Genomic DNA, 71,873 nt, shown 5'->3' with positions numbered 1-71,873 from the left:
AAGAATCAAGTTTTATGTCTTTACAGTACTAATCAAAAGTCCTTACATTGGCGTTTTGAGGCACATACAGAAGGCAGAGAAAAATAAATACAATATATATATATATATAGTATGAAATTTAATCCAAAGAAGAAGCAAACAAACAAAATATCCATAAATTGAGTCATACCTTAGTTGGAGAATTAAAAACTTCAAAATCATCATTCATCAATAGAAAACTTGTTTTTCTCTAGGGTTTTAGTCGGAATGAATATATGATAAACAAAAGTGATGCTAGGGTTTAATTATAGCATGTGAGTCTATTGATAAATTTGATTTTTATTATTAATTCATTTTGTACTTAATAATAATTATGCAATACGGTAAAATAAACAATTGACATTTAAAATTTAAGTTGAGTCTAGCAAGTGGTTGATAGGTTTAAATAAAATTTCCCAAAATAAATGATTGCTAATCCCATCCCTCTTTACTTCACTGTTCTTTCGCCTTTCTTTCAAATTTTCAGTCTCCCTGAAATACCCGAGTTTACTGAATAACCCTAATGAAAATCGATCGCATCCAAAAGCTACCACGACGGTCAGACACCACGCATCTCGGAAAATGATTGCAGGGAAGGTGTTTGACAAAAAGCCTCGGAGAGAGAGAGAGAGAGTAAACAAACACATAATTATCCCGTCTCCAACAACAACAAAAAAAACCCAATTATTTACTCGGCCGGCTAAAGAGTAAAAAAAAAAAGTTCCCCTCTGCAATCACTGATTGATGCTTTTGCTTGCTTCGACCCCATGGCATTGTTCCCACACATGCCGGCCTCTTCTGGTTGTCCTAGTTTTATATATTCTTTGCTTTGCTCACGTATTGGGGGCGTCGTGATCTGTGCACTCTTTTCTGGGTGTTTGATTAAATTTGAATTTGTGTTGGTTTTTTTTTGTTTATTTATGGTCTCATCCCATCTTATGGTGTTTGGTGGTGTGGTGGTGGTGGGTGTGGGTGTGGGGTTTTGGGGTTTGGTCATTTGATGTGAGAGAGAGAGAGAGAGAGAGAGAGAGAGAGAAGGGGCAGCACGGCATTTGTTTTGACTAAGTTGGACTTGGATTCCTACTTACGTTGCTTGGTGCCATCTTTATCCCCTTTTTTTCGCTTTTGATTAAACAACTAGTTTGTGTCTGTGTCTGTGTCTGTGTCTGTGTTCTTCTCTCCACCCAATTTCATGAAGCTCTTGTTTTCCTTTTCCTAGACAGAGAGAGGGTGGAAGGTTCTCTCTTCCCACCTCAGCCATGGCTCCACCTGGGAAGGTTTCTGAGTTTTGCAGAGAAGGCAATGACTGGTAATCTCTCTCTCTCTCTCTCTCTCCCTCCCCCCCCCCACCACACCAGTTTCATGAACAGAAGTACAACACCTTTTCTTCAGTTGTTCAACTTTCTAAATTATTGTTCTTGGGATTGAATTCACGACCCCTTAAGGCCAAATTCTTATTATATTTCAGTTTGAATTCAGATAAAATTCTATTAATCAGTTTCAAATAATACCCTCTTTGTTAAATTGCAAATTGTTTATTTCATTGGTTTATACACTTGATGAACACAGTAATACTATACAACCGCTTTTCTTCAAGATTTCGATCTTCACAGTAATTTGGGACTTAATCAGACTCTGATTATATTCAACCGTAGCCTTTAATTACATAATTGAATTCAGATAGAGTCTTATAATTCAATAGGAAATAGACCCTATTAGTTAGAGCTCAAATTGATTATTTCATTGGTGTATGTACACTTTCATGAACAGTAATATGACCCCTTTTCTATGTTTTCTAAGTTTAATCCTCCCAATTATTGTCCTTTTAGGGACTTAAATTTAATGCGATATCGAATTTATGGCCTTTAAGGACAGAGGGCCAGAGTTTGTTATATTTAAATTACAGCTTTCAATTCCATGATTCAGTTCAGAACTTCAGATAGAGTTTTATAACTCAATCTCTTAGAGCATCTCTGATGGAGAGATGCAAATTTGAGATGTAAAAGCCTCATATACATCCCATTTTACATTTCCAGGGAAGTTTAAATGTTAGTTCTACTCGACTGGGAGAGATGTAAATTTGGGATTACATTTATTGTTCTCCCTTTGATTGGTGGGGCCCACATCTAAAAGATGTAATACAAGATGTAAATTTACATTTTTATCTATATCTTCGGGCGAAGATGGATATTTTACATCCCGCCATTGGAGTGTTTTCTGGCCAATTAAAAATGTAAAACGCAATTTCGAGGTATTTTGCATCTTCCATTGGAGATGTTCTTACAAATCCTTTTTTGGTAGAATGGAAATTGATTGTTTCATTGACTTAATGTATGGAATTGGAGAGGCTATGTAATTGATGTGGTGTTTTCTTTCTCTGTCAGGTTTTGCAAAGCGCGATTGCCGAGTGATATAACTGTCGTGGTGGACGGCGTGAACTTCCACCTTCACAAGGTATGCGCCTATCATTTGCTATGGTGGATTATGGAATTTTGTGATTAAAAGTGGATATAAACCAGTACCAAGGTTTCTTTTTCGGGTAAATACTAATAACAAGGTTTAGGTTATTCCCAAACCTCAGAAATTAATTGTTGACTGGCTTTTTAAGATTGTCAAAAGCATTTCAGTTTCCCTGGTAGTTGGTGGTGCATTATAACTCACAAACTTTCAATATATGTTTCTATAACGAAAGAAGGTATTTACCTACTGAAAGCCGCATTAATGTGGACTGTGGAATATGTAAGGATGTCTGTATTCTGAAAATCAAAGCTTTGAGCATTATTGCTTCATTTCACTAATAGTAGTTATCATGTTTCGTAGATTTATATTCTGGATTTTTTCTATATTTGTGTCTGTTCTGGCGTTGCTCTCATTGTTATGGTGAATTCTTAGAATTATTGGAATTATTACTTATGACAATTCTTTACTTATCACAGTTGTTATGGTGAATTCTTGGAATTATTACTTATGACAATTCTTTACCCTCCAGTTTCCTCTCATATCAAAATGTGGGAAGATATCACATATGTATGAGTCCAAAAGCACATGCGGGAGCATTTTCACTGCAGTTCTGGAGGAACTTCCTGGTGGCCCTGACATGTTCCTGATTGCAGCTAAATTCTGCTATGGTATGCGAGTGGAATTGACTCCAAGAAATGTAGTGATGGTGTACTGTGCAGCGGACTACCTTGAAATGACAGATGAGTATGGAGAAGGAAACTTGCTCTCAAAGTCGGAGAGTTTCTTCCATAAGAATGTACTTCACAACTGGAAAGACTCTATCTTGGCTCTTCAAAGTTGCGAGCCTGTTATCCAGTGGGCAGAAAAGCTTCACATAGTAAACAAGTGTGTAAATGCTATATCAGTGATGGTTTGTACAGATCCTAGTTTGTTTGGATGGCCTATGATGATGTATGGTAGCTTACAGAGTCCTGGTGGAAGCATCCTATGGAACGGAATTAACACCGGAGCGAGAATTCGAAGCTCTGAGTCTGACTGGTGGTTTGAAGACATCTCATACCTCAGTGTGAGTTTATTTGAGAGGCTTATCAAGACAATGGAAACAAGGGGTATTAGACCTGAAAACCTAGTGGGTTCTGTAATGCACTATGCCAGAAAGTACCTACCTGGCCTAGGACGATGGCAGGGTGGACGACATGGTATACCCAGAACAGTTACAAGTTTCAGTTTGACACCCATTGCCCTTGATCAAAAGGTAGTTTTAGAAAGCATTGAAAAACTTCTTCCCCGAAAGAAGGGGAAATCGTTTTGCCGTTTTCTACTTGGTCTTCTTCGTGTTGCATTAATATTGGGTGTCAGTCAAACCTGCAAGCATGCTTTGGAGAGGAGAATAGGGATGCAGCTGGAATTGGCAACCCTAGATAGTCTTCTAATTCCTACTTATTCAAATGCTGACACATTGTACGATACTGACTGTGTTGAACGGATAATCCATCATTTTGTGTCGTCAGAATCAAAGGTTACACCACTTTCTCCATCATCTGTCAACATGGAAACATCACCTTCGTCAAGACCTTTACAGAAAGTTGCGAAGTTGGTAGATAGCTATATTGCGGAGGTTGCTTCAGATGTGACTTTAAAACCAGGAAAGATACGCTCTCTTGCGGAGGCTCTCCCAGAATCTTCAAGAACATTATATGATGGGCTGTATAGGTCGCTGGATATATACTTCAAGGCACACCCTTGGCTCACAGATAAAGAGAAGGAAGATCTCTGCAGCATCATCGACTTCCAGAAGCTATCTATTGATGCCTGTTCCCATGCATCCCAAAATGAAAGGTTGCCACTCAGAGTTGTTCTTCAAGTACTGTTCTTTGAGCAGATGCATTTGAGAACGGCTCTAGCTGGTTGTCTTCATGGCTTGGAAACTCATAGTGGCCCTGCAGGTCCTACGACTGTCCCAGGTGACATGACTGGCCAGATCATACAGAGGGATGGGTGGGTGACTATGGTGCGTGAGAACCGGGTTCTAAAGGTGGATATGGAAAAGATGAGATCTAGAGTCGGTGAACTCGAAGAAGAGTTCAGTCAAATAAAGCAAGAGATGAAGAAGGTGAGCAAATCACACAGCTCCCTCAGTTCTCCTCGTATGGTTGGCAGGAGAATCGGGTGCAGTCTTCTTTCGCGACCATCTGATGCTAAACCAGATACTATTCAAAGTACGCAGCCCTCCCCAAGATCATCAGTTGAGCAGGGACGCCCTTCGACCTTGCATATTAGACACAAAAAAAGTTCCTCATTGTTTTGAGAGCCAGTCTATAAGCAATTGAAGTCTGCCTCGGTACGTAGAGGCTTTGGTTGGTTCACAAAAAGTACCCAAGCAAGGAATGGATAGTTCATACGTACTCAGAAGCCTCGAAGCAATTCCATGTTTTTGAGAAAGTTTCATTTTCTTCATATTTCTGTTAACCAACCAGAATAGTTTCCGAGTTATAGGGCAACGATTGGAACTTGGCCGATATCAGGAGGAACCATTATATTTTAAGAAGTTACTCTTACCTTACGTGTTACAGGATGCTAGTCCCATCCAAGATTCGAAATCAGAAATCTGTGCTCCGCATCTTGATACGGAGGTTTGTTACATGTAAATACACTTTGTTTTGCACATATTTTTTTTCTAGTTAGCATGTTTATGGGTTTATACATGTACATGTTTATGACCCGAATTGTAACTTATAGGTCTGTGAAATAGTGGAAATATACAAAATTTGAATTTGCTTGCCTTCCTTTGAGGTGTCTTGATTTTGAATTGCTATTCATTAAACAGTTGAAAGTATCTGTAAATGAAGGATTGTAATCGAGGAAAGCATAGGGAATGTACGAGTCTCTCTTAAGTGGGGGATTCTACTATGTTATGTGATGTGAGCGATAGAGAGGGAGATAAATAACCGGTTACATCCCCGGTTCTTTGGTTTAAATACTGTGGAGCTAATTTATTCAAATTCTAGGCAGAGAGCCAAAAGTTTCATCGTTCTGCATCTATATATATAAAAGGGAGAGCCCCAGTTTGGTGAAGCTTTCCAAAATGCCAAGAAAGCCCCTTTGTTTTCTTCACAATCCAGATCCACAAAAATCGGAAAATGGGGACAAACTGGTAAAAACAAAACTACTGTCCTCATAATAGGTGAGAAGCTCAAATAGGTGAAGCTTTCAATATTCCAATCATGTCCTTACTTTGATACAGAAAATAATTAAAAACCGCCCAACAAAATAGGGACAAAATAGTAATATTGTACCATTTAGAAATCAAACGTGGAAGAGACAAATTCCACCACGTTTGCAAATCAGTTTTTCTCAAATTGTTAGATATCCTTGCTGAGAAGGATAGGCGGAGGCCATTCCATCAGTTTATCTCAAACTGCAGATATCCCAGCGGAGGCCATTGGTAAAGGTTACGGTATTGAAGAAGGTTACGGTACTGAAGAAGCAGAAAAAAGACGTATGTATAGCGCAACAAGTCATAGCAGTTTCATTATATTTTAAAGATTAGAGGTTACGGGCACTAAGTACCACAAAGAGTTTTCTCTCTCATCCAAACGTTAGTGACGTTGGTGATTAATTTTAGCAACAAAAATACATTGAAGCCATCGCCATGGATCTGGGGATTGGTGGTGATCGAGGATTGAAAACCCTAGAAACTGGATGTTGACGTGTAGGGTTGAGTTGAGGAAAAGTAACGTGAAACCTGAACGGGCAAACGAAAACATTTGGTACTTCAAGTGTAGGTTGGTTTTCTTCTCTCTCATTTTTTTTTTCTTTTGTTCTTCTTCCTTTTCCAGCAAATTTTCTTATAACTACAGGCCACGATTGCTTATAAAGTATTAAAATCATAGGGTTTTGCACAAAAAGAGAGGAGAGGCTGACATTTGATGGGTTTCTCTTATTAATTGTTCATTCATTTATCCTTTTTTCTTTGTTTATTAATTTTATTGGCACAAGTTTTTTTCATTAGGGATAGAAATTTGGGCAATAATATGCTACTGTGATGTATCTTGCAAGGTTAAAGACGCTTCTATGCATGTTTGAAGGAACAATCTGAGTTTGTCCAACACTAGCGTGGTCATACAGGTTCGATTTTTCCCAATTGTAATCTTAATTTTTCATGTTCTTCACTATTTTGGTTAATTTGCTGCCATTTTATCTTATCGCTTTATTGTGTTCACTTCCAATATCATACTTGGAATCTCAACGCAACAGTCCAAATTGAGGAAAAGTAAACATGTAGAATATTTGCATTTAGCTTCTTCTCTATTCTTTGAGTTTGATATATATTTAAAAAGGTGGGTTGAAAAACATAAGTAAAATCATGTGTCATAGTTCCCTTCTAAGAGTGTCAATATTAGCATGGATGTTGGCAATGGCCACAGCTCAAGTCGTGGCTTGAACGAAGAGATGAAGAAAATGAGGGAGGAATGGATGAATAAAGAAGAAGAACACATGAAGGCTGTGGAGTTGGTTTAGTAAGATTATGCTGCCAAGCTTGATGATTTAGAGGCTCAAATTAGGTCAGTTTTAATATCAAATTAGCCTTCAAAAAAAAACAAAAAAATAAAGAAGAAATACTGAATATATGTTGCTAGGTTTATTTTATAGTTTCCATTTTTTTTCCTTGCAAGACTGATTTGGAACATCATGTTTAGCTTCACTCTGTTTATGTGTTTTTCTCTTCCAGGTACGGAGGTTTAAACAATATTAGTTCAAGACTAATAATATTGACCTCTCCATTAGCCCAAGGAAATAAAATTTGGGAGGATCAAGAAATGAATAGAGATTGAAATGTTAGGTCATTTTGTCTTATTTATTTGTTAATTTTATACTTATAACAACATTTGAACGAGTTTAAGTTTTTTCCTTAATCAAGGTAGAAATTGCTATTTTTTTTGTACCTAACAATGATCTCGATGCTTATTGTTCTATGTGGGCTGGTACAAAACACTCCAGAGAGTGAGCCAATTTTATTCGACCTTGGATTGGTTAAAAGAAGAAGAGCATGTGTTTTTCACAATAATCAATTTTCATTGAACTTGGAAAAATACTATTTGACCAACTAGGATTTTAGTTAGTTTGTAACTTAAGTTAAAACTATAGTGAAAGTATTAATGTCTGTACCCAGTGAACACCAATGGTAAACAGCTAATACAATACATCTTTAGGGGCGTGTAACGCCCATGATTAGAAATGACCTAACATTTAGAGATGAATAACCGAAAGGAAATCCATTTTCGTTTTCACGAGATTAGTGTGTGGTTTTTATTTTTATTTTTAATTTTTTAGGTTTGATCATGTATATGAGCATTTGGTAGTGAAACATGTATAGTGCTTCACAATTGAAAAGAAGTGGAATGGTAGTTTCAGGTAATTGTCGAGATTTTTGTTGATCCTCTTTTGTTGTGCTACCAATTTACGGTTCCTATCATGTAAATTGGTTGACTAAAATGTTAGCGTATGCAAAAAGCCTTTTGCCAAAACAAAGGGTAAATCATTACTGACACTGTAGGAATTTTGAAACGTGTAGGTGGACCGTATTTGATTGAGAATAAGATACCGTGCAATATCGATTTTGGCATGAATGTTGGGGATGAGGTATATATCTTAAACCAGATTACTTAATTATAGTTAAATTAACTTTTTTTTTCTTTTTCTGTTATGTAGCTGAAGCAGCTAAAGTTGAGTGTTTTAATCGGTTGTATATATCACCCAGTTTACCTGTTCCTACTGCTGCTCAACAGGGACGAGTTTCACAGCAGGTGAGTGAAAATTCTGGGTTCTTAATTTTCTATTTTCTGATTGAAATTTGATGGTATATCTGATTCAATTGGAAGACTAAGCTAAAAGTACAAGTGGTATTTTTTGGTTAATTTGTTGGTTTTTTGGATGGCTCTTCTGGGTTGTTGTTAATTGTATGTTTTTTGATTGAATTTGGCATCAATTTATCCAATGGATTAATGAGCTAAAACTACAAGTGGGGTTGTTTTGATTTTTGGGTTGTTTAATTTTCTGTTATTTTATTATGAGAAAATAAGGATTTGAACATGTTAATTAGCTAAGAATTAGTTTACATTGGACAATATATATGATTTTGGATTCATGTTGGTGTAGCTAGGGACAATTATATCTGTGGATGGATGTTGGGTTGGAAGGTCTACTCATAAAGAAGAACAAATCTAAGGGTAGAGTGAAACTGAAAAGCAGCCAAACTTAAATTGCAATTTGCCAAAGAGCACGATTGGCCCTTTGTTTTAAAATTTTCATACTTCTCATTCTTATGTACCCTTATGTATCGGTAACGTGTATTCAACTTTAAAACTTTATCCGAAACCATTTGGTGGGTGTTTGGAATTTTGGAATTAGATTTTCAATTTGGTTTGTGAATTGCTAACTTTATCAACTCCTCTTGCTTAACCTCAATTATTTCAGTTGGCATTGGTTGCAGACCAATTTGTTGAGGCTCGAAGAAAAAGGAAGGGGGGAAAGTGTATTCTTGCCATAGATTTTCTGTTGGGAGTGAGCATTGAAGAAAAGGGAAGGTGATAACAGCGGAAGAGGTGGCTTTTTGCTTTTGGCCTTTTGTTTTCTTCATTTTGCTTAATGTTGAGACTTGAGAAAAGAACTTCTAATGTTGAACCCCAATTCGAGAAGATAATGTGAAGAAAACAAATATTCGTAATTGTTATTATGTCCAAGATCAAACCAATTATGAACAATTGCTGTCCTTTAACAAAAAAAATTTTGACCGATGTTTAGTTATTCATAATCTTCTTCGTAATCTCAAATATCCATGTAGTCCAAAATCATCCCTAAACACCAGCGGGGTTCGAGAAGGATTTTGAATATCATAACAGTTATTCATAATTATGATTTTGTTAAGGAACCTTGCGTACATGCATTGTTTTTTTTTTTTTTTTTTTTTATTTTTTTTTTTTTAATCCATTTGAACCAAATCATCCCATCCCCATTTGCACCCCAACGACCAACAAAGCACCCCAAAATTTCTTAAGCTGTGTTGATCACAAATTATTGAAGATCATATCCTTAAACTAATGAACCAAAATTACTAATAAACATAATACCTAAGAAACCAAAATTACTAAAATTTTAAGGATATCATAACATTTTAGAGCTTATATGTGCATTGTTGAGTTATTAGAGCAAACTAATAAATATAATGAACCTACATTGAATACAAATTCTTCTTTGTCATGTGGTAGTTTTTTAGCCTCTTATTACGGGTTACACATTTCTAAAAACTTTTTATATTATGTCCAGCCCACATCCGTCATTTATGATAGGGTTTAGGGAAAGTTTAAAATTCTACTCATCCAGTTGACATAAAAATTAAAACTCTATAAACAATGCTAATTTATAAAAGAAAAAACATGAAAGGTAAATCATATCCAAGTCCTAACACCAACCGAGAAGTGTATATAAGCCCGTCATTTCCTTGCACTAATACTTATTACACTTCAAAAGTATTTTGTGATCATTTTATTTTGTTCTTTTGTATTATAGTGATGTGTAGATAAATGTTTTTTCTTCTTCTGTTCATAGGCATCTACGTAGACTTTTTCGTATTTATGGAATGTCACAGAATTTGTATTCAATTTAGGTTCATTTATTTTTAAATTTTTTAGATAAATTTTTCCATGGAGCGTGGCCAAAGTCGTGCAAGACAATGGCGTCAATCATTGAGTCCTAAAGAACATCAAAGATATCTAGCTCGACGACGTCTAATAGCACAAGAAAAAAGACAACAAATTCCAACTCTATATGATGATCATACTATGACATCCCCCAGTAACATACAACAAGAAATTCCTGGTATTTATTTCATATTCCTTTTTCTTTAACTCATACTAATGCAAAAAAAAAAAAAAATCTAATTTCTTATTTTTCTTTTAACCATGCAACAAGTAGGTCCCAATAATATACAAGAACGGGTTCAGTTGGCTAACTATGATGTTGAGGTCGACCCCAGTAATATAGAACAACAAATTCCTGGTATTTATTTCAATTTCTTTATTTGTATTTGTTTCACACGTAAAAAATTAGGTTATTTTTTAAGAACAAAATTTAGTGAATTGAAATCTCATTGTATTCTTTTCTTCGATACTTTCATATTGATCTCAATGTTGTAGTTATTTTTAGTGGTAGTCTTACGAAATATTAGACTCACAACTAAATATATTAAATATTAAAGACAAAATTTTTAACTAATCGTATTATAATGTGGTCTATTTATTAGAACAAATTGAGCATGAAAGCGCGAATTCAAGGGTTTTGTCAGATATCACAAATCATGATGACCAAACTTCTACTAGAATGCGTACTCATATGGGACAGTTGGCACATTCAAATAGGTCACAAATATCTTATGGGATACTCTCAATTCCTTCCCACAATGGTGAGCTTAGTATATAATTTTATCTTTATATAGATATGTGATTAGTTACAAAGAAAATTCTTATACTGAATGTTGGATATTCATGTAAAAATATCAGAAGAAGAACATGCAAATAGAACCAATTGTCATGTGCGCCAAACCAGAGGAAGAAGAAACCACAATTGTGCTAGAAATTATAATGAGAATCGGGGTATCCTAGGTTGCCAATTATCTGCTCCAACCACATGTCTGTACTGCTATGCACGATTGTTTGCTCGAGAAACTTTGAATATGTGTTGCTTGAAAGGAAGAATTGTTTTACCCCCAATACAATCCCCACCAGAAATGGTTGCTCTTTTCTCTGACCAAACAAATGAGGGTAGACACTTCAGGCAAAATATTCGAGCTTACAATCATGCATTTGCATTCACTTCAATGGGAGTACACGTGGATGAAAGAATTAATATTGGTGGTCGTGGGATTTACACATTTCGTGCTCAAGGTGCATTATATCATAAGATTGGTGGACTTTTACCAAATGAAGGGAACAACCGTGATTTTTACAAGCTTATATATATGACACTGAGCATGAAGTTGAAAACCGAATGTGTGAAAGTGAAGTTTTAGATAGACGTCTGGTTGAAAAGATACAACATATGTTGAACAACCATAATCCTTTTGTTCATACATTGCGAAGCCTCGGACAATGCCAAGATTTGCCGAATTGCAAGTTGATCCTAAAAGAGCAACCAATAGATCGGCGTCAGTATAGTCTACCATCAGCATCACAAGTTGCGGCAATTATAATAGATGGAGATAATGCCACAATTGCAAATGGAAGGGATATCGTGGTGGAGACAATTAGTGGAAGACTTTCTCACGTCCGAGACTATGTTGGATTTTATGATCCCTTACAATATCCACTATTGCTGCCTTACGGTACATATGGATGGGATGTTAACAGTCGTGATGATGGTGGAAGAGCAATAACATGTTGCGACTATTATGCTTATATGTTACAGGTTTGTACTGATAACATAATTTACTTCCCGGTATATATAGATGAATGATGATTCCTATATTAAAAGCAATATATGAAATTTGCTTTTGTAGATACGCCATAATGGATCATCACTTTTGCTTCAAGGTGGACGTCTCTTGCAACAATATGCTATAGATAACTACATCAAAATTGAATCACAAAAACTTAGATGGTTGCGTTCTAATCAAGCCACAGTTAGAGCGGATCTCTACAAAGGACTTGAAGACTCTCTAAATGCAGGTCAACACAATGCAGGTATATATATCGTTTCAGTCATCGTTATTTAGAAATATAACTTTGTTTAAAGTGTGTACAATATATATAGCTAATTGAAAATAAAATATTATTAGGTAGCATCGGGCGTAGAATTATTTTACCATCATCATTTGTTGGAAGCCCACGTGACATGTACCAACGATATCAAGACGCAATGACTTTAGTTCAAAGATTCGGAAAGCCAGATCTTTTTATTACCATGACATGTAACCCAAGTTGGGAAGAAATCAAAAACGAATTACTCGCTGGACAAACTCCACAAGATCGCCCTGACTTACTCACTAGAGTATTTCGTGCAAAACTTGAGCAACTAAAAGAAGACATCATTGAAAAGGGGGTATTGGGCAGTGTTGTTGCTTACGCATACGTTATTGAGTTTCAGAAACGTGGTCTTCCACATGTGCATATGCTGGTTGTGTTAGATGAAAATGATAAGATCAATAACCCAGATGAGTATGACCGAATTGTTAGAGCTGAAATACCAAATGAAGATGTAGAGCCTCAACTTTATAATGTGGTGTTAAAGCATATGATTCATGGCCCGTGTGGGATTCATAATCCTCTATCTCCATGTATGAAAAATGGGAGTTGTAAGAGAAAGTTTCCCAAACCATTTGCACCAGTCACCGTTCAAGGGAATGATTCGTATCCAATTTATCAAAGGCGAGGAAATCGATTGCCCGTCTCACTTAATCGACAAGGAAACATAATGGTTGATAATAGTTGAGTCATTCCATATAATCCATGGTTGCTGTTAAGGTATGATTGTCACATCAATGTCGAAATTTGCGCAAGCATAAAAAGTGTCAAGTACTTATATAAGTATGTTTACAAAGGCCCAGACAGAGTGACAGTTGAAGTGCAATCAGACCCTCAATACGATGAAATAAAGCAGTTTCAGGATGCAAGATGGGTTTGCACACCAGAGGCATTATGGAAAATATTCAAGTTCATTATTAATCGAATTTATCCATCTGTTGAGCGAATGCAAATACATCTTCCTAATATGCACCAAGTTCAGTTTCGTGCCGATGAAAGCATAACAAATATTCTACATGATGAGAGTACAAGAAAGACAATGTTGACTGAATTTTTTACACTTAATCATGTGGATGCAGAAGCGCGACATTATTTATACATGGAGATACCATCACATTACAGATGGATTCAAGCTCAAAGAAAGTGGTCTAAAAGAAAGAATCGTAACAAGGTTATTGGGCGAATATATGCAGTTTCACCTGCTGAAGGCGAAAAATTTTACCTTCGGATTCTTCTTAATCATGTTAGAGGACCAACATCCTTCACAAACTTGAGAACAGTTAATGGGGTTTTGCATCCAACATTTAAGCAGGCAGCAGAACAACGAGGTTTGTTAGAAAGAGATGACAGTATTCGACAATGTTTGTTAGAGGCCTCCACAATTCAGATGCCGTCGGCTTTAAGAAGATTATTCGTCACCATATTGGTATATTGTGCACCAATTGGTGTTCGAGGGTTATGGGATGAGTTCTGTCCATTCATGATGGAAGATTATGTTTCCATGACTAACATAACTCCCACACTTGCTACCAACATACTCTTGCGTGAGTTGAACATACTTTTGGTTCAATTTAACAAGAGTATAAACGAGTTTGATTTGCCCCAAATGACAAGAGGAAATGAATCAAGTTCAGGAATGACCGGATGTATTGAAGATGAAATATCCATATGTATTCCACAACAAGATCTTGATGCAATTGAACGCTTAAATGATGACCAAAAAAGTGCGTTTAACATAATAATGGGTGCAGTTCAACGATCGGATAATGCAACTTTTTTTGTGGATGGTCCCGGTGGAACTGGAAAAACTTACTTATATCGCGCATTGTTAGCAAGCTTGAGAAGGTTGGGGCACATAGTATTAGCAACAGCATCATCTGGAATAGCAGCTACGATATTGTCTGGTGGGAGGACAGCACATTCTAAATTCAAGATACCACTTAGTCTTGATGCATCATCGATGTGTTCGATCGGTAAACAATCTGATTTAGCAAAGCTAATACAAAAGGCAAAGGCAATTATTTGGGATGAAGCAACAATGACGCATCGTCATGCATTTGAAGCACTCGATCGAATGTTCAGAGACTTAACAGATATTGACTTACCATTTGGGGGGAAGATAATGATATTTGGGGGAGATTTTCGACAAGTTCTTCCTGTTATCCGGAAAGGAACCAAGTCCGAACTAATCCAAGCAAGTGTTGTTAAGGCATCATTTTGGTCACAAGTAAAGATTTTAAAACTCAAACAAAACATGAGATCCATAAATGATTGTGAATTTTCAGAATTTTTACTTCGTGTTGGTGATGGGAATGAAGATGTTATTATGGATGATATGGTAAAACTACCTGAATGCATGGTGATACCATGGGAGAGTGAGCATTCCATTAATCAATTAATTGCCAAAATCTTCCCTGACTTAGAGGATCATATAAATGATGCAACCTACATGGTGGAAAGGGCAGTGGTAACTCCTACAAATGAAGACATTGATATGTTGAATGAAAAGATAATCAATATGTTTCCGGGTTTAGAAGAGACAATGTATTCATTTGATTCAGTTGAGGATGACGCAAGGAATTTGTATCAGCCAGAGTTCTTGAATTCAATCTCACTTGGTGGTTTGCCTCCACACAAGTTAACTCTGAAAAGAGGTGCTCCAATCATGCTTTTAAGAAATATTGATCCGAAATTGGGATTGTGTAATGGTACAAGATTATTGTGTCGTGGTTCTTACCGAAATCTTATTGATGCTGAAATTCTAACTGGACAATTTGCCGGATCCAGAGTTTTCTTACCAAGAATCCCTCTCAAAAGTACTGATACTGCTGGGCTTCCATTTGAACTTACAAGAAAGCAATTTCCAGTGAAACTAAGTTTCTCTATCACTATAAACAAATCTCAAGGTCAGACAATACCACATGTAGGCGTTTACCTTCCAGATCATGTCTTCAGCCATGGACAATTATATGTGGCTTTATCGAGAGGGGTCTCAAAGTCAACCACAACCGTGTTAGTAAAAAGTGGCTCCATAGTAGGCCAACAAGGTGTATTTACACGGAATGTAGTATACAAAGAAGTCTTGCTTCATTCCAGCTAATTATGGTGATTCCTAATAGGTAACAGCTTTATTAACGATAACCTTTCAGTATGCATTTCTCACTTATCAATTCACTATTTTTATTTTATTTTTAATTTTCTCACTATCGTTTGTAGATTGGCAATGAAAATTTGAAGCATCAATCATGAACAAATGGGTGGAAATTGCAGCATTGATGTCAATATGTAAACTTTCTTTTCAAAAGAAACAGTGACATATACATTCTACGAGTATTGTGAATAATGTACATATTGTTATGTAGGATTTATATTTTGACATTTAAATTGTTTTGTATTTTGCTACGAGTACTTACTGTTTACATCTACTATTTTTTATTTATTTACATATACTTGCTATCGTTCATAGGCTTTAGGTAGGAACTTGCATCTAAAATCGTATGTTGTTTGATAAGTGCATGAATAACATTTAAATCATTACTTTACACAAAGTAAAAATGAAAAACATGATAACTTTTTAGGACGTGCATGATAAAAAAAAAAGTTCCTCTTTGCACAATACATTTAAAGTATATCTTGACACTTACAATGGGAAAAACTAACACAATACACCTTTAGGGGCGCGTAGCGCCCGTGATGCAAAAATGTCTCTCGCACGCACGTTAGTGCGTGCAGAGAGGCTAGTAGACAATAAAGTTTGCACGGGCAGCATTTATCAATGTTTCGTATTTGCTAGGCTGGCTAGCCCAGCCTGTTCGGCTACTTTAGCGTAAAAATGACAAAAATTTGTTTCCAAATTGGCAAATGAACAGTTGCAAGATAAATCTAGCCTGGATGGAGAGAGAAAAATAGCAGATGTTAAATTTAAAATACTATTAAAACTGACTTTTGCTTTTGCCTTCTCTTTCCTCTTGAGCCTTCCTATCTGCTGCTCGCGTCTCTGCCCCTTGCGCCTCTTCAATTTGGCTTCCTCCATCGCATCTCCTATTATAAATATAGCTCGTCATCTGTTAATTTTTCATAGTTGTTCAGTCATTCTCCCATTATCATTTCAGTTGGGGGATTTTTTTTTATTTTATTTTATAAATGGTTGAGTTTGAAGTGTTTCTTTAAATTTGTAATTCAAGCAACAAGGTGAAATTTGGCAAGAAATGCAATCCGGTTGTCATTTTTTTTAGGGAAATGTCCAAATTGTCATACATCTTAAAATGATCAAATTATCATCCCATATAAATGGATTATCTAGAAGTTCCAACCCTTATTTCTCATTTTGTAAAGATAAAAACAGAGAGGAGAGAGAGAGAGGGAAAAAAAAAATATCTCACCCAATTTCAATTCGAGGAAACCTAACCCACTCATCTTCTTCATCCAAGCTCTCTCTCTCTCTCTCTTTTTCTCTCTCTCTCATCTCTCTGCATTTCGAATATGCACAAGAGCTCTCTCTCTCTCTAACCTACCCCTCTTCTTCAATTTTTACCTTTTCATTTGTAGGTTTTGTGAACTGGATTTGCTTAATTTTTCTTTTTGATTGATGGATTTTTGGAGTTGAAGTGATTGGTTTGGTGTTTCTTGGAGAAGACTCAAATCCTTCATTTTTATTTTTTATTTTTTTTATCATTTCTCTAATTTATATGTGGGTTTTCATTTCTTCTATCTTCTCCCTCCCTCTGCTCCCTCTCTCGATCCAAATTTACAAGCACTAAAATAGGATTTGGCTTTTACTACAATGAAATGAAAAAATGTATTAAAGGTCAATTGCCTTTTGGAGAAGAGATAAATTTGAGTGAAAAGAGAGAAATCGGAGTGGAAAGAAGGAAGAGAGAAGGATATGCACGAAATTGTTTCACGTACTTGTTCACTCTCTTCTTATTAAGCTCGCTCATACACTGTATTTACACGACATGCACATGTAATGCTCAAAGATCTGAGCTCAACCCAAAAACTCATAACTCACAGCTCTCTCCTCAAAATCTGAAGAAAAAAAAATGACGCAATTAGATAAATGACCTTAAACTTTATATGAAAAATTGAAGATTCATTAATTTCAATTTGGTATCAAATTTGATTGTGTTCAAATATTTCAAGGATTTGAAAATTGCAGTTTCAATGGGCACGAAAGAACCCAAATGAATCAAAGGAAGTTGTTTCACAAACTCGTTCGCTTTTTTCATATTTGGAGGGCCTGCTTCTGAATCAAAGGAAAAAGTAGTAAACTATGTTAATGCAAAGAGTATCAAAGATGTAAATACGCACCATATACATTATATGCACACCACATGCACATGATATGCACATAATTGGAGAAACTTTAATGGCAATATATTGATATAGTGGATACAATTAAAACATATTTGTTACGTATATAAGGTTAAAGTGACAGTTTGAAAGTCTTGTTATGTATATCAACCACCGTCTAACCGTGTACATGGAAAACATGATACTTGTTATCTTTATTTCATGGACACGCATAACCCTTAACGTCCTCTAATCTTTTTCTTAATTTCGTTTTTCACCGAGGCCAACTAGGTTGTGGTCATACTCACTAAATTTCAGGGCGCAACATACATATATCATAATTAGTGAACATTCCCGCAGACCATATGCACACCACATGCACATTACGGAAAAAATTTCACAAATTTCTGCAATTGAGAACATGAACCAAAAATTGTTCCATCCCAATTTTGTAGCACGTCAAAACTTGAAATTTATTCCACAACCTATATCCCCCATCATGAAACACAAACCGTAATTTAACTTCTAAGTATTAATTCATCTTACAAACAAACCATTTATTCCATAAATCATTGATGAAGGAACTTGGAACTAAACACCTTACCTTACTATGTATGTTGAAGCTTTAGTTGTCGGAAAAAAAAATGAAACTTTCCGGCCAAAATAGAAAATATAGTACAAAATTTAGCTCACTTTTCTCATCTCTCTAGCATCCCTTTGTTTGAAATCAAAGATATGAGGTCAACCCAAAACCCAGCTCATTCTTCTCGCCTCTCTTTGAACTTCCCTCTCTTCGAAATCGAGCTCAGAGATCTAAGCTCAACCCATAAATTAGGGCTCACGGAGCTCTCTTGACATCCCCCTCTTCCAAATGAAAACAATGATGGAATGAGCTGATGATTTTTTGTATTTATATGTGGTTAGTAATTTCGATTTTGTGCATGGCTTATGCATGGCCGGTTTGTCCTATTTCTGTCTCAAGATTAAAGAATTGTCCTATTTCAGGGTATTTCCCTGACAAATAATACGACAAAAATCTATAGTCCTATGGAGTATAGAATATTTCTAGCTTTTTAACGTTTAGACTTTTGTTTTTGTATTTTTAAACAAAAATATAATAGTAAAACACTTGAAATTCTTTGGCGCACCTTAGAAAATCTCACAATACAATAATCACTCCAAATTCATCTCTATTAATTAATGAAAGCCTCTTTGTCAACCAAAAGATAGTGAAAATACTACTTAGTCTTCTATCACAAAAAAAAAAAAAAATTGATGGGCAATAATGTAATTTTACAGGTCCAAATTTTACTGTTTTTTATTGAAGCCTTACATACAGGTGATGTTAAAATACCTCCAATATTAAAAAAAAAAAAAAAAATCCAAAACCATTTAAACTAAGAGCAGTTCTACCATGGGCAATAGCTCGGTGGACTAGCTCTTAAACAGGGCCAGAAAGCCTAAGCAACTTGGTCTAGCGTGTGCTGGTGATGGAGCCTAAGGGAGAGGCCTGGAAGGAGTTGCCAGCCCGAGAGCCCGAAGGGCATGTGACACAAGGCTGGCATCTGGGCGACGTCAGCCACGTGGTGGATAGGCCTGGACAGAGTCGAAGAGCGGCAACACCCTGATGTGGTGATGGACAGGCCTGGACAGCTCTTCGTAAAGGTCAATCTCGACACCGATGACGCTGATATCTCGGAGACGGAGGGCGAGTTTCTCGCCAACTCAAGAAGGGGCGACAACGACTCTCCCTAATGCTTCCTTCTCCCTTCGTAAAACGATGCCCAGCTGGAGTCCTCCGCATCCACAACATGTGTCCCGCTCGCCAACACGTCGATGCTCCTGCTCGTCTACTTCCACAATGCGCTGTAGACCGAGCTCTTCGATCCCTGCCTCGTGACCACCGCCTCCTTGAAGAGTGGATCACATGACTACCAAGACCACGACTTCTTTCTCTTGCTTTTGCGGCGGTTTGAGTTCCTCAAGCTCGCGTATGAGTACCACTGCTCTGCAGAGGACGAGGTCATCTCAAAGTTTCCGAATTGATTAACAGTTCCTAATTTTTCGTAATTTAACTAATTAACTAAATCAAACTCCTTAAAGCTGAATTCTTTAGTTCCGAATTAGCTAATTGTTTCTAATTTCTATTTAGAAATTAGAATTGCATAATTTGATTAGTTAATTGCTTAAGCAAACTGTTTTAAAGATGAAAACTTTAGTCAAAATTTGACTAGTGTGAGAAGCGGCATTAACTTTGCAATGGAATTTGCATCTTTAATCTTTAATCTTTAATTATTACTTTTCTTAAAATAATTATTTTGTATTATTTTATAAATAAAAAAATTAGTATTATTTTATTGCTTATTGCTAAGGCTATTCAATGTAGGAGTCGAGATGTAAAGGGCAATTACTGTTCATTAAGGGCAATTACTGTTCACTGGTGGATTAAATAGTGAATAGCCCTAAAGGCCTTAGCAACGGTGGAGTTGCTCTAAACAAAGACAGATTCAATCTTGAGTGTGTTGTCCAACTAACTTTATTTACTAGCGTAGAAAAGGAAAAAAAACTAACTTTATTTACTAAATTAAATGAAAAGCCGAAGCAGGCTTAACATCAGCCGACGCTTTGGCCGAGTGGTTAAGGCGTGTGCCTGCTAAGTACATGGGGTTTCCCCGCGAGAGTTCGAATCTCTCAGGCGTCGAATATTTTTTTAATTTTGTAAACTGTTTTACAGCCAATCACTTTCAGCCACGTGGTTATTTTCCACGTAATAAACCCCAGGGGTGGATTGCCCGCCAGAGTTTTATCCTCTATTTTCTTATATTTCCCAAACTGTTTTACAGCCAATAAACTTCTGCCACCTATTACCTTTTCACGGTCTCATCCGCAGGTGATTACGATCCCTTCAGTCAAAGTTGTTTTGGAACAGTGAGTCTGTGACTTCCCTTCGTGCCAGTTACACACAATGTCAGTCTGTTCGCCACCATTGCATGCCCACCTCCCAAACGCCGTCGTATCCAGCTCCGCCTCCGAAGGCAGAGTTCCTCTGCACTGTCTCCAAAGCCCTAATCCCCATTCCGAACTCACAAACTCGTTAAAGCTGGTGGCTTCGCACCATTTGCCGTCTCGCAACCGCCGTTTCCATCTCAATTGCGCGGGATCAGAGACTGCCTCCGTCGCGGGAAAAAATGGTGATTTCACGGAGGTAAAAGCGATGGTTTTTGAGCCGAAAATCGACGGTGGTGATGGCGGCGATTCATTTGGTGGCGGAGGAAGAGGAGAAGGAGACGGCGGGGGTAAAGAGGATGGTGGAGAGGAAGAGGAGTTTGGGCCATTGCTGAAGTTTGATGAGGTGATGAAGGAGAGCTGAAGCTCGGGGTATGAAGCTCCCTTTAGACATGGTTGAGGCTGCAAAGACTACTAGGCTCCGGGAAGTGTTTCTTCTCCGCTACTTGGATTTGCAGGTTTGAATTTTTGCTTAATCTGGTCGTCGTTTCTGTTGAAAAATCTTTTACGCTACGATTTTTATCGGGTTTGTGATTGAATTTTGGTTATTTTGTGTTTTGATAATTGAATTGCAGGGGTCAGTTTGGCCACTGGGTTTTTTGATGAAGTACTGCTCAATGCTACGTAATCGGATGATGGCTGATCCTTCCTTTCTTTTCAAAGTTGGGACAGAGGTTTGTTTTTGTCTGTTTTCCGTTTCGGTTTATAGTTTTTGAGTGGTTTTTATTATTTTGAGTGATTGGTGGCATTGGTGATAATTCTACAAGTTAGATTACATGTATACCTTGCGTTGAATCTGCACTGGTTTACAATTTCTGCTCTTGTTAACTATTGAATAGGTTTTTCTTCGTCCACCTTTGTAATGCAGATAGTCATAGATTCTTGTTGTGCAACATTTGCAGAAGTTCAGAAAAGGGGAAAGGATTTTTGGGCTGAGTTTGAGTTGTATGCTGCTGATCTTTTGGTTGGAATAGTGGTTGACATTGCTTTGGTTGGCATGTTGGCACCCTATGCTCGGATTGGAAAGCCGTTAGTATCACAGGGTCTATTAGGAAGCGTGCAGAAGGCTTGTGCTGCTCTTCCTAGCAGGTTAGCACTGCAACGCAGCATTTTATGATACTCGTATTCTGCTGTAGGTCATTTAATGTTATCTATCAATGGTTACTGCGTTTAATTTGCATTTGGTAAGAGCTCACGTTGGATTGTTTACTCTGATTGTAGTCCATCTTTCCAGTCATCTCTGTTTATATTTTTAATTTGTTTCATCGTTACTCAAGTCAGGGTAAGAAAGACTGCGAAATTCTTAGGAAACATAATTCTTCGTCATTCTGCTCTTCTTAGATAGCTAGAAATGTTAAACCTTTAACATCATGCTCTGTTTGACTATTTCTGCCTGTATTCATCTATACACTAGCCTCTATATCTGTATTTTTATTATCCATATCTTCTCATTAATTTCAGTCTCTTATCCATTTAGGTTGACCAGTGTAAATGTTATTCTTATCATTCGTTTTTTAGGTTAGTTAGGTTCTCTTGTTTAAGAGGTCATGATCATCATTTACATATATCATGATATCTATTTTTTGCTCCAATTAAATATATTTTATCTTGTTTAGAGGTCATTGTTTGTTGGACATTGCAATGTCAACAATTAACTCTTAGGGCTGTTCCGCTATTGCATATTTACCCGATCGGATTTCAATACTGAATTTGTCTGCTTTGGGATACTTAAACTCAATATGAAAGGGTTTGAGTGAGCTTGTTTATTGAGCAAAGCTGTTTCCTTTCATTCTTCCTTATTTACTGTTTGGTTGCCTCCCAATAATTTGTGAGCCCCGTGTCGAGCTACAGAAAATGATGAAAACACAATGACTGACGTATTGACATCAAATTTCTTTTCCAAAATTGGGAGTGGGACTCAAGGTTACCATTTTGGGACCACATGATTGTATTCTCCTATCTCTTGAATCTGACTTCAAACCAATGAGTCCTCCTAGCATTCTTCTTTTGTGAACCGTTGCATGATCTTCAATAATTATTCACCATTCCTCTTTTGCAGCGTCTTTGAAGCCGAAAGGCCGGGATGTAAATTCACAGTTAAGCAGAGAACAGCCACATATTTCTACAAGGTAAAACATCTTATTAGTGATGTTGTTAAGTTTTTTCTTGTAACGGATAGATAGGTAGTTGCCCTCTGGACTGTAAATGTTAATGACAAATGCTTCATCAAGATGAGAAGGGGTGGAGTTTTTCACTGTCTTCAGTTTTTCAAATGTGGTTCTTTTTAACTATTCTCTCTTCAAATTAGGTTTCTTTACCAGCTGTACTATTTTAATTTTCTAGACCAAAATATGGGTTCTGGTTCTCATTAATTGATTGGAACATGTTGGTCCAGGGTGTGTTGTACGGATCAGTTGGGTTTGTATGTGGTCTTATTGGACAAGGAATTGCAAATATGATCATGAATGCCAAAAGGTATGCTTTTATCCATATAATTTTCATGTTATTTCAGTTTCTTTGTCAGATGTCATTCACTCTTTTTTGGATATCTGCTATTAAATGTGTTTTTAAAGGCCCATTGATATCCATTTCATTTTTAGGGTTTAGTTGTCTTTTTTTTTTTTTTTTTTTTCTTTGTGCGAGAGGTAGAGGGAAACTATATGGGGAAAAGAGGGACGAAGAAGGGTAGAGGGAGAGAGGAGGGAGTAATGAAGGAGTGTATGAAACAAAACTTGAAGTGAAAACAACTTGAATGTGTATTCCGTTTTGAATTTTCATTTTATGTACCATTCTATATCCATATCTTCCACATCTCTCCCGTCATCCTTCCTCCCCCTGTCTCCATCTCTCCTTTCTCTCATGTAATATCTTCTCTATTTGTAACAGAAAAATGAAATGATTGTCAAACTGTCCCTAACTTTTATACTTATATAGTTATGTACTCATTAGAAAGTAAAACACGTGAAACATGAGACTTACATTTTAACTTATTTTATTTGAGGAGGTTCATCTACCACATTTCCAGGTTGAGCAGAAAATGAAATTTATATTATTACTTAACATTGATGTCATTGGAAACATATATATCTATGATATTTTAAATTGAGAGTCAGGTGGTTAGATGAAGGTCTTTCCCTGACCTGCAGGGAAAGGGGGCTTAAGTCTTCTATGTTATAGCTACACAGATTGATTATCTTTTGAACTTTAGGAAGCATTAAATGGAACTTCCACTGGAATCATGCATGAATGTACATCTTACCATGAAGTTCGTTGATGAAAGGCTGATCATGTTGCCTGCCTAACATAAAGATCCTTCCACTGTTAATTTGTTTTTGTGCACAAAGGGGAAAATGTGTGTGTGTGTGTGTTTTCTATTTCTTTTTCTTTTTTAATTTGTACTGACAACCTGAATTGGGTGTTTTGAATAGTATCAAATATAAGGATCGCCCAAAACTTCCACCGAACCAAACCAAAAGGAAAAGATTTCTTTATTAATGACAATTATTCACTCTCTTATTCTTATGTGTCATCAGGAGCGTAAAAAAGTCAGAAGGGGACATACCCGTGCCTCCTCTTGTGAAAAGTGCTGCTCTTTGGGGTAGGTCCTGCTCTTTTGTTCAGATTTCAATTCTTTTCCTCATTGAACTATGTACTACTGTGTATCTGTTAAGCAAGTTTCCCTGTGTCTTAGTTGTGAAGTCATGGAATAAATGTAAACTAAAAGATATGCATAAATACTATTTTAACAAATGCCATCTCACAAAATTAATTCCTGGTACTGGTGTAAATTTGTGTGGAACTTTTTTTTTGTCTGTAAAGAAACTGAAATAATGAGCCTGTAACTTTTACAGTTCTACAAGAAAGAAAAAACACTCAGAATATATGGATTATAGGGTAAATTTTCTATCTGATATGAAGTGGAATCTATGATATAGGAATAATGTGAAATGGTACTTGAGGACACAGCTTTTGTTTTTGCACCTGAAAGAATAGTATATTAGCTATACCAATTGTTTCTGAGATCTTCAACAGAGCGGATGTGTATTCTTGTCCCAAACCTAAAAGATATGTTAATGTACTTGTCACTGCAAGTTGTTTACGCTTTATTCATAGGATACACTAATGCACTTGTCACTTTGATTATTTGTGTATATATTTGCATGTGCAACCTGCGAACCTCAGTGATTAAACTGATTAGTTATGTCATGTGTGTTATTGTATGGTGCAATTCAAATGTGGGTTCATCTCGGTAGTTTGAATGTAACAATCGGACCAGGTTGTGGTTAGGGGGATATTATTGTACACATAACCATCGACTTTACACCAACTGTTTTGGTCTGTTAATCAGGTGTGTTCCTTGCTGTCTCATCCAACACTCGTTATCAGATCGTAAATGGTCTGGAAGGGCTGGTTGAAGCATCACCTTTGGCAAAGCGCGTTCCGCCTGTTGCAATGGCATTCACTATAGGTGTACGATTCGCCAACAATATATACGGTGGTATGCAATTTGTAGACTGGGCTAAATTGAGTGGAGTGCAATAGCAGCAATGCATACCGATTACCAACATGCTCCCCAGTTTTTAAATGTCAATCGGACGATACGTTCTTTTACATTTTGGCTCAGATTTTTCCGCTATAGATCATTTCATTAGGGGGATAGATCATTTTTTTTTTTTCCGGGCAATTTAAGTGATTTAATGTGAAAGTAAAACATTTTGTTAGTACTTGATATTGGTAATGTTAGTGGTAATAAACTCATATATGGCTGCCCTCTCACAGAAAGTGGGATCCACATGAGCGGACCTATAAGCTGTAAGAGGGCTGCCGTATGCAGCATCCATATATAAGAATTCTCGTGCTAGCAATGGCATGCCTCTCGTCTACTACATGATCTTTTACTATCTTAATTAAATAATGGTAATGATCAACCCCGTGGGTGACTGATTTTTGAGCCATTTTTTACGGTTGATGCATGTGGAGGCGACTGAAGGTTGCAATTTCATTTGAAAATGGTGCTATTGTGCTTTGTATTTATGATGACTGGTTAACAATCGGGCAACCACTGCCTTTTGTGAGAGTTTTCCTCTCCTGTGTGAGAGTTCCTTCACTCTCCCCCTCTTCAGTTTTGGTTTGCCTTCGCTCGAGCTATTGTTTTGAGAGCCGCCAGCATGGGAATTCGGCGTCCATCGCCGTATTTCCTTTTCTATTGTCTTCTTGTCTTCATTTTAATTTATGCATCCTTTTAAAAACCCTAGTCTCAAACTTGAAGCCTATTTCCCCTACTTTTCTACACAAGAATCGCATGTCAAACCTGCTTCACGTGAAAGCTTATTATTAAGCCTTCTTATGACAAGATTCGTTCGAATCCTCCTATTTTTCTACAAAGGATTCAGGAGGACATTTGTGGACCGATTCACCCTCCCTGCATTCCATTTAGATATTTTATGGTTTGGGTTCATGCTTCCACACATGTGTCACACGTGTGCTTGTTGTCAAGCTCACGGCTCACCACCTTGATTATCTTATCAAATATATTCAATTGTATAATGCTGGAAAATTCACATCTAAAACTTTTGATGACTATTGCATGTCGGTTGGGGTTGAAGTTGAACATCCAATACCCCAAGTTCACCCCTAGAACAGTCTGGTAGAGGCATTCATTAAGCACTTACAAATGATTGCTTGATCGTTGGTTATACGTACTAAGCTCCCGATTATTACTTGGGGCCATGCAATATTGCACGCAACCATGTTGGTCCGCTTGAGGCCTATTGTGACCCAATTGTATAGCATCCTTCAGTTAGTTGCTAGATACGAACTTACGTACAAAAATGGGGCCTCAGTGAAGGATGATAATCTATGTCTGATATGATTCTCCTTCAATTATTCGTTACTTAGAATCTTTGACAAACGATTTGTTTACTGCTTATTTTGTGGATTGTTACTCCTACAAGACAATCTTCCTGTCGTTAGGAGGAGATAAGAACGTCACCATTCTTGAAGAACGATGCGAATTATCATTGACGACTCCTACTTTGTCTCATTTAGATCCTCGCACCACTCAGTTTAAAACTGAAGTGCAATGCATATTAGATCTTTAGAGCGCAGCTCAGAGTATGTCAGATGCCTTCACCAATCTAGAGCGAGTGACAAGATCACATATTCCAGCTGTGAATGTGCCTGCAAAGATGGATGTACCAAATGTACAACGAACTTCCCTCTTGGAGGCTTAGGATGCCACTTTCGTCGATCCACGTAAATTAACGGCTAGCCAATCCTCTGCCCCTACACAAAAGCGTGGCATAGTGCTTGGTTCAAAGGATTTACACCCCTGGAAGAGGAAACCCATGGAATAGCCTCTTGCTGAGCCTACTATGAATCCGACTATCGCCTGCTCATTTTATCCAACTCATGGGGAAATTCTAGATTACGGAAGCGTCGTTGAAGAGACAAATCTATTTCCCAAAAATTGTGAGATTTTAGTCCATTATGCCAGCTTGGATGATGTTTGGTGTAGAAATGAGATGATCACCAATGATGCATTAGCATATGCAGTAGCTATTGAGATCATGTTGAGCGATGACATTGAACCCATTTCGTTGATGAATGTCGACGTAGAATTGATTGGTCAAATTGGAAACAAGCAATCCAAGTCGAACTCGATTCGCTTGCGAAATGGAAGGTGTTTAGACATGTAGCTCATACTCCTCCACATGTCAAGCCCGTTGGCTACAAATGGGTTTTCGTTCAAAAACGTAATGAGAAAAACGAAATTGTGCGTTACAAAGTTTGTCTTGTTGTGCAAGGCTTCTCACAACGCCTTGGGATTAACTATGACGAAACTTGTTCATCTATTATAAATGTGACGAAACTAAGTATACAACTGATGGACGTAGTAACTATGTATCTTTATAAGGATCTTGATATGGAAATTTATATGAAAGTTCCTGAATGACTTACAATCACTCTATGGTTTGAAGCAATTTGAAAGAATGTGGTATAACCGTCTGAGTAAGTATTTGACTAGTCAGGGATATGTGAACAACGAACTATGCCCTTGTGTGTTCATTAAGAAGTCACATTCCGATTTTGATATTGTTGTAGTTTATGTTGACGACATGAACCTCATCGAAACTCCTGAATAGCTCGAGAGAATTGTCAGGCACCTAAAGTCGGAATTTGAGATGAAAGATCTAGGAAAAACTTGATACTATCTTGATCTTGAGATAGAGCACTATTTGGATAGAATCTTAGTACATTAATCGAACTACACCCAGAAGGTGTGGCGCGTGCTTTAACGAGGATAAAGCGAAACCTTCGAGTACTCTTATGGTCATTTGATCGCTAGATGCAAAACGAGATCCCTTCCGTTTGAAAGAGGATAATGAAGAGATTTTGGAGCCTGATTATCTAAGTGCGACACGCACTTTATTGTATTTAGCTCAATGCACTAGACTTGACATCTCCTTTGCTGTTAATCTTTTGGCAAGTTACAGTAATGCACCAACATGTAGACACTGGATTGTTGTTAAAGACATCTTCCATTACCTTAAGGGTACTACAGATATGGGCTTGTTTTATCCCTACGGATCCTCGAGTGATGTTGTACCCCTTTATATCGAGTCAAACCTCACCTTATTAGTTGTGCCGACGAAGGATACTTATTTAATCAACACAAGGCACGTTCTCTAACGAGTTTTATCTTTATCTTTGGAGGCACCGTAATATCTTAGAGGTTAACTAAACAAACCTTAATTGCCACTTCATCTAACCATATTGAAATTCTCACCTTACACAAAGCAACTTGGGAATGATTCTGGTTAAGAGCAGTTGTGGGCCATATCCGAATCTCCTGCGATCTTTACCCTGTCGTTGATGTCCTGACGACGATCTATGAAGACAAGGCAGCATGCATCGAACAACTTAAGAATGGTTACATCAAAGGAGACAACACCAAGCATATTGCATCAAAATTCTTCTTCTCACATCAACAGTAAAAGCATAAGAAGATTGAAGTCATGCAAATCCGTTCATAAGACAATCTGGCCAACTTCTTCACTAAATCACTACTGAAGGCGATGTTTCAAAAGCTTGTTCAAGGAATAGGTATGCGTACACTTTCTGAGTTGTAACATTGTTAGTTTTTTTTAGAATTATGTCAAACTCAAGGGGAGTATCTTGAAACATACTCGCTTGATCTTAATGTACTCGTTTTCCCTACGATTAGGAGCATTTTTCCCACTGGGTTTTTGCTACCTAACGAGGTTTTGATGAAGCACCCACCTTGGGTTGATTATATCCTTAGTGACATCCCGTAGACGTTTTATTTGACTTTGCATTACTCACGCATTTTTCCTTAGACTATGGATTTTTCCCTACTCGGGTTTTACCATAGCCATTGGGTTTTTTTGTGAGACTTAGTTCCATATGCAAGTTTCTACTTTACTTTGAAACCAGCGTGTTCCCAGAATCAGTGCAGACGAGTCGACTTCCTCAACTCTACATGATGCCGAATCTACTTGAGTATTTACACACTCAAGGGGGAGTATTATAAACATTGCATTTAAATGTGTTTGTGAAAATCCTAGATTAGATAGATTTGATACTAGTTATTCTTCCCTATTAGGACTTGTATTCCTTGGAGGAGAATGATTCTTCCCTCCCTTATTACTATAAATACAGGCACTGCGTAGGGGAATAATACATCCTCTACACCCTACAAACATATCTCTCTCTACTCTCTCTGCCTTGCTCCCTCTCTCCCTTGTCAGATTAAAATAAGCCACAACAAAAACTACTTTCTTGGGGGCCACTTGATAACAATTTTGTTTTCACTTTTTTTTTTCTCACTTTTTTGAAATTTGAAATGAGACAACCCGTCCCTAAAATTTCGTTTTTATTTAGTTTAATCGAGGGAATTGATGAAAATGCCTTTAGAGGCGAGGGTATTGACTTCCATTGATCAACGCGAAATATTCTTTTAGTGTATTCTTGAAGTACTCGGCAATATGGGCGCGTAGTGCATGCAAAAGCAGATTTGGACTAATGGTGTGACCAATTATTATTATTTTATATATTTTCATAAGTACTATTATATTATGGGAAGATTATATTTAGTAAGGGATAAGAGAAGGAAAGGAAGAAACAGAAGACAAGGGGAGGACTGCTGCTCAATTCGGAAGATGAGGGACCAACTAGAGAAGAAAGTAAGGAGGGGAAAAGAGGGAGATGAGATGTGCCGGATCTTCTTGACCCATTTGTCCCCCATCGGACTCGCACGACCTGACAGTTTTCCATCATTTTTTCGTCGATTTTCCGGTGACTCGAACCTCGCCACCACTTGAAAATGAATCATCATCCTTCCTTCTTCCAATTCCATGCAAAACCTAGTTCCTTTAACCCTAATTTGAGGGGAATTGATCTATCAAACCCATGGGGTTCCGAAGGTTGCCACAGCGAAATCCGCCATTTCTGAAGTGTTTCTCTTCAATTACCACCACCAAAATACTCCTCAAGAGGTTAGGAACAAAGCCCAATTAGTGGTTGAAGCGTCAGAGCGGCCTATGTCATTCTTAGGCTAAATTAGTTGCCTTGAGCTCAGTTTTGGTAATTGTATGAGATAGGTTGATGGTTAGAACCTAAATTCTCTACGTTACGTTATTTGGTAAAAGCAATGTTCTAAAAAACGGCCTAGGCGCTGGGCGATGGTGAGCCGAGACCTTTTCTTGCAAATCGGTGGGAAAAATCGGATGGGCTCTAGGCGGCGCCTAGGCGGGCTAGGCAGCTAAACAGGCTAGGTGAGGCTAGGCGGTGTTAAGCGGTTTTTTTTTAATGAAATTAAAAAATAAAATAAAAAATCTTATCTAAGTCTAAGTGGTTTAAAATTGTGAACTTGTTGTACATGTGTCATCCTACAATACTCCTCACTATGGTTATATGGCATATATGCTTAATGTGTTTTTAAATTTTGGACTTGTTGGATACTCTTTTTGCATTTTATCATTATTTTATTATCCTATCCATGATTTCATACAAGTATAATTTTTTGTAAGTGTCAATATGCACTTATTTACAAGATATATAAGAAATTTACCTAAATCCGCCTAGACCACCTTGGCACCTAGGCGCTAGCCTGCTGCCCGACTAGTGCCTAGAGTTTTTTAAAACTTGGGTAAAAGTATGAATCGATGATCCAATTGTTGGATCGTCACCAAACTTTAATACATTGTAGTACGTAATATTTGAGGACCATAGAAACTTACAGATTGGAAATTCGACGTACGGATCTTCTCGAATTGGATTTGTAAGTTCTTAGAATAAAATGTTGACCGCCACTTGGTTTTGGAAATTGGCGGAGATTCGACCGTTGGATCGTAATGAAACATTAGGACATTGTTCTAGGAACGTAATGTGGATCCTTGCAAGTAATAGATCGGAAATCCGTGATGCAGATCTTCCAGACTGAATTACATAGGGATGTGTTTTATGTAAATTATGTATTATATCAGTAAGAACTCTGAGACGTGATTTGATAATTATTCTAAGCGACGTTGGTTCGTGATGTCTCAATATTCATGCTTGGGAGTAGGGGTGGTTCGGTATGGGATACCATACCGAAACTAGTATCCCGAATCCCAAACCGAAAATTTTCGGGACGAGAATTTGAAGACCAATCCCAAACCAAATTTTCGGGAATACCAAATTTCGGGAATCCCGAAATATTTTCGGGATTTTGGGACAAATCGGGAATCCCAAATTGAAATATGAAATTATGAATTGTTCTTCAAATATATAATTCAAGAACACATTCATGAACTAGGAATTTCATTTCATTCACACTACCATTTAATTGAACACTGGCATGCTTGACTATTTTTATCATAATCAAAATTCAAATTAATTATACCCTTTTTGCAATCTGTTGAGAGACAAAAGAATCAAGCATTCTGAAATCATCAGCCCTAGTAGCAGCAATAATAATATCCACATGAATATCAAACGGAATATGAAAAATATGCAAGGTGTAGGGCATTTCAGGTTGCCGAGTATGAATTAGAAACTACTAGCATCAATTATAAAAGAATAATATATATATATGTATAAATATATATATATAATAATAATTAATATTATATATTTTCGGTTTGGTATGGGATTCCCGAAATATCGAGAAGCCAATCCCGAATCCCATGCCGAAATTTTGGGATTGGTTTGGGATAGCATCCCGAAAATTTCAGGAATTTCGGTTTGGGAAATTTTTGGTTTGGGATCGGGATTTTTTCGGTTCGGTTCGGGATTTTCGGGAATTTTTTCCACCCCTACTTGGGAGTTGTAGCGCGGACCTAAGGTGAGTGGGTCTTTTCCCTTTTATCACGATATATATATATATATATATATATATATATATATGTGTGTGTGTGTGTGTGTGTGTGTGTGTGTGTGTGTAAGATTGACATCTTCACAAATGTTTATAAATTGAGTATTTCATATAATTTCTGTGAATGCTTTGGAGGATTAGTGCGAATTACAAATGGCTTGATTCCTATTTAGGGTACGTAGACAGTTTAACGAGATGTTAGATGCAGCCATACAAGAAGTGAGATTAAATAATTGAGACAATAGCTTTGTTTGGGGAATTGAACAATGTGAGGGACATTAGTTTAAAATGTGAGATTTAACCTTATGTGTTGGTGGTTAAATGTTGGTTATAAATCAATGTGTGAAGAATCAAGAAATTAAAGTAAGGAAACATAAGTAATGATAGTTAATTAACTAGTGTCTAGTTGGGCTTATCACCGATGATTCTCCTCGAAAATAAATAGTTCGGGAGTAGGGCGTTACAGCTTATGCATTTTATGCCATATTATATATATGTATATAATTGAAAATGCTATGACATAGTTGAGTATTAGAATGCATCATGGTATATCCATATGTATGTTACCTGCACACAATTATTGTGAATGCTTTGAAGTGCAAAGGTGAACGCATGACACCTAGGTAAGTTCAGGTGAGTTTATAGTATTAGTTGAATTGATGGAGTTATGGCATGACTACATTTATGTGTAAGGCAACTCCGACATTGTCGTACAAGTTGCCCATGAGTTGTACATGTTATATTGAGATGCATTGAGAGCTCATAAACCTGCACCCCCATGTTAGTGCTCCGACCCTTGGCTAAGGCACAGTCTTTCACGTGATGTTCACCTTCCACACCTTATGCTCACCTTGGACTCAATGTAGGTGCACATGCCTATCATACAGACTACTATAGGTGGTTCCGACTCGTAGATGACCCGCGATTATTCGCACAGTCTTCACGTGATCGTAGCACTTGAGCGTACTTATTTACACCCAGTCCTGTCGTACAGACCACTAGAGGTGGTTCCGACTCGTGTGCAGGGATGTTTGATGAGTTATAGATTAAGTCGTACAAGTCACTATAGGTGACTCCTGACTTATATGCTAGCATTGATTGATGAGCTATTGGTTCAGCCGTACAGGCCACAATAGGTGGGTCTGGCTGACATACCATTTCATATTGATTTATTTCACCTGGGTTACTTATTCTTGTTGAGATATTTGACACGGCATAACTGTGAGACTATTATTTTGGTTATGGTTTTGAGTTATATTCACTCCTGTTATTTCTGGGAAATTATATAGGTGTTGCGGCAAGGGACTACTACCTTTGGTAATTGAAATTAGTTTGAAAAGTTTTGTTTCACTCACTCACATTTTCTATTTTTGCACCCCTCCAGGTTCTAGCAGCGGAGTTCCGTATCAACGAGGATTCGTGGCACTTTTCAGTACAAATGTCTTCTTTAGATGGTATAATCATTATCTTACCTTACTGTACTATACCTATGCTCTGTATCACGCGTGAATGGATTTAGACCCACTCACCGCGCACTCGTGTACTTAGGCACTTTAGATTTTAATTTATTTGCATTTTATACAATATCACATTTTATGACTTCGTCACCTTCCAGGTTCGGCCAGCACGGCTTGATTCGGGATCCTAGTGGACATTCTAGGTCGGGGTGTGTCATGAAATCTTGTTGGTAACTATTTTCAGTCAGTTATAAAAAACCCAAAAACTAAATACTACTTTCTTGAGTATTCAAAATTTAGCCTTGAAATTTCACTTTTTGGATTTCAGTTTTCATTTTATTGAATGAAAACTGAAAATAGTTACAAACAAGATTTCAATTTTTAGTTTTTAATAAGGGAAAAGTGAAAACCAAAACACAAAAACTAAAACCGAATAGTTATTAAACGACCACTAAGTTAACCACCATGTTTTGCCATAACAAAAGTTTGTATTTGCTATCGATATGGCAATTTTTTTTGTCCATTTAATCCTATATATGCATGCAAAAAATGGGCCGACTAAGTGCTAAGTCAAAAATATAAAGTTAACCTGAAGGCTAGATTTGATTTAAGGGTTGGATTTGATAGAGGCACTAATATTGTATGAATTTGTAATTTTTTTTATTTTTATAGTAAGGTCTTACGGCTTGTTTAAAAGTGATTTTAAAATTATTAAAAGTACTTTTAAAGGAAAAAATTTGGGTTCCAGAAAATCAAGTGCTTTTTTATAATCATTTGCATTTTTATTAAGGATTGGTTCCAAAAACATATTCATCAAAAGCGGTATCACTATTTTAAATGTATTTTCAAATGAGTCCTTAATTTTAAGGCTTAAGTACATCAACACCCCTATAAACTCAACTAGAGTCTCATTTGTGTTTTTGTACTTAATCCTAATTTATGTAACATTTTTAGTTGAGTCTTGCTAAAACAATTTTTAGCCAATTTACTCTTTAGAAATGTGAAACACTGTCAATTTTTATCCATAACTATTTTTTTTTCAATCAATTAATCCCTGAGATTTTATAAATAGCCACTTATCTCCTTGTTGTTAGAATACTCAAAATTACATCCAAAATTTTATTCGTCATGTGGACAAAACTTGAACGTCACTTTGCCATACTTTAGACGAGTAGTTGCTATTAGACCTATATCAGTCGGAGGGAAAATAGAATTGTTTAGTGAGGGATAGAAAGTCATTTTGCCTTCTTTAGTGGCTTACATTTGTTGTCTACGTGATAAATAGGGACGAAATAATGGGTGAATTTTTTTTAATATATGATAGTGAGGAAGAAATTGACTATTTATATAAGTTTAGGGCATAATTGGCTAAATACAAAATTGAGGATAAAATTGAAAATAATTTACAAATTTCAAGAGTAATCGACGAATACCTCAAGTTAAAAACCAAGTCAGCATGTGTAAGACTTACTACAACCATTGGAGTAATACTCAAATTTAAGCTTCTAAATCTACTTCAACTTGCTCCAATTCTTGGGCCAAATATGAGTTTTAACCCAAACTCATATTTGGGGCAAATTTAGCCCATAATTCTTTATGGATAAATGGGTTGGCCCACCATGTGACAGCCCGTCCCGAAATTTTCGTACCGTAAAGGTGAAATGACGGTTTTGCCCCTAATAGATAATTGTTGTTTGTGTGGTTGTTTTGGGTTCTTGGTTGGTTGCATCCCAGCCACACATCCATCATCATCCTTACCCCTATCTCTTGTTCTACCTATCTGTCCTGAGTCCCTCTCTCTCTTCCTTTCCTATCCTTTTCGTACGGACACCACCCAAAACCCTTGAAAACTTCACAGATCGAGGAAACAAGTTACACAGTTGTGCTTGTGAGGTCTTTAGGAGTTCAACCATACCCATTTCAAGTAAGGATACCTTCGTTTTCATGTCAAACTTGGGATCCCCCGATTTGGTCATTGTTCATGCACACGTTAATTCTTGTGTTTTTGGGAATTTCAAGCTTGTAGGAAGCTTGGTGAGGTCCTTAGAAGGCTCGGGGTGGTTCGTTTGAAGGTTTTGGACGTCAGGATCGTGAGTTGCAGGTTTGGCCGGAGTTGGTGGTGTTTTCCCGGCGAGTTTCGTGGGTTTTAGTGCTTGAAAGTGGTATGGATTTGTTCCTCTTGTTGTAAGCTTCATTTTGGTACCAATTCTGTGAAATTTGGTTGAAAAACGAGTGAGATATCAAGCTTTGAAATTTTCCCGGTTTTCCGGCGCCGGCGACTGCGTCGAAGTTTGGCCGAAGAAGACGACGGAATATTTCGTCAGTTTGGACAGAATATTCCTAACGGCGTTAATGGAATCCGTCAGAGTTAACGGAATATTCCTAATGGCGTTAACTGACGCCGTCAGTGTGCCAGGCACGTGCCTGCGCGTGTGGCCGTGCCTTGGCCGGCGCATGGGGGCTCGTGCGGCGTCGGAAAATTATTCTAAAAATATGGGGATGTTCGTGAGGTTGAGTAGATCACGTTGGTGTATTCATACACCCCATTTGAGCATTGTATGAGAAGTTATTTCGTAATGTTGGTTATGTGCTTTAAAATTAACGTATTTATAGTTGTTTCGCATATAGGTGAGACCTATCCCGAGGATGAGCGCAGTCACTCGAGGCAAGGGGTTATGACCCTTCTACATACCAGTGAGTGGGCTTTTGGTTTTTCGTATATATCTATATACTTATGTTTTTCCCAGAAAGTGAAATGAAACGTTTATACAATTTTATGCCATGCTTTATGTTTGCCGTTGATTATGCATTATTAGTTGCATATATATATGTATGTTGTTGCTGCGGACGCACAGGTAAGTGCCAGGTAAGTTATGGTTTATGTTTATGTTCAGTAGTGATTTGAGATGCATAGAGAGCTCATAACCTGTACCCCCGGTGTTAGTGCTCCCGCCCAGAGTAGGGCACAGTCCTTCACGTGATGTTCACCTTCCGCACCACATGCTCATCTTGGATCCAAATTAGGTGCACAGTTCTGTCGTACAGACCACTTTAGGTGGTTTCGACTCGTAGGTGACCTGTGATTATTCACCCAGTCTTCACGTGATTGTAGCACTTGAGCGTACTTATTATACACCCAGTCCTGTCATACAGACCACTTTAGGTGGTTCCGACTCGTGTGCAGGTATAGTCAGTGAGTTGGAGATTTGAGCTCTAGATTCGGCCGTACAAGTCACGTTAGGTGACTCCGACTGATCGATTACATGACATTGTTTGGCATTACCTGAGTACTTGCACTTTATATCGAGGCATTTGACATGACATATTTCCGAGCATGATTTATATATATGTATATATGCTATTTTTCTGGGATGTATTCAGGTTTTATGGCGAGGGGTTAGAACTTTGTTTATGAAATGGTTTTGAAAAACTTTGTTTTTGCTCACTCACGCTTTCTGTTTTGCGCCCCTCCAGGTTTTAGTTCAGCTAGCGCTTTTGGTGGCTCCCCAGATGATTTTTCCGGCTTATCTAACAGATTATCACTAGTGTAGGACTACCTTCGGGTGTGTTTATTTAGTGTTGTTTCTCCCGGACTGCATTAGATCTTCCGTGCTCTGAACTTTGTTTCTCACACTTACGCTTGCACATGTATGTTATTTACTTTGTGTATAGCTGAGTTTTTATTTATTCGTACTTTTATTATTTTTAGCTTCCGCACTGTGCACATGGTTACGTCACTTCCACGTGACGACCAGCATGCCCTGATCTCGGTCGGAGTGTGTCACACCATATATGTGTACTTTGTTTTAGTTTTATATTTATAAATGCATTGAATCCAACAGTAAAAAAATAGAAGATCTAGTGGTCCAAATTTAAGTCCATCAGCTAAATAATTTAGTTTTTTTTCATGTGTTACATATTATTTCATTGTGTTCCACGAGTTTCATAGTGTTAGATTAGTGATTTTTCAATATTTATCTGAATCTAATTTTTAAGTTAAAATGTTCATAAATTATATTAAGAGAGTCTAAATATATATATATATATATATATTTTTTTTGAAAGTTACTTCAAGAAAAAATTATTTAATTTTTTTTTAATAATCTCGAGCTGAAATTTTAACCCAAAAGGATTGAAATAGACAAATTGTTTATGGGTTAAAAATTTTAGGTTTTAACCGTTGGAAATGGTCTAAGCAATACCAATAGAGAAAAGAGAAAATTAATTTAAGATTGATGGAGAAAAAACTTATCTGTTAGTGCAGTTAAGTCTTGAACAATTTCCTTAGTGTGTGTAAATATAAAAGATTTAGATGGGAAAAAAATATATGGAAGAGAGAAATGTGAAAGTGGAGAGAGAGAGTGTGGAAGATGTTTATATATTATTTTTTATTGTCTAAAAACAAAAATATACTATGATAACATGTAAGTAAGATAAACAAACTGCAAAATAGTTAGTGCAAAATTATATTATTATTTTTTATTAAATTAATATTATAATCTAATGATGTTTTTCTAAATTATAATACTAAATGGATGTTAATAAGTAATTTAGATTAGACAATTCGATGTCATGTCAGATTTGGAAACGTATACCCATAAGTTTGAACCTTGCGGTTGTAGGCCCCTACCAAGGAATCGCATGCATAATTGGGCATTTAGCAAAAAGTATGTTTTTTAAAAAAAAAAAAAAAAAACCCTCCAAAATTATAACAAAAAAATTTTAAAAACCCAAATTTAGAATGAATAATTGAAAAAGAATTTAAATGCAGGTGATGTTTTACAACTGTAATGAAAAACGATCATACTTATGCATCTTTTTGTTAATTTAATTTTCATTAATTTTCTTTATTTTAACAACTAACTATTTAACTCTAGCATAATCGCGATACTAGAAAACAAAGAATTTTGATAAATTGATCAAGTAATTGCATATTTGTTTTATTTTTTTTTATTTTTGGAAGCAATTGCATATTTGTTTTTGGGCAAAAGTAATTGCATATATTATGCCTGGCTGGCTGTCTGAGAAATTAAAAATGGGGAAAAATGAAGAAAGAAGATGGAAGTATTAGGTGGTAACTGAAATGATTTCAATTGGGCAACGCTGAATAAAAGTCGTCTCCCTTCCAGCACTGACCGACGGCTTTTCTCTTCTCGATTTTCCTCTCAGTCCACCTTCCTTCTCTCTCTCCCTCTCTCTCTGACTCCCTCCACTTTCTCTATCTCAAAATCCCAGCACATACAATTAGATCAAACCCATTTTTCCGATTTCGTAATTAGAGGAGTCGCTGATCTTCCCTGACAGTGTTCGATTTCTGCTGCTCCTTAGATCCAACGCAGGACCCAGGAGGATCTCGATTGGATTTGGGGGAGCTGAGGAGTGGTGGCTTTCTCTCTGTGTGCGTATCGGTAGGGCTGGATCTGGGCGGCCATGGCGTTGTCAGGCATGCGAGGCCTCTCTGTTTTCATCAGCGACATTCGGAATTGCCAGAACAAAGAGCAGGAGAGGCTGCGGGTCGATAAGGAGCTTGGAAATGTCCGTACACGCTTCAAAAACGAAAAGGTTAGTCATTTAGGTTTAGGGTTTTCCCTCTTCGAATGTATTGTTGCGTTGCAAAATTCGTTCTTGTTAAGTTCGGGGCTTGGGAAATGAATGAGGATTTTGATCTGGGGCATGGAGGAATTGGTTCATTGCTTGAATTGGGGATTTGGGTTTTTCTAGGTGTTTGCTTGGCTGCTGAGAAACTCTGAGAAATGAAAGGAAACTGAGATTTTGGAATTTTGGGTAGGAAACTTAAAATTTGCAATTTTGGGTTTCTATTAGTATGTGGAAGGGAAAATGTGAAGTGAGCTTGAGGTGGATTCTGATTCCAAAATAAAGGTTACATAGTGTATACAATTATTGGCGTTTGCGGTGAATTTGGTGGCATCGGCATTCCCCTTTTGGCTTTCAAGCTTACTTAGAAATACCTTTGCTGTGGACTCGTTATTCGAGAGTGGTAATAGGAATTTTGTACCGCATATATTCCTTGGTGTTATAAATTCCATTGAGGTTAATATAATCAGCTCAATGAATGGAGAGTTGCAGTTGATGGGCTTCAAATGATAGGCATGAAAATCCAGAGGTGTTCGCCTTCACTTGCTTTGCTTTTAGTCTTTCTGATGAATAACATAGAACCTTATGGAGTTTTAGTTAATGTTTACCTAGTTAATATGATAGGTTTTGTAATCTCAAACTGAATTCTTGTTATGAGAGGGAATAAGATGGGAAGTGAATCCTAGTCTGTGCCTAGGGAGATTGGAGAACGCATGGGGATAGTCTTGACGTTTCGTGGCATTGCTTCAGCTAAAATGTGTGAGTGTTCCCTCATTTAAATTCTATTGTTTGTGGTTCTAAGTTTACACAACATCCATTTTGAAAATTTCAAGTTGGATTGAAATTCATCCATTTAATAACGTATACCTAGTTGTTCTTATACTGAATTTAAGACTCAAATCTGTAATCACATTTTGGTACCCTTGTGATTGGAACATGAATTGTTTCTATCCATTGAACTGAACTTGATGACTGACTAAATCTTTTACGTGTCGGCATACTGTAAAGGATTTAAAAGTAGGTAAATGTCACCTGTCATCTTTAAACTACTATCACGGTAAAATGGATGTTTGTATTAAATCAGAGATATAAATATTTTTATTAAAGCTTAATCTTTCCTGTGTTGAAGATAAAATGTTGTCAACATGTTGTCAGGACCCTAAAGTTTAAAGAAATGTGAGGGACCATGGGGTGGTATTCCACAAGGGTACCGCTGTACATGGGCTAGTCTTAGAAAGTGTCATGTATCCATGTCTTATTCCGTAATACACTCCCTGATCTTCACTATAATTCAAAATTGTGGTTGGATATTGACTATGGTTGAAGCGATGGTGATTTGTTGTTGACCTTTTCTAGTAGTTCTGCACCCTCACATCATATGTTAGTTACATCATATGTTATGTGTCACCACCACTCTTGTATTTTTGTTGAGTCAGTGAGCAATATAATTTCTCTACATTTTTTTCAACTTGCCATAGATTTAATGATCTATTCTTGGACTGTAAATTTGGCAACTTAAATCATCGGCTGTGAAGCAGTTAATTGTTGTATGTTGTTTGTTTTAGCCTTATACCAGAGATTGTTGCACCATCTGTGGATTTTAGATTTGGTCATCAAAGATGTACACTTATATTGACTCATTTTTAACTCATGAAAATTTGAAGCATTTTTCAATCTTCTGATTCTTTTTTCATCGTGTCAATCAAAAGTTATTATTCTGTGTTTGGGAACAATTATTTTGTACTGCCTTGGTGACGACTTCTGTTAGCTATTACTGGTGATGCTGTTCCAGCTCCCTGTACATCATTTTTTTGTGAATGACACAAATTTTTGGTGAGAGGAAGAAGAGTGAAGGTTAAGGGAGATGTTGTGTGATGACTGTGTTTTGGGCAATTTGCTTGGAGGACATAGGAGGATGTTTCATACATTTGGGGAAGAGGAGCTGAAGATTAAGTTTGTCTCTTGGTACTGTTATGTGCTTTGGTTTCTTTTGAGTTCTGGGAATTTTTTTTTCTTGAAATTTTCTCTGGCTCGGACGGATGCTGTTATTTAGGTGATTAGTGATGTTTTTAAATGTTTTTTTTGCAGTTTGTGAATTTCGGATCTTTATATGGTGGTTATCTTGTCCTCTGCATTGTACTTTTTTCATTTTATTCATAAAAAGTGTGCTAAATTATTGTTCTCTCTCTCTCTCTCTCTCTCTCTCTCTCTCTCTCTCGTCAATGGTCATTTGACATCAATTATCTTTTGCTCTGATTTGTGCCTTTTTATTTTAATTTAATGTTATATAATAAAAAAAACGAAGCAAATACATTGTTCTCTTTTGTCTTTTCTCTTTCTCAATAATGTTTTTGACATTAGTTATCTTGCAACACAAATCCTATACTGTCTTCTCTTTGGTTTTGCATAGATTCTGTGGCATAGGTTGGGACATAGATCAATATTGTATTTTTTTTCTTAATTGTTAGAGGTCTATTTCCTTATGAAAATCACTATATTACTCAATACTGTATCTGTTTTTTTACTGCGTGCTCACGCTATTTAGCTAACCAAAAGGGTGACTGGTTAATGAAATTATCTTTAATTTTATCAACAGGGTTTGACACCTTATGAAAAGAAGAAATATGTCTGGAAAATGCTTTACATTTATATGCTGGGCTACGATGTGGATTTTGGGCACATGGAAGCAGTTTCTCTAATATCTGCGCCTAAGTATCCAGAAAAGCAGGTGATACATTCTTTTCATATCAATCTAAAAATAGACTAGGGGCTAGTTTGGGAAGTGCTTTTAAATGACTGAAAGCGCTTTTAGAGAAAATATATTTGGGTTCCAAAAGCACTTGAAGTGCTCTTCCAGGATTAACTTGCATTTTTAGTACAAACTGGTTTCAAAAATATTTTCTCTAAAAGCAGTTTAAGTCATTTAAAAGCTCTTCCCAAACGAGCTCCAGCACTATTTTTGCACCTTGCTTGCATGTATGGAAATATAGCTTGGAAGTTTACGAAGTAAATCCCTACTCTTCATTTTCTTTTCTTGTATATTAACCAATGGAAACAGTGATAGACATGTGTTTCGGTGTCACCATTCGTCACTCATATACCAAGTAGGTGTGGTGTATGAATTTGAGGTGATTTGAATTGTTTTCTACAATATTACCTCTTGCTCTCATACCAAGACCCCGAGTGGGTTAACTTTGTGAACACCACGCTGCTCAAAGTTCACCTGCTGACCTGGACTCCCATGTCCAGTTTTATACTTATAAGAATATAGTATTATATGGTACTTCTGCATGCATTTTTTATAATATAAACTTTAAAAAAATGCATAGTTTTCTTCTCATGTGATTAATTTTCAATGATAGTAACCTAAACCTTTAATTCTATTATATTGCTTTAGCTTCCATCTCCCAAAAAAAAAAAGTTAATCTCACACTCTAATTGACTTTCAATTATGCGAACATTTATTGCAGGTTGGATACATTGTAACAGCATGCTTGCTCAATGAGAACCATGATTTTCTGAGAATAGCGATAAATACCGTGCGCAATGACATCATTGGTCGGAATGAGACCTTCCAATGTTTGGCGTTGACTATGGTATGGCCATAGAAATTCTGTTAGGTGTTCAGAACATATTATTCAATTTTATTTTGAAATTGTTAGTGATAATGATGAGATATGATCTTATCTTCTATTTGTCTTCCATAATAATATACAATATTAAATAAGTATTTTTTGAGTAATATCTTGCACGTTTTATTTGGGTAGGTTTTTTCTTAACCTATCGCTTCCATGCTGTCTTTTGTTTGTCTTATTATTCTTGTGTCCCTAATGTACCAATCATTATTTCATTTGTATTCTGCTCTGTAGGTTGGGAATATTGGTGGCCGAGAATTTGCGGAGTCATTAGCACCTGATGTTCAAAAATTACTTGTAAGGGGAAGTGGATTTTTTATGTTTGGTTGAAATTAATAGAAAATGATGCTGTTGACTAAGTGTTTTTTATTCAGATTTCTAGCAGCTACAGACCACTTGTGAGAAAAAAGGCTGCACTATGTTTATTGCGCTTGTATAGAAAAAATCCTGATGTTGTGAACGTAGATGGCTGGTACGTGAACATGGGATTTTCTTCACTATTATTCCAATTTCCAATACTAATGCCTTTTGTGCTTATTTGATGGGTCTCTCTTTTTCTATTATTTTAGGGCTGACCGGATGGCACAACTTTTAGATGAACGTGATCTTGGTGTGTTAACATCATCTATGAGCCTTCTTGTTGCCCTTGTATCAAACCACTATGATGCTTACTGGAGTTGTCTGCCAAAATGCGTTAAAATATTAGAACGACTTGCTAGGAACCAGGATATTCCACAAGAGTACACCTACTATGGCATCCCATCTCCCTGGCTTCAGGTTTGTAATATATACATTTTTTTTTGTTTTATTTGTTAGACTTCTTTGCATGTACTGGATATCAAATAAATTCAGCCACCTATCCTTCTGATTCAGATTTATCCTGTCAAATCTATTTTATTAAAACGATTGTAGCTACCTCTGCTTTATGTCTTTTTTCTGTGCCATCTCCTCTTGTTGTTGAACCTTTCACCAATTACAGTGGACGGTGTCATTTTCTTCTTGCATGGGCCAGAGTACCATATACCCAGCATGATCCTTGCTATTTTAGATCATAACTCAACCAGCCTTACAGCTTAAACTTCTAGAGCATCCTAATAAAAGAGAAATTTAGCAGATGTGGCATCATTTTGTCTTCTTCGGATTTAATAGTAGTTTGTTAGGCAAAAGCTTTTTCTGGGGTTCAAAACTCTGATGATATTGAGTCATCTTTAAGTGGCATTGGCCAGTACTTGAGAATATTTTTATTTTCTTGCTGTGCCTGGACAATTTACTGGGGCATTGTCTCTATCGTTTAACTTTGTTGGATAGTCACTACGGCCCATAAGGCTTGGCTTTAGGCATTGCTTGGGTGAAATGGTGAGCTGGAATGTAATGCATTCAGTAGTTTGTAGCATTGGGTGCATATAAACGAATTTGTGTTATACTATAATTTTTGTTAGGACAGGTCAGGACAATGAGGGCTCTTCAATATTTTCCGACTGTCGAAGATCCAAATACCAGAAGATCATTGTTTGAGGTCCATTTTCTGTCAAGAACTTATTCTCAGTTGTGGTGTTATATTTTTTGCATCTATTAAACCTTGTACTGGTGATTTCAGGTCTTACAGCGGATTTTGATGGGTACTGATGTTGTGAAAAATGTTAATAAGAACAATGCATCACATGCTGTTCTCTTTGAAGCCCTCGCTCTTGTAAGCTTTCTGCAGTACTTTTTATGTATGATTGTGGTATTCAGGCACCATTTATTGAGAGTTTCCTTTTAATATGTGCGTAGACAGTTATACTTGCATATAGGTACACCTATTTGGCTGACTGTTTTTAATTCCTTTGTAATTCCTGTATCTTCTATTTGTTTTTGGCATTGATTTCCACTAAATTCAAGTCTTTTGTGCCGCAAGTGAAAGCAACAAAATATGGTCTCTGTGCATACGTGTATAAAGCATATATTATTTGCAGACATGCCATGTATGTATGTGCGTGGAATCATATGAACAGTTTCCCTTATAAATTTGTAAAATTGGTTTACTCTTGATTATTCCTCCTGCCCCCTTCTTTGTAGGTTAATCAATATTTTTTAAATGTTTATAAATTTGCGTTTGTGCAGTCATCCGAGATTATGACATTTGTACTTAAATTAGTTCAGAATATTTTCTTTGCTAGCTATCTTTGAAACTCTGTTTCCTTTTCTTCAGAGCACACACAACACGTGTCTCATCTATTATTTTTTTAAAGGCAAGTGATTCTTATGTACTTCGCATTATCATTGCCCAATTTTAGGTCATGCATCTTGATGCTGAAAAGGAGATGATGTCTCAGTGTGTTGCCCTTCTTGGAAAATTTATTGCTGTCCGAGAACCAAATATCCGATATCTTGGTTTGGTAAGTGGTGAAAACACTTATGGTTTCTTAATTCTTATTAAAAAAGTATCAATTGATAAATAATACATTTTTTTTTCATTCATTTTAATGCAAACCGTGACTGAAGAAAACTAAGGAAACTGTGACTATAGCTTAGAAGAGTAAACATTTTGCTACTGGATATGTGCATGATTTGAAGTCACATTGCTTGTGTAGGAAAATATGACCCGCATGTTAATGGTGACTGATGTGCAAGATATCATCAAGAGACATCAGGCTCAGATCATCACCTCATTGAAGGATCCAGATATCAGGTTACAGTTGTTATCTATTTGGATACTTGCTGAACATGTTAGATATCTGGATTTTTTTCTGTAAAAAACATCATTATTTTTTGTTTTGTAGCTGCTCTTATTTTAGTGCTCCCTTTTTCTATATCTTTAACCATTTTTGCTTACTGACATTGAATTATGTGCTCAGTATACGTAGGCGTGCTCTAGACTTGCTTTATGGTATGTGTGATGTTTCAAATGCAAAAGATATAGTTGAAGAATTATTGCAGGTATATCCAATGCTCGGTGTGGTCTAGTTGGTTTAATAGGATTTTGGTAGATTGTCTCTTGTTTATATTAGCACACATTTATTTTCTCCAAATTTCATTTGCATTTCAGTATCTTAGCACAGCAGATTTTGCCATGCGTGAAGAATTGTCTCTTAAGGCTGCCATTCTTGCAGAAAAGTTTGCCCCTGATCTTTCTTGGTAAGAGTCGAACTCATTTTGTTCTTTCATATATCCAATTCGTTTGAAAAGCATGGTCCTTCTCTGAAAGGAATATGATATTGGATAAATACGCGCATGAAGAAATCGAAAACAGGCCTATGATTCTGAGTTATTAAGCAACTGGGGATAGAATTAACTAAAATATCCAATGTGATGTAGAACCTGGTAGGCAGCTAACAGTGAAAAACAAAGAGAAGATGAGTGGATACTCAGGGAATAATAGGTGAAGAGACAGAGAAGCATGAGGTTCATAACGTGTATGGTGACTCTTGTTTTAATTTAAACTCATGTTTTGCTTATGAGGATGTATGAGATATGTAGGTTACCATTATAAAAGTGGTGATTTTCATGACCTTTTGAAAGTGTGTTTCCGTTTTTGTTTTGACATCTTTGACTCATTATGTGACATTTTACTCTGAAACTACATTTACTATTTCCATCAATGTCTAGTACAAACTATACCTAAGATGACCTAAGATGTGACTGAATGGTGAAAGCAGATCAATTTACCTAGCTTCTTTGTTTCTGGTTTATGTTGTATTCTACTTTGCTACTCGGGTTAGATAGGGTTAGGCTTTATTGAGTTTATTACACACACGCGCACGCACACACATATATTTGAAAAGGTAGTATCAATCAATTTTTTGACTGGGTGGTTGATTCTGTTAATTACTTCTATTCTTCTGGATCATTCTGGGCATCTCTTTCATTATTTGTGGACTCTTGAAGTAAATGTATTATGGGAAGTAAACCTTTGTCAATTGTGGACTCTTGAAGTAAATGTATTATGGGAAGTAAACCTTTGCCAATGGTTTGCATAATGATATTGTACAGGTATGTAGATGTGATTCTTCAATTAATTGACAAGGCTGGAGACTTTGTTAGTGATGATATATGGTTTCGTGTTGTGCAATTTGTTACAAATAACGAAGACTTACAGGTTAGAGTGCTTTAGTGCAATTTGATTGATACATATGTTCATCTTAGTACCTATATGACTGACATGGTATTCACTTGATCAGCCTTATGCAGCAGCAAAAGCTAGGGAGTATTTAGACAAACCTGCTATACATGAGACTATGGTTAAGGTGCGTATAGACTATGATTTGATTTTCCGGACAAGCTTTAATTCAATATGAGAGATTATTGTATGCTGGATTAAGTAGCATGTTCTCTGTAAGACTTGTGTTGTCAGAATGTGAATCTGGACTACACATTGACATTCTGGCCAAAATCAACATGATCGATGTCCCAAGTTCAGTCTTGAAAAAGAATATTTTCTGGCATACGAGAGAGAGAGGGAGAGGGAGAGAGGGGGGGGGGGGGGGGGAGGGATTGAGAGCTTAGCTTACATAAGGAAGTTAGAATTGGCTTTGCTAGGAGTTTCTTTAGAAATTTCATTGGCATGATGTCATACACCTTGCTGCCAATAGGTATTTAGTAAGGTCACTACTTGTCCACTGATATTGTACCTTTTTTACTTCTCTTTCTGTAATAAATAAAATTAGTATGTCTTATATAAAAAAATAGAAGATAAGGAGGCCGAGAATTGTAAGATCGTTCTTAATGGAGATTCTCATTATGTTCTAAAAAGAGTCCTATGGTTTTGGGTTCTAAGTTGCAAATTCGTCTTGGGGCAGAATATTTCTGTAACACATGATTTTCAAGAGTATCATTTCAATTTCAGCGTTCCAATCTTTAGTGTTCATTATTTCTCTTGCATATTTTTCTACCAAATTTAACCATCTAAATAAAATAGATGGCTTGATTTGTTTGGAATCAATACACATGCAACAGGTCAGTGCATATATCATTGGAGAATTTGGCCACCTTTTGGCCAGACGGCCTGGGTGCAGTCCGAAGGAATTATTTAGTGTCATACATGAGAAGCTTCCTGCTGTAACGTAAGGGAACTTAAATCTTTCTCTGTTTCTTAGTCTTGCTAAATCCAGTTATCATTTATGTATATATCTTACAGACTGTATGATGTATTTGCAGGACATCTACGGTACCTATTCTTCTTTCAACATATGCTAAGATCTTTATGCACACTCAACCTCCAGATCAGGAACTACAGAATCAGATCTGGTCAATTTTCAACAAGTGAGATTGCCCTCTGCACTTCTACTTTCATGAATTGGTTATTTTTTGTTTTCAAATTCTGTGTTTTTCTTTATTGCATGGTTGATTTGAGCAATATTCAGCAAGAAGTGGGGTTGTCTTTTGCATCTTTACTTTCATGACTTGGTTCTCTTTTGTTATTAAATTCTATGCTTTTCCTTGGCTCATAATTTCTTCCATTCAGATATGAGAGTTGCATTGATGTTGAGATACAACAAAGAGCTGCTGAATACCTTGCCTTAAGTAGGAGAGGTGCAGCTCTGGTGGATATTTTGGCTGAAATGCCTAAATTTCCCGAGCGGCAGGTAGATTTGTTTTGCACTTTCCTTCAGATGATCAGCTAGTTCACAACACTATCAATTTCTTGGAAATTATTGAAACAAACTTTAATAGTTATATTTTTGTTTAATATGTAGTCTGCATTGATCAAGAAGGCTGAAGATACAGAAGTTGATACAGCAGAACAAAGTGCTATCAAGTTACGGGCCCAGCAGCAAACATCGAGTGCTTTGGTTGTGACTGACCAGCACCCTGCTAACGGGACCCCGCCTGTCAACCAGCTTGGTCTTGTCAAGATGCCTAGCATGAGCAGTAATGCGGTTGGTATTGTTTATCTTTTCAATAACGATTCTGATTTTTCTTTCATTCTGTGTATATAGGGTATGCATATTGTAGTTTCACATACAAATATTATGTCTTATTTTGAGTGAATATTGATGCATGTTTGGGTATTGTTACAGGATCACAATTCAACTGACCAAGGGTTGTCTCAGGAAAATGGTACTTTGAGTCAAGTTGATCCTCAGGCACCTGCAGCAGATATACTTGGTGATCTATTGGGTCCCCTGGCTATTGAAGGCCCTCCCGCTACTGCTGGTGGGCCTCAGCAGAATGTAATCCCTGGATTAGGAGGTGATCCAGATGCCGTGGATGCTTCAGCAATTGTGCCTGTTGGTGAGGAGCAAAATTCTGTTCAGGTACTTGCTGTAAACATTGTAGGCAATCATTTCTGTGTGCTGTATTTCTTCTAAGTTCTAAGTTCTAAGATGTAGGTGGAACTTGAAAGTGTTAACTATTAGATAAATGTGTTTTTGAAGTAATTGTGTTTTATGAGTAGCTTAATGCGCTACTATTAGATAAATGTGTTTGCCTTTGATTCTTGTTTTTTGTCGTTTATACTTATTTTCTAATACATGTAACTAATTTTACAATTCTTAAATGCAGCCAATAGGAAATATTGCTGAAAGGTTTCATGCTCTCTGCTTGAAGGATAGTGGTGTTCTTTACGAAGATCCTAATATTCAGGTTTTCCCCCAAATTATAACCATATTTTTCTTGTTTATAGATGTGATAGTTTCCACATTTTCTTCGAGAGAGATTATGAAAATTCATCAAGGCCTTATTAGGCTTATAGTGACATTCATGTGATGTTATGCCAGATTGGAATTAAAGCCGAGTGGCGGCTACATCAAGGATGTTTTGTTCTTTTCTTGGGAAACAAAAATACTTCACCACTTGTGTCAGTTCAGGCTATAATATTACCTCCCTCTCATTTGAAAATGGAGCTCTCACTAGTACCGGATACCATTCCTCCCAGGGCACAGGTACTAAATGATACTGTTGTAATTAAGCTTTGGTGGTTGATCTCTCTCTTTCTCATATTTAGTAGCTTTGTGTGTTTTTTTTTTTTTTTTTTTTTTTTTCCTGTTCTGTAGGTACAATGCCCGCTTGAAGTAGTGAATCTCAGACCTAGCAGGGATGTAGCAGCTCTTGATTTTTCCTACAAGTTTGGTAACAATATGGTACTTACTCTAAAAAATTCTTGTGTTTTTTTAGTGTCCTATGAAGCAGACAATAGGTCGTATGATATTTGTTGTAGATACTTATAGTAACCATTTTGTAGGTCAATGTCAAGCTTCGCCTCCCAGCTGTCTTAAATAAATTTCTTCAGCCTATTCCAGTGTCTGCTGAAGAGTTCTTTCCTCAGTGGAGATCACTTTCGGGGCCACCTCTGAAGCTTCAAGAAGTGGTATGTCTGTCAAGGATTTGTCACATTTTGTTATATTTGTATTGAAGAAATTCCTTTTACGTGTTGAAAATGATTGACAACCATTTATATTGACGGAGTGAATTCTGATGACATAATTGCTTATTAGTCTCTTTCGGTTAATCTTTTACTGAATAATTAATATAATTGTTTATGGTGATGTGTCATAATCTACTGGAAAGCAGGATGATAGAACCTGTTAACTGTTACACATCAGAATAGGAAACACATGATAACCATTTTGTAGTAAATTTTTAGCATTGTTCAGTCGGTTTATCGCTAATCCCAGGTTGAGGTTAAATTCCTATACATTGGCTAGCTACTTTATTTAGCAATGTGGTGATATTTTCCAGTAAACGGTGCAGGTTAGAGGTGTCAAACCAATGCCACTTGTAGAAATGGCGAATCTACTTAACAGTTTTCGGTTGATGGTTTGTCCGGCACTTGTAAGTTCCCTTCCTATGTTTAAATTTTTCTTGCTAGTCTGCCAGTTATTTAAGGTGGTCACTAATTTATTCTCTATTTTAGGACCCAAATCCAAATAATCTTGTTGCAAGTACAACGTTTTACTCAGAAAGTACACGGGCCATGCTTTGCTTGGTAAGAATTTTATGTTTGTTTCCAGGACTGTAGAATTAATTGGTGGATTTGATTCCACGACTTTCGCTATTATGGCACAGCTGAAACCCCAATTGTCGGTTTATTGTTATAGATACAAAACTACATTGCTTGGCCTTTCCCTTGTATAGGAATTTTATTAAGTTTTAGGAACTATCCAAAACTTTATGAGAAAATGACACTTCAGAATTGTAACAGGTTAATGAAAGTTGCTTGTTTATGCTCCTCAGGTTAGAATAGAAACAGATCCAGCAGACAGAACACAGTTGCGTATGACAGTTGCTTCAGGGGACCCTTCATTAACGCTCGAGTATGTATTGCTAATGTTAAATTTTTCAGCTTTTGGAAGATAGAATCCTCTGACCTCTGAGTGATGTGTAGGTTGAAGGAGTTCATCAAGGAACAATTAGTTATCATGCCTACAGCTCGCGCACCTGGACCGGTGCCACCAGCACCTCCAGTAGCTCAACCGACCAGTCCAGTTTCAGCATTAACGGACCCTGGGGCTATGCTGGCCGGCTTGCTGTGACAAAGTGAAGGTGATGTGTGAGGATTTGTTCATTATTATACACTCGTAAATCTGATTTATACAACCTGCCCAGTGGTCTCTCTCGCGCAAAGTTCAAGTGGTGGACAAAGAAAATCCCACTGCAAGGGCTAGCGGAATTGAAGTGTGAGCTGATTTGTGCGGGCAGCATTAGTGTGAGTGGATATTTCCACGGGTAGTTGGTCGGGGTTTTTAGATTCTTTATGTACAATGCAATTGTGCCTACGTGAGAAATTTTCTCGGTTTTGGGGTGAGGGTATTTTTCTTTTTCTTTCTCGTTTCACATTTTTTCCCCTTCCCGGCGGCAGCGGATTGGTTTCTGTAGTTACGGGGACTTGACAGGAGAATGTAAGATATCATGAAGTAGATTAGTTGTAGTAGAAGCTTGTATTTGTTTGTTGCCGATGCATAAATTTGTTATTCTCAGTAATACAAACGATTGGGTGATGTGCAGTGTGATATGTTGCCCCGAACGCCACTCGTTTGTATAATACCTTTCTTCTTCTTTCTGTCTTTCTTTCTGTAGAACCCAAATTAGTTTTAAAACTACAGATTTACCACAACTTGTCCTTGTACGGGAGTAATAATTTAGGTGGATGACTTTTGCAAGATTATAAGAGCATTTGCACCAATTGGTGGTTTGGGGGGTGCAATCGCAATTAGAAGCCTAGGGCAGTACAATTGCTCTTACTATTCACTCTAAACCGTAATTGCCTTTGTGCAAATTTATCAGTTTGGAAGGAGGAAGGGTAAGGAGGATTACTATTAACATATACAATTTTTTTTAATTTTTTACTGAATGTCTAATTACAACAAACATAATTAAAGTCTAATTCCAATAATAGGATTGTAGTAAAACAAAAATTCAATTGTGTGAAGAAAGAAGAATATGGTTGGGTATTTATAGAAAAAATTTGGGTATTTTTATCCAAGCAGTTGATTTTCAAAATTATAACCTTCGGAAGGTCAGGATTCTACCATGTGGCAGCTAACCACAAAAGAACAATTTTTTTTTCGCGTTGGAGGAGTTCAGATTAAACGCTCAGATTCGAAAACCAATGGTTCAGATTAAAGGACAGTTAGAAATTCAACAGGTGCATTTTCACCCAAAAATAGCGGTTTGGCTAGGGCTCATGGTTGTCTGCTGCTTCAATTGTGAGCTCCTCCCCTTGCAACAATTGACAGGGCTCCCCTGTCAACTGCCCTTCATTTTTGCAATTGCTGGAGTAGATTATGATGGGTTGGGAGACAATTTTTTCCAATTGCAAGGGCAACTCCACAGGGGTGGAGATGCTCTAAATAAATCGGAAGATTCCGAAAGCTATGGGATCAAAGAAAAAACAAATAATCTGCTCTCTTTTTCTTTCCGCTCTTCCTGTTTCGATTATTGATTGTGCAATACTCTTTCAAATAAACCTAACTTGGATGATAAAGAAGGAGGATAACAAAAAAAAAAGAAATGCATTTCAAAAAGCTGAAAAAAGCAAAGCAGAGGTCAGGTTACATGGCCAGAATTTGAGAGGTTTTTTTAGTTACCTCCAATATCTTAAGGAACAAGTGTAGTGACAAAATTATATATCTTATGAGATATATTGTCTAAAACTTTTCAAAAAAAAATATTTTGATAAACTGTTAAGACATTGCTGTTTTTTATTTTATTTTTTACTGACATTTGACGAGATTATAATAACATTTAACATTTATTTTTAATGTTGCATGATAAATGTGTGACTGTTTCGTTAGACACAAAAATTTCATGGTTTTGATTTGGAAATTGATTTTTTTTTCCTTTTTCGTATTATAATTTGATGCTATATTTTTTTCATTCATTTGCACAAAAAATTGTCTGATAGATACACTGTAAGATGAACACAAAATAAAAAATAAACACACCATCAAGCATGCGAGAAGTATGAACTCCAATTTTATTTTATTTTATTTATTTATTTATTTTTATGCAGCAAATGATATGCCACCAATTAAATTTGTACTTTAATTAAATTTAGAATTTGATCAGTCATTGAGCTACAAAGTTATAAGGTAAAAGTACATTTTGACCCTCAAGTTTTTCGTCCAATTTCAAAGTCATACAACCTTTTTAAAATTTTTTAAATTTCATACAACGGTTTACGATTTCATACTAACGTTGTACAATCATTAATTACTCCGTAAATCTGATCATTAAGTGATATCATGTGGTAAGCGCAGATCCCACATCTTGCTGACTTTGAGTCCAAACTCGTGCCAAGTGGTTAAAACAGATTAAGAGAAAAAAGTTTAGTTCACAATAGGTGGCACAGGAAAAAAAAATATCTATAATTTAGGAATTAAGATAATTGAGAAAATACTTCAAAAACAACATCTTGCACGAGAGAAGGAAATTATTTGCACAAACAACTTTCCACAATACCAAAAAGCTTCCTCAGTACGACCTGATTTCATAACAAGAAAACTGTGGTTGGGATTTCATTTACACAAGCAATTCAATCAGATAAGCACAAAAAACCTGCTTATCGTCTGAACTCTGTTCAGACCCAAAAAAAATATGACGGCAGTGAAACAATAACACCCCATTTTCCGGTTACGGAAAAATCGGCCACTTTACGTTAGAGCTCCAAACCCCCTACTACTACATTGTGGTGCCTCACTATTTAAATGGGAAGTCATAATTCAGCTTCCCGAACTTCTCAATGTAACTGAATCTGACTGAGAAACTGCCGGGGGAAGGTAATAACTGTATCATCAGTCCGCCAGAAGCAGTACCATTAACAAATTAACTCCGGGGTTAGAGAACTGAAATTTCCATATTTGATATCTTGCCTTTCTCATAAATCAAAAAATTTAACCATCAAGAGTCGTTACCTTGCAAAATCTTGTCCAGAAGATATCCCTCTAAAAATTGTTTACAGAACAAAGCCTGAAGCCTTAGGATGGTAAAACAGCTACCGCCACTCTCTGCACTGGCCACACTTCCAGCTTCCATTCACTGGTGATGATTCAGTCCAAGGAGAACACTCATTGTGTATCAATAGCCCACAGTTCTGGCAGGAAAGATCGGGGGATGGTTCTTGAAATGAACACACCTGACATTGCATCATATCAACAGCAGACTTTACTTCATCAGTGAAAGTAGCCATGTTATACTGATCAGAGCCTCCATCCTGGAAAACTGTATATTGGTTTTCCAGATTTCCTGATTCATCTGCAAATGCTTCGAATCCATCCAACTGGTCACCATCATCAGGTGCAAGCAACTCATTGATAGTGAAGACAGTTTGCGGTTCCATATTCTCATAGTTCAGATCTTCATAGTCATGCACCATCTCACCTTCAAATCCATTCATGGAGGCATCCCATTCAACATGGGATGGTGCAAAGTCCATGGAATTTGACAGGTAATTCATTTCACCATGTGTAGATATTCCAGGATGAGATATGTTACTCTCATGAAAGCCATTGACATCCTCTTCACGCTTAATACCCCTTCTCACTGGTAATTTCCTAGGCCCTGGCTCAGCAGTATTCCATTGAGCATTAACTTCCGAATCGTACTCTGTAACTAACTCAACTTTAGCGAGAGAAAAGAGAAGAGGATCACCATCCTGCATGGGCACTTTCCTCCATGGGAAATATTGGAGTAGCAGGTTCGTACAATTTAGAATCAGATATGGAAATGGTTGCAGAATCAGAGTCCTCTCCAACTGTTTCTTGCTTTGAACGCCTAGTGTGAACCTTCTTGTTCTCAAGCATCTTTATGTTTTTAGAATCAGTGTAAGGACACAAAGGTGATTTTATCCTCCGACACTTGCAACACTTGAAACCAGCCACTTCAGAAATCTTTGACTCGTCGAGCTCAACAGCTTCGGCATGGTACCAATCTGCATCACCACACACATAATCCACCTTAGACACACACACGCTCACAGAGAGAGAGAGAGAGAGAGAGAGAGATAGCCAAAAATACCACTTATGGGACCATACTTACTTTTGCAAGTTTCGCAGCATATATACATCAGATCTGACTGATATGGCATATGGCACAAGTGGCAAACAGGATACAACCCATGCACTTCTGAACCATCTGCAAGAAGTATGTTATTAAGCAGGAAATCAGTGTCAGTTTCCTGGCCGTTCTTCTTCTTCCATATAATACCCCAAGAACAAATGCCGCGACGTTTTTTTGCTGCCAAAGCAGACTCTGAAGTTGCTTTCTTCTCGGAACGGGTCCCTTGTCCTTTGACGTGTGTTACTGGTTGATTGTAATTTTTGGTCCGTACAACACTGGTGACTGTCATGGGAGTTTGATATTCTTGCATTTGCAAGTGCAAAGGACTAGTTGGAGACTCCTTCAAGTTTTCATTTTTAGTGAAAGCCTTGCATGGTAGCACTGCTTGCAAGTGATCAAGAACTCAACCTCTTCATTTATAGAAACTGTTGAACTCATGGTACAGTCCTCATGACAATAACCTGACAACAATACAGAAGAAATTGCAAACATTGGTAAAAAAAACTTTAAATACGTTTAAGAAGTTGGTATTTGATCATATAATTAGCAAATCCTGCATTTTAAAAAAGTAGTTACTTAGCAACTCTTGCTTAAATCACATTTTTTAAGAGATTCCTAATTAAAACACTACATTTGTAAAGACTAAAAGAAGGTTGTGTCAATGTACCTTGACAGATGCTGCACTTGAATGCATTCCTGAATTTACAACAGAGAAATAACGACTCAGTTTTTGACATAGCAGTATAGAGAACTTAACAATTAAAAAGAATAAATCATATGTTGTAGTTACCGCATTAAAACATTCAGTTGACATGAAGAGCAGGAACACAAGTCCAGATTATCTCTCTTGCACACAAGATAGAAAAATATGTCCCTGCGGGGAACCTTCCACTGCTGTTTCTGTAACTTGCGAAACATATTCAAAGGCTCCTCAGCTGATGGCAAAAGAGCTTTGCCCACCCTTTCTTCATATTCTTTAATCAAATATAAAGGAATGCGCAGTTCAGGAAACCAAAACTTGTTATATCCATCTTGACTTTCCTCTGTTTCAATGATACTCTTCATTACACGGTTAGGCAGATGCTTTTGACTACCGAAATCAACCCCATATATGGTACTGTTCTTCACAGATTTTTTATCACATATATTTGCATTTCTAAAAACAGATGCATCTGTCTCCACACCCTTCCCATCGGGGAGGTTCTGCTCAGGACGAACAAGATCACTCCATCTCAGATGATAGTCCAAATATCTGACCTGGTGAAATATTACAGTTTAAGTTTCTTAAGTTATCAACTACATACATCACCAGGTAACTTAAAATGTTGCCAGGCCAAGAGATATAGGGGTGAACAGAGCAAGGAATTTATGTATTTGCAAGAAAATAACAAACCTGAAGTGCAAGCTGTGATGCGTTCTTACTCATTTCAACTGCAGCCCTCCATACTGACTGCCTGCTTCTTTTGGGAATCTCAGAACCATCAGCATAAGATATACCAGGAATTTTCTTCCAACCACCTAATGGACCACACAAAAGCCATTAGTACAGATCCCTGGAAGGAAAACCTTCAATAATTCAAAGATATCATTGCCGGGGTGGGGTGGGTGTGTTTAACAGCTAGTTTTGAGGAAAGGCAAAGACAGAAGTTACCTTGGCGAGCTGCTTTTTTAACCAGTGAACATGATAAAATTGCTCTCTGGAATATAAGCTTTGATAGCTTCCCACCTTGCCACCAGACAAAACTCTGGTCATGGCAATCATCATCTTTATCGTCATGAATCGCATTCTGCTTCCTACCCCTCCTGCTGTTTGGTCCGCGTTTTTGTGTAGTGCCAACAGAGCAAGTTGCACCTTGAATCATCGAAGATTCAACCAACCAATCATCCACCAGCTTAATCCACTCCCCAGATAGAGCAATGGTTCGGATATTTGCCTCAAGCTGCAGATAAGAGACACATCATCCATCAGAACAAATGCATAAGCATGAAAATATATATCACAAAATAATACACCCATACATAGGATATACAAGGGAATTAAATAAACCGCAGGTCAAATTTTAGGGAAGAAAATAATATGAGATGCATAACTCATTTCAAGGAACCTTGCCAGGCATCTTATGCATTTTTCAGTCACACATACGCACACACTGTTGCTATAAATATTGTTTAAAAACTAACGAAAAGCAGACAAGTAGGCACTATGCTGCAACCAAAGTAGTCATAAAATACAAGAGGATTATTTCACTAAAATATTCCGGTACAGATTCAACAGAATAACTAAAAAGTTTTCACTATGCTAGAATAATGAAGTGATTGCACTTATATTGCACTCATTCCTACTAAATTAGTAAATTTGTATAACTTGGCTGCCATTGGTCTTTCTCACTAATCTTTACAAGTCATGTGAAACTTAAAAAGAAAAAAAAATAGCATATACATTACCAAAAGACAAGCAAAATGAAACTGATCAATGAAATTAAAAATTTAGTTGGCAAACTTCAACTTCAAAGAAAATTGCATAATTGCCAATTAGTAGAAATTTCAAATCGCATGCTTTCAATATATCTACTGAACTCAAAAATTCAATTTGAAACTCAAATCAGATCGCAAAAGTTAAGACATAAATGGAAATAAATGTCCCTATAATCCTGCAACTGTCCTAATGAGTGGTTTGAAATTGGTCCTCTGATTTCAGTAGTCCATTTAATCCAACCAAAATCATTTTAGGCATCACTTGTCAGTAGTTGACATAGGAAGTTTAATGATGAAGACCAGATCATAATCAATACGATTGAGTTTCATGTGGTGGAGCTCATGGAAGATAGAAACTACGGCCCCTTTCACTAAACACTAATGCCTACTTGAAAAGGTACTGATCAACTAATATCTACACAAAAAAACAGAGGTCAGGATATTAAAAACTTACTTCAAGCAATAGCGCTTTTATTGCACAGAAACTTGATCCTTGATAAATTTGTTTGCGCCACTGGTTTCTATAATTTTCATTTACAAAGGGTCCAGTTACTAGGCCACCTAAACTCTCCTCCATGTATAAAACATATGTTGCAATGCTTACAAGATTCCCCTCCCCATTCTTTATTGGATGCAGGCTGGCAAGGGTCTTCAGTAGTACCTTTGGTGGCACTCAAAGCAGCATGATTTAGCATACATCCTCTCTTGCTTGACACTGAAGCCTTACAAGAAAGACACCAACCACACCTCTCCCTTGGAACCTCCACAAGCTTCTTTTCAGAACTTGGCCAGAAGAATCGTGAGGCTGTTAATGAGAAGGCTTTTGTTTGCAATGAAATGTTTGCAGACACAACTTTCCTGGGATTGCCTAAAGCCTGACTATCTGAAACCCGAGTTTCTTCTGATGATATTGCAGCAAGTTTGGAAGCAGCAGATGCAGCAAACTCTCCATGCATATAGTAATTTATGTATGCCTGAGGTTTATAAAAAGCCCCCATGCATGCATGCTCACTGTAAGAACTGTTGATGTTCCCTGAGGTGCATGTACTACGGGCTACTGCAAGTGGTCTCTCAACTGAACTTTGGTGGGTCAGATGAGATGGATCAGCCTGCTGGCTACCAGTACCATTTGGAACAGAAAATTCCATTTTCTGCCTTGTACGTATCTTGATAATCAAAGGCCGGCGCTCCTGTGGTTCACTGCCACCATTGCTCTGAAAATTAGGAAGGTCAACTTGGATCTTACCAGAGGCATTGAGAGATGAAGCTGCCGTGTAACCTAAATTGGTATGACTTACACTAGTCACATAATTCTCAGCCTTGATCGGATCTGTAACTGTATGATTTTCCTTGCCAGGCAAAGGAAGTGACCGAGTAGAAGATTTTGCACCTTCCTTTGTATATTCCAATGGAATTTCTGTTTCAGTCGCTTCTGGAAAAGATAAGACACTTTCTGGGATACTCCAATATTGTAAAATTGCCTTGCACACATCTGAGTATAAAGCTGTATGTTGGCCAGATGAATGTAAAACTTTAAGGACTTTTGGAATATCATTCTGATTGTAATATCTAACACATGGTTCTGTATTGATAGTTTCCTTGAGCCTGCAAAAATCATGCCAGGAGATTAAAACAAGCAAGCAGATAGGTTGAATGACATTCCAAATGAATGAGAAGACATTAAGAGCAAGACATATAGACAGAACTGGAGAAAAAAATCCAAGTCCAAGGTAGAGACGGAGGTATCTCCACGAACCAATAGTAATGAATTTTTTTTAGGAAAAAGGTTCATCAGTAATTAAAATTCATAGCAAACACAACAAGGGGGAACTAAAAACCAAAGATGTTGAAAACATACACCAGTAAGTGGTTGCAAGTACCCATGAAGATGTGCTCGTAGGAATCAATGCCAAATATTTGTGCTCCTTTAACAGATGTTCCCATTGTAATTGTTGGCCCAATCTTATCAATTGTGCACTCGGGACAATACCAGGACCCTTCTGGTATAGACAATTTCATAACACCAATACACCTTGTGTGGTAAGCAGAAGGACACCCATCACAGCAAAGCAAGGTTCCATCCATGCCACAAAGCCGACATTCATCAGAGTTGCGATCTGCATCATCCACGTCCTCTTTTACACCTTTGGAACTGATTGAATTAGCATTACCAGACGTGCGATTAGTTTCCACCTCTTCTCTGTCCTTCCAGGCGGAAGTTTTAGAATATCTCGGGTGAACCCTTCTTGGCCCACTTACAAGAGGATTAGTTACTTCTGCATCATAATCTATTCCGACTTCTGATTCTTCACGCATGTCTAATTCATCTCTCAGATCTTTAGCATCTAAGACATCGTTGCAAAGGATTTGCAAAATAATTAACTTTATACCAACTGATAGTAGATAATACTCCTTACCCAAAACATCATTATAAAAGCCTCTCCAATCAGGTCCTTTTGTATATCCCATAATTGTCAAATACTGGACCAAGTAAACTGGCCAAGTCAATGTATCAACCAAGTTCCAATCAATGCACCTGCAAATAAATGATAAACATAATCCTGAAAGTTTAGTAATGGAACTATAAACAAAAACATCAGATATGTGTATATAGTAATATTTTACTGCAATCATTTTTCTGGTTGTAAAACATAATACAAGAAGGGTAGCTAGGTTACTACCATACTGCACTTGAAGCTAATACAGCTCCTGCAATGTACTGATATTCTAAAAGATCCAATCAACTAATGCACTGAGAGTTGTATGTATACCTCAAACACTTTGGTGCTACCTCTGAGCCATCAGATGAGAGTGTTTCAAGATGACGCCTCAAGGCACGCAGCAAAGCAACATGAATTGCATCCAACAGTGTGTTTGGAGCACAGCAATTAAGCGATCCCACAAAATCATCCAGTGTGAAGGGGTTCAAGAACAGGGAGATGCTAAATGATCGCAAGAAACCATATACGGAAAAAAGATGTGAAACATACTGCTCTGGCACGCCTATGGTACCTGAAGAAGGCGGCAATGGTGGTGGTGGGACAGGGGGTGGCTTATCATCAAAACCCATATCTCTATCCTGTTCATACTCACTCGAATCACTAGACGAATCATCGTCACCTTCAATTTGAGTCTCATCACTCTCGATCTTTACTCCACCGCCCAAATCCCTCAATGCTGGTGAGTCAATCCTATCTGCCTCCTGGACTGAGTTTACAACATTCTTATCCAACCCAGCTGCAGTTTCCCTATTCAATTTCGATACTAAATCATCTAATTTCTTCCTCCTAACATTCAAACCAGTGTCAAAATCATCATCACCAACAAGGATGCGACGAATCTCGCCACTCTCCAAGTCCTCACAATCACCATCTTCGTAATTAACTCTATACAACCCGGCATCATAATACAGCAACTTTCCCAAGAAAAACCCCACTCCTTCCAAAGTCTTTCAACACATATCTACCCACCAACACAATCAACCTTGTCTCCACAACCCGTTTCTTAGCTTCCGGACCCAATTTCAGGTCCTTTTCATCCTCCACTTTACGCTTCCTAGGGCGACCCCTCTTTTTGACCACCGGATTGTCCATATAGCCAATCCGATTGGATCCCAACCCGAAATCAAACCGCCACAAAAGCCCTAAGCTTTTCCCCAAAATTAAAGCGTCTTAGACTATCGCTAAGCAGTAAGATTTGGATAACAATTCATCCAAAATGCTGCAATATCCAGGTGTGTTCAGGCAGATCCTATGGAACCAAAAAACAAAAACAATCGAGGAGTGAATATAAAATTGTTTGAACTAAGTTCCAATAAAAAAAGAAGTATGCAGATTCGAAAGTTGTGCCTTTTTCTGCTGATTGAGAAGTGGATTAAATATATATGTGCAACAACGATACCTGGTTAGGGTTTGATAACCGCCATTGGAGATGCCTCTGGGAGCTTTGGGAGAGAGATAGAGAGCCACAGAGAGGGGGAAGAGAGAGAGAGAGAGAGAGAGAGAAGCCCTATTGGGACAAAACGACCGCCCACGATCCCTGACCGAGTTAAATTGCCACGTGCGCGTGATTTCCATGACTCGGAACTCAGTTTATTTTCACGAGTGGCCAGTTTGAACTCGGACGAGTTGGTTATTGTACAATTTTTTTTTCATGGCGCAGATTATTGCGTGGCAATGTTTACCAAAAATTGAAATAATTCCGTAGCGTGGTATTTCGTGTGCTGCGGCTCTATGATACCCTGTGGGGCGGCTTTATGTAACACTTGTAATCCCTCACTTTCCCATTTTGGTAAATTGAAGGGTGTTTGTTTAAGAATATTCAATCAGAATTTAAACAGAATTACAAAAGGTGTAGTATATTTAATCAGAATTTGATTTTAAATAATTTTAAAAAGTGAAGGATTTTGATAGATTGGGAGCAATATCACAATATACTTTAGGTATTAACAAATCATGCATCTTCATAAACAACAAAAAAAAAGAAAAAACTTTCATCAAATTATAATAAGATATTTTAAAATCTCAATTGAGCATAAGCTTTAAAGAGAAACAAAATAATACATATAGTAAACATTTTAACAAATGTTACTTTTTGAAAGAAAATACGATGTTCTCATTAATATGAGCAGAGAAAACATTCAAACTGATATACATTTGTAAAAAAAAAAAAAAATTGTCTTGACTATCAAGCAATTCAAAGAAATTTTTTTGTAAGCATGAGTAAAGTTATTATTGTTATTTTTAGTGTCAGACGTTCAAATTCAGCGTTGTAAACTTTATCATAATATGAACTTTGTAAGATATTATTTGTAAATAATTACCACTGCATCTCTCACCTCCAACTATCACTTATAACAAACAAAATAAAAAATCAATAAATAAGATCATGTTCTTTTGTCACAATAAATAGATAAATAAAACTATAAAAACATGTTCAAGTAGATGAAGTGAAATATTCAAATCTATGTAGTAACTTTGCAAATTATTATCTTCATTTTAAAACAAATATTATTATTAAGGGAAGGGGATTGAAAGCTCAAAACTATTATAATTAATTCAGGAGATTGAGAGTTTCGAACTTGAGACCCATAAGTGAAAACTCAAGACCATATATACTAAGATATTCGATCACATGGAGATTATTATCTCTATGAAAAACCAAAACTTATATTTTTCACATTGTCCCATCACCCACGAACTTAAGGGATTTGGATCCTCTCCTGAGCTCAAGGTGAGGATCCTCCTGACCAAGGAGTGTGGGTCGTTGGATGAAAATCCAAGGGCTACAAACAGGAGGTCCCTTTAAGGTTATAATAATTATAGTTGTTGAATTTTCATTCAACGGCCCACACTCCTTGGTTAGGAGGATCCTCACCTTGAGCTCAAAAGAGGATCCAAATCTGAACCATAGTATCCCATGAGGTTTGGTATTGGTTGATTTTTTCCACTTGTCAGCTGATTAAAACAATTGCACAACAGAGAAACATTTGTATTGGTACACAATCCATCCCCGCATAACTAACTTAGACGTAATAAATATAAATAAGTTCAAAACCCCAAGACCTGTGTATACGAGAGACGCAGAGTTGACTCAGAGCTTGTGGTGAGTTAACTCGGTACGTTAATCCGATCCGTGCAGTAAAAGCTTAACGGCACACATTTCGTTACTTTCTTTTCACTGCTGAGGAGCACATTGTTGAGCAAAATGGCGGGAACAATTTCCCTGGTAGAATTCCCCGCCAAATTCTTCACGGCTTCAAATAACTGAAAGCATATTTTAATGGAAACTTTGGATGCGGTCTTTAGTTATGAATATTCTTTGATTGAAATCTTGTTAGTTTTAATTTTTGACCAAGGTCCCTAAAATTAATGTGATAATTTATTTCTATATACGTTACTATATTTTTTAAATTAAAAATTAGAAATTTTAGTTATTTATATAAATGAGATTTTAAACTAAAAAAACTATAATTTGTGGGATTAAAAATATTAAAATATAAATATAATGTTTTGTGTGTGTGTATATATATAAACATGGGTACATTCATCAAAATTAACCAAAAAATTAATTGTATCAAAACATGGTACATTCTTCAAAATCACTAAAAAAAAAAAAAACAAAAAAAAAGATATTAGGCTTAATAACATTAGTAAAATTTTTCAATGAAACTTGACATGGATACATTTTAAAATCAAAGACAAAAAAATGTACCCATATAAGTTTAAAAATGGATTAGAAAAAAATTGAACAAATTTTATATAAAAAATTGTACATTTTACATATAACAAATTGGTATATTTAAGAATGAGTACATTTTAAGATTAAAAAGTTTTACATGAATGGGTACATTTAGCAAAATAAAAAGTACAAATAAAAAATATATGGGTACAAATACAAATAAACTTTAAAAAATATAGTCACAGAAAGAAATTAATATATGGGTACAAATTAAAACTGAAAAGAAAATTGGTACAAATTAAAAAAGAATTACAAATTAAAAATGGGTACAAACTAAAACTAAAAATATATGATAAAAAAATTTAGTCATAAATATAAATATACTAATTGTAACATTTTTAACATTAAATGAATATATTTAGAAATAAAAAATATATATTTTATTATTGAAATAATTAATGATGTTATTAATACCAATGACCTTGATCAAAATTGAAAATGAATAGGATTTTAATCAATGAAGTAGTAAAAGGAAGGATGAGAACCTAATTTGTAGTTGGCAGTTATTACTACACAAACATAATATCCAAATAAATGTACATATTACAAATGTTTTTTTTTTCCTCTCTTGTTTAACAGATTGGCATGGAATGTTGTTAGACTTTTAATCGGAACCAAGATGAAGGGTATGTTTGTGTGTGCTTTTAAAGTGACTGAAAGAGCTTTTAAATTTTAATGAAAGTGCTCTTGAAACTAATCCTTAGTTAAAGTGCAAGTGAATCCTAAAAAATCACTTTAAGTGCTTCTTGCAAAAGGACATAATTGGTGTTTCTTCCAAAACGTATTTCAAGCGTTTTTGGAACTCAAAAACATTTGCACTATAAGCTTTTTTCAATCATTTTAAAAGCATTTTCAAACGAGCTCGAAGTCATTAGAATCTCATTAGTATAATAATTAGGGAGGTGTTATTGACACTTCAAAAAAGTCACCATGCACTTATTCCTAGTGAAAACTAAGTGAGAATGGCTAATAACAATTTCCTATCATTATGCAATGGTGATTTTTAAGAAACTAATAGCCCATTGTGAGGCTTAGCCTAACCCTTCCTCTTAGTGTACATAATATTATTTGTTAAAAAAAAAAAATTGACACATTTATGTTATGCTGTATGGAATCCAAGGGCAATAAGTTTTTTTTTTTATTTCATATATCTCTATTAATTAATAAAAAAACTCATTGTCAACCAAAACTCCATTAAATTACCAGTTTACCCCTCTAATTAAAACAGAACGTGAATAAGAAATATGGGGCATAAATGTAATTTCACACAACCAAATTTTGCTATTTTTTTCAAAGTCTCACCTACATGTAATCTTAACATATCTCTAATTATAAAAAATTAAAAAAAAAAAAACTTCTCACTCCCACGTTCTTTATCACTCCCTTCCTCTCTCCTTCTATTTCAAAAACAAAAATAAAGAATTTTCTCACACTTTGTGTGTGCCCATATGCTAGTGTTGTTTAAAGGTTCATGGGGTGGAGGAGGAGGATTATTTGGTCATATGCCAAGACCAACTGGTGTGGTCTCATGCGTCAACGATGGTGTGTATTTTGGAACCTTTTATTGCTATGTTAGCTCTTTATGATTCTTTTTGGCATTCTTTATGTTTATTCCATGTGGCTACTAACAATCGGGGTCCTTTGGAACCAAATCTTTGGTTTTTAAGTGTTTAGTGTTAGAAGTTTAATAATTTAAATATTAGCATTATTAATATTTAAATATTTAATATTTAAGTGAATGAAAATTAAAGTAGTCATGGGATGGGATGGGTTTGACCTGCAACTTTTCCAAAAGGTTATGTATGTTTGAACAAAGGTCACAACCTTTGTCTTTTGGAAACAGATGCACCTTTGAACAAATGTTGCATCTTTGTCTTTTGGAAACGCAAATGCAACCTTTGTATTTCGGTAGCAGACGCAATTTCAAACAAAGGTTGCATCCTTTGTTTTTTGGAAGCAGACGCAACCCTTGAAAAGGGGGCATGTCAAAGCCTATAAATATACCAAGTCAAGCATTCTAGATATAGTTTTGCATCCAGAAATCATATAGAAATTAGAGTAGTTTAGTTTTCAAGAAAGAGAGTTTTAAACACTTTTGGTTTGTTGTTCTTTGTGGATTAGAGTGCTACTTCCGCAAAGAGAAAGATCGTTGTATCCTGGGAGACATTTGCCAACACAAACCTTGAGGCACCACTGAGGGGCAAGCTTGTCTTAAGGCTATAAAATCAAATTCTAGCCTCGATCTCTTAAGGTTCTTCTATTCCTTGTTCTTCTTGCATTTGTAGAATTTTTATTGTGTATTATTCAATAGTTTGTAATAAACAATATATAGTAGTTTTCAAACCTTTTTCCAACAATCTTAAGACAAGATTTTGTTTTGTTAAATTGTTATATTTTATTAGCGAAGTTTAATTAAATAATCTTGTGGGTTACGGTGTTAAGAAACTAAAGGCTATTTGCTTCATAATATTTTGTTGCTTTTACTTTAATTATAATATATTGAATTGTGTGATGTTCTCTCTTAAGGGAAAATGGATGATACCAGTAATCTTCTAGTAAACTGGGTAGCACGTCAGTTATGAGTGTTGTGCCCATGGTGATCCCAACTTCCACCAATCATGGTGAGAAGCTTGAGAAGTTCAATGGGACAGACTTCAAGAGGTGGCAACAGAAAATGTTATCTGACTGAAGATGTGCCTATGTCTGGAACTACCACAGAAGAAGTGGCTGAAGTAGGTGCATGGAACCATTATGATTTTCTTTGCAAGAATTATATCCTCAATGCATTAGATAATGCACTGTACAATGTGTGTAGTCTAATTAAAAATGCAAAAGCCTTATAAAACTCTCTTGACAAGAAATATAAGTCTGAAGATGCTGGCATGAAGAAATTCGTGGTCGATCGATTTCTTGGCTATAAGATGACAGACTCCAAGAAGGTTATTAACCAAGTCCAAGAGCTACAACTTATTCTTCATGAAATACATGCTGAAGGGATGTCGCTAAGTGAGACCTTTCAAGTAGTTGTAGTAATTGAAAAATTACCTCCTGCTTGGAAAGATTTCAAAAACTATCTCAAGCATAAGCGCAAAGAGATGGGACTTGAGGATCTAATCGTAAGATTAAGGATTGAGGAGGATAATCGTTGCTCTGAAAAGAAGTTTAACAATCAACTTATGCAAGCCAAGGCACACATTGTGGAGGGTGGGTCAAAGAATAACAAAAAGAGGAAGCACTATGGTGAAAGTTCAAGCCAAGGGAATTCTAAGAAGTTCAAAGGCAAGTGTTTTGTTTGCAACAAGACAGGACATCGTGCTAGTGGATGTCGAAACCGCAAAGGCCAAGACAATTCCAAAAAGAAGAGTAATGAAGTACACATAACTGAGGAAGAGAGGCTGTCTAAAGAGATCTCTGACATAAATCTCGCGGTCGTGGTATCTGAAGTCAACATGGTAGGAGACACTAAGGAATGGTGGGTTGACACTGGGGCTACTTGCCACATCTGTTTTGATAGAAAAAAGTTTACCACCTATCAAGAAGTTACTCATGGAGAGCAACTGTTCATGGAGAATTCTTCTACATCCAAGGTTCAAGGCCTAGGAAAGGTAATTCTAAGATGACTTCTGGAAAGGAACTTACTCTTAACGATGTGCTTCATGTGCCTGACATCAGAAAGAACCTAGTCTCCGAACCATTGTTGAGTAAAAATGGTTTCCGTTTGGTTTTTGAGTCTGATAAGTTTGTACTAATAAAGAGTGGAATGTTAGTTGGGAAAGGATATCTTAGTAATGGTCTTTTCAAAATGAATGTAATGACTGTTGTACCCAAAATTATCCATAAAGTTAATTCTTCTGCTTATAATGTGAATCGCCAAATATATGGCATGGGAGGTTAGGACATGTGAATTATGGTACTATACATAGGCTAATTAACATGGACCTATTACCTAAGTTTCATATTGATATAAGTCATAAATGTGAAACTTGTGTGGAAGCAAAGTCAACTAAAGCACACTTTCACCCTATTGAAAGAAGTACGGAACCTCTAGAATTAATTCATGGTGATATCTGTGATTTAAAGTTTGTGCAAACTAGAGGAGGCAAGAAAAATATTTTATTACTTTCATAGACAATTGCACAAGGTACTGCTATGTGTATTTGCTAAGAAGTAAAGATGAAACCTTAGAAACATTCACAAATTATAAGAACGAAGTTGAGAATCAACTTAGCAAAAAGATAAAAGTTATAAGAAGCGATATGTGAGGTGAATTGTTGCATCCTTTTCTGAATTTTGTACTCAACATGGGATTATTCACCAAACTACTGCTCCTTATTCACCTCAATAAAACGAAGTTGCTGAACGCAAAAATTGTACATTGAAAGAAATGATGAACGCTATGTTGATAAGTTCTAGGGCAGCCCAGAATTTGTGGGGAGAAGCATTGCCTTCTGCAAACCACATTCTCAATAAATTACTTCACAAGAAGTTAGATAAGACACCTTATGAATTATGGAAAGGTAGAAAGCCTTCTTATAAATTTCTCAAAGTTTGGGGGTGTCTAGCTAAGGCAACGATCCTGATCCTAAGAAGGACCTAAAACCATTGATTGTGTTTTCATTGGTTATCCCATAAATAGTAGTGCATATCGGTTTCTTGTACATAAATCGGATAATCCCGAAGTACATATTAATACAATAATTGAATCAAGGAATTCCACATTCTTTGAAAATGTATTTCCATGGAACATTGCACAAAAACAAAGTTCTTTGAAAAGAACTTATGATGACTTTAATAGCAGTCATAAAGAAAGTAATGATAATTCTGCTGACCAAGAACATGTACAAGAAATTGAACCAAGACGTAGTAAGATGGCTAAGATATCAACGTCTTTTGGACCTGATTTTCTTACTTACTTGATAGAAAATGAGCCTTAAACGTATAAGGAAGCTATATCTTCTCCAGAAGCTCCATTTTGGAAAGAGGTTATTAATGCTGAAATTGAATCCATCATGCAAAATCATACATGGGAATTGGTGGATCTTCCTCCTGGAAACAAACCTTTAGGTTATAAATGGATTTTCAAAAGGAATATGAAAGCAGATGGACCTATTGACAAGTACAAGGCAAGACTTGTTGCCAAAGGTTTTATGCAAAGAGAAGGCAGCTTATACTATTTTGATACATATTCGCCAGTCACGAGGATAACATCCATTCGCATGTTGATTGCTATTGCAGCAATTCATAATCTTAAGATTCATCAAATGGATGTCAAGATTGTTTTTCTAAATGGTAATTTGGACGAGGAAATTTATATGGAACAACCTGAAGGTTTCATAGTGCATGGCCAAGAGAGAAAGGTATGTAGACTTGTTAAATCACTTTATGGTTTAAAACAGGCACCTAAGTAACAGCACCATAAGTTTGACACTGCAATGTTGTCAAATGGATTTAAAATAAATGAGTGTAACTGTGTAACAAATGTGTTTACAGTAAAAGCACACAAGAGGGATATGTCATTGTGTGTCTATATGTCGATGATATGCTAATTATTGGTAGTAATCATGAGATTATTAAATCTACCAAAATAATGTTGGCTAATAAGTTTGATATGAAAGATATGGGAGTTGCAGATGTTATACTAGGAATCAAGATTTCTAGAACGTCTGAAGGACTAATTTTATCTCAATCACATTATATTGAGAAAATACTTACAAAATTTAGTAATTATGTAAGTAGTCCTACAAAAACACCATATGATGTCAATTTGCATTTATCAAAGAATATTGGTCTATGTATATCTCAATGTGAATATGCACGAATAATTGGTAGTCTAATGTACATTACAAATTGTACACGTCCGGACATTACATATTCAGTTAACAGATTAAGTAGATACACAAGTAATCCTAGAAATGATCATTGAAAGGCAATTGCAAGGGTTCTAGGTTATTTGAAATTTACGCAGAACTATGGATTGCACTTCACAAGATATCCAGCATACTTGAAGGCTATTGTGATGCTAACTAGATATCTAATACATAAGACTCAAAGTTCACGAGTGGATATGTTTTTACTCTGAGAGGCGGAGCTATTTCATGGAAATCCTCTAAACAAACGTGTATAGCTAGATCCACTATGGAATCTGAGTTTATTGCTTTAGATAAAGTAGGGGAAGATGCTGAATGACTTCGTAATTTCTTAGAGGATATTCCCAATTGGCTGAAGTCGGTGCCCGCCATATGTATACATTGTGATAGCCAATCAGCGATTAGAAGGGCACAAAATCATATGTATAACGGTAAGTCCCCACACATACGTCATAGACATAATACTGTTAGGCAACTTCTCTCAAGTGGTATAATTACCATTGATCACATAAGGTCAAAAGAAAATATAACGGATCCGTTTACTAAAGGTTTGACTAGAGAGTAAGTTTATAAATCATCGAGGGGAATGGGTTTAAAGCCAATTAAACTCTCTTTTAAGTGTTTGCATCTTCATTTGCATTAAATTTTATTAATTTTCATTCAAGTGGTGATTTTTAGAAATTTAATGATTTAAATATTAGCATTATTAATATTTAAATATTCAATATTTAAGTGAATGAAAATTAAAGTAGTCATGGGATAGGATGGGTTTGACTTGCAGCTTTTCCAAAAAGTTATGTATGTTTGAACAAATGTCATAGTCATTTGGAAACAGATGCACCTTTGAACAAAGGTTGCAACTTTGTCTTTTGGAAACGCAGACGCAACCTTTGTATTTCGGTAGCAGACGCAATTTTGAACAAAGGTTGCATCCTTTGTCTTTTGGAAGCAGATGCAACCTTTGAACAGGGGGCATGTCAAAGCCTATAAATAGACTACCAAGTCAAGCATTCTAGATATAGTTTTGCATCCAGAAATCATATAGAAATTAGAGTAGTTTAGTGTTTAAGAAAGAGAGAGTTTTCAACACTTTTGGTTCGCTGTTCTTTGTGGATTGGAGTGCTACTTCTGCAAAGAGAAAAATTGTTGTATCTTGGGAGAAGGCACCACCGAGGGGCAATCTTGTCTTAAGGCTATAGAATCAAATTCTAGCCTCGATCTCTTAAGGTTCTTCTATTCTTTGTTCTTCTTGCATTTGTAGAAATTTTATTGTGTATTATTCAATAGTTTATAATAAAAAATATATAGCAGTTTTCAAAGTTTTTTCCAACATTCAGAATTTGTTAGTGTAGATTATTTTGATTTCTTCACAACATTTGACCATCTCTTGTGGCTTAGATTCCATTTCTTGTGTATTTTCTTGGGTATATGCCAAGACCACCTATATTGAGCGATGTGTTTTATCGGAGGAACTTAGGGCCATCTTTAATTCTCATGGTCACACACCTTGGATTGTGCTTGGAGATTTTAATTGTGTTTTGGGTGCCCGTGAAAAAAAGAGGAGGTGTTCTCCCTAATCTTTGCTCGAATTCAAACTATGTTTATTGAATGTGGTTTGCTTCACTTTCCAACAAAAGATCTCCCTTTCACTTTGGTACAACGAGGCCTATAAAGGAGTGTTGAAATGCTTTTGAATAAATGTGTTGGTTATTTAATTTGGTTATTTAATTGGGTTCATTCATGGCGTTCTTCTGAGTGCAGTAGTTTGCCTTGTATATCTTCATATCATTGCCCACTTCTTATGTCTTTTAGTCGGGTATCTGTGGTGCCAAGAGTTCATTTTCCCTTTCAGAAAATGTGGTTAGAAAGCTCAGATTTTATTCTATTGGTTTCTGAGACATAAGCTGGGCTCCACTTTTTTTGGAGATGTCAACTATGATGTGGATAATTCTTTGCATGATTTGGAAGTAATACAGGAGGAAACTACTTGTCTTGTTCTCTGATGATAGATTTGCACGAGAAATGCAAGCCCAAGGGCTTGTAAATGAGGTTCTTTGATTACAAAAATGCATTTGAAGGATAAATCACGAGTTCTTTGGTTATCTCTAGGGAATGGGAGTACTAATTTTTTTCACTCTATTGTGAAATTCAAAAAGCTTCATCAATCTTTGGCATTA

The 71,873-nt window shown here is 36.5% G+C and overlaps 5 protein-coding genes and 1 non-coding gene across 10 annotated transcripts; 5 read left to right on the top strand and 1 right to left on the bottom strand.

Annotated features, from left to right (window-relative positions):
* The first annotated feature begins 1,025 nt into the window (after window positions 1–1,025).
* Window positions 1,026–5,264, top strand: LOC103954742 (BTB/POZ domain-containing protein At3g44820). Of its 2 annotated transcripts, none has more exons than XM_048569274.1 (3): window positions 1,026–1,327; window positions 2,403–2,472; window positions 2,955–5,264. In XM_048569274.1, exon 3 carries the CDS (start codon window positions 3,044–3,046, stop codon window positions 4,784–4,786), a length of 1,743 nt encoding a protein of 580 aa, XP_048425231.1. In that variant the 5' UTR covers window positions 1,026–1,327; window positions 2,403–2,472; window positions 2,955–3,043; the 3' UTR covers window positions 4,787–5,264. The 2 variants fall into 2 exon arrangements, with proteins under 2 accessions (XP_048425231.1, XP_009364840.2); XM_009366565.3 differs by having other exon boundaries at window positions 1,030–1,327; window positions 3,008–5,264.
* An 8,477-nt stretch (window positions 5,265–13,741) lies between these two features.
* On the top strand, window positions 13,742–15,375 carry LOC103933280 (ATP-dependent DNA helicase PIF1-like). The gene has a single exon (XM_048569131.1). It carries the CDS (start codon window positions 13,756–13,758, stop codon window positions 15,373–15,375), a length of 1,620 nt encoding a protein of 539 aa, XP_048425088.1. The 5' UTR covers window positions 13,742–13,755.
* A 4,811-nt stretch (window positions 15,376–20,186) lies between these two features.
* Window positions 20,187–20,268, top strand: TRNAS-GCU. The gene has a single exon. It is a non-coding gene; the product is annotated as a tRNA-Ser (tRNA).
* Window positions 20,269–20,495: 227 nt separating this feature from the next.
* LOC103954741 (protein RETICULATA-RELATED 1, chloroplastic-like) lies at window positions 20,496–25,456 on the top strand. Its single transcript, XM_009366564.3, is given in 8 exon segments — window positions 20,496–20,934; window positions 20,936–21,031; window positions 21,149–21,247; window positions 21,442–21,662; window positions 22,633–22,702; window positions 22,969–23,048; window positions 24,107–24,171; window positions 24,922–25,456. Coding segments are annotated over 8 exon segments (1,227 nt in total). The 5' UTR covers window positions 20,496–20,532; the 3' UTR covers window positions 25,116–25,456.
* Window positions 25,457–38,730: 13,274 nt separating this feature from the next.
* On the top strand, window positions 38,731–51,617 carry LOC103954740 (AP-2 complex subunit alpha-1). 4 transcript variants are annotated; one of them, XM_048569042.1, is made up of 28 exons: window positions 39,818–40,967; window positions 41,091–41,115; window positions 41,599–41,730; window positions 42,473–42,598; window positions 42,872–42,934; window positions 43,012–43,109; window positions 43,207–43,414; window positions 44,082–44,153; window positions 44,235–44,327; window positions 44,914–45,015; window positions 45,211–45,308; window positions 45,475–45,556; window positions 45,666–45,754; window positions 46,610–46,715; window positions 46,798–46,863; window positions 47,573–47,679; window positions 47,774–47,878; window positions 48,081–48,201; window positions 48,313–48,495; window positions 48,637–48,873; window positions 49,121–49,201; window positions 49,336–49,500; window positions 49,612–49,698; window positions 49,800–49,925; window positions 50,309–50,389; window positions 50,472–50,543; window positions 50,792–50,871; window positions 50,943–51,617. In XM_048569042.1, exons 2-28 carry the CDS (start codon window positions 41,113–41,115, stop codon window positions 51,088–51,090), a joined length of 2,931 nt encoding a protein of 976 aa, XP_048424999.1. In that variant the 5' UTR covers window positions 39,818–40,967; window positions 41,091–41,112; the 3' UTR covers window positions 51,091–51,617. The 4 variants fall into 4 exon arrangements, with proteins under 4 accessions (XP_009364838.2, XP_048425000.1, XP_048424999.1 ...); XM_009366563.3 differs by lacking the exons at window positions 39,818–40,967; window positions 41,091–41,115 and adding an exon at window positions 38,731–38,969; XM_048569043.1 differs by lacking the exons at window positions 39,818–40,967; window positions 41,091–41,115 and adding an exon at window positions 39,627–39,761.
* A 1,889-nt stretch (window positions 51,618–53,506) lies between these two features.
* On the bottom strand, window positions 53,507–61,630 carry LOC103954745 (DDT domain-containing protein PTM). Its single transcript, XM_009366566.3, is given in 14 exon segments — window positions 53,507–54,722; window positions 54,724–54,986; window positions 55,094–55,486; window positions 55,489–55,575; window positions 55,782–55,810; window positions 55,905–56,371; window positions 56,508–56,632; window positions 56,766–57,054; window positions 58,044–58,244; window positions 58,246–59,194; window positions 59,448–60,125; window positions 60,361–61,001; window positions 61,003–61,339; window positions 61,490–61,630. Coding segments are annotated over 13 exon segments (4,974 nt in total). The 5' UTR covers window positions 61,183–61,339; window positions 61,490–61,630; the 3' UTR covers window positions 53,507–54,050.
* Window positions 61,631–71,873: the final 10,243 nt, after the last annotated feature.

This window comes from the organism of the source record quoted next, unplaced genomic scaffold (genome assembly GCF_019419815.1).
Source record: "Pyrus x bretschneideri cultivar Hongxiangsu unplaced genomic scaffold, Pyrus_bretschneideri_v1 Contig5, whole genome shotgun sequence".
Classification (NCBI taxonomy): Eukaryota; Viridiplantae; Streptophyta; class Magnoliopsida; order Rosales; family Rosaceae; genus Pyrus; species Pyrus x bretschneideri.
The sequence above is the reverse complement of the archived record's forward strand: the minus strand, read 5'-3'. Positions and strand labels throughout refer to the sequence as shown.

Excerpts from the sequence above, each read along its gene's own strand:
- LOC103954740 (XM_009366563.3), top strand. The coding sequence starts at position 38,838 with ATGGCGTTGTCAGGCATGCGAGGCCTCTCTGTTTTCATCAGCGACATT. Across the intron at positions 38,970-41,598 it reads CACGCTTCAAAAACGAAAAG|GGTTTGACACCTTATGAAAA; the intron begins GTTAGTCATTTA and ends TTTTATCAACAG. Across the intron at positions 47,879-48,080 it reads ATCTGGTCAATTTTCAACAA|ATATGAGAGTTGCATTGATG; the intron begins GTGAGATTGCCC and ends TCTTCCATTCAG.
- LOC103933280 (XM_048569131.1), top strand. The coding sequence starts at position 13,756 with ATGATGGAAGATTATGTTTCCATGACTAACATAACTCCCACACTTGCT.
- LOC103954742 (XM_009366565.3), top strand. The coding sequence starts at position 1,278 with ATGGCTCCACCTGGGAAGGTTTCTGAGTTTTGCAGAGAAGGCAATGAC. Across the intron at positions 1,328-2,402 it reads TGCAGAGAAGGCAATGACTG|GTTTTGCAAAGCGCGATTGC; the intron begins GTAATCTCTCTC and ends TTTCTCTGTCAG. Across the intron at positions 2,473-3,007 it reads TGAACTTCCACCTTCACAAG|TTTCCTCTCATATCAAAATG; the intron begins GTATGCGCCTAT and ends TTTACCCTCCAG.